At 42.9% G+C, this 60,948-nt stretch overlaps 7 protein-coding genes, 1 long non-coding RNA gene and 2 pseudogenes across 9 annotated transcripts in view; 5 read left to right on the forward strand and 5 right to left on the reverse strand.

The window, feature by feature from the left end:
* Positions 1–3,830, forward strand: part of LOC146572267 (perforin-1-like) — an 11,219-nt gene extending 7,389 nt beyond the window's left edge. The window contains exons 8-10 of the mRNA XM_085278620.1: positions 1,847–2,343; positions 2,442–2,535; positions 3,156–3,830. Coding sequence (XP_085134746.1) covers positions 1,847–2,343; positions 2,442–2,535; positions 3,156–3,368 — 804 coding nt within the window. The 3' untranslated portion in view covers positions 3,369–3,830. The remainder of the gene's footprint in view (positions 1–1,846; positions 2,344–2,441; positions 2,536–3,155) is intronic.
* A 1,419-nt stretch (positions 3,831–5,249) lies between these two features.
* Positions 5,250–8,465, forward strand: LOC146572268 (uncharacterized). The gene has a single exon (XM_085276305.1). The coding sequence runs from the start codon at positions 6,258–6,260 to the stop codon at positions 8,463–8,465; it is 2,208 nt and encodes a 735-aa protein (XP_085132431.1). The 5' UTR covers positions 5,250–6,257.
* A 48-nt stretch (positions 8,466–8,513) lies between these two features.
* On the forward strand, positions 8,514–11,221 carry LOC146572269 (uncharacterized). Its single transcript, XM_085276304.1, has one exon. It carries the CDS (start codon positions 8,514–8,516, stop codon positions 10,986–10,988), a length of 2,475 nt encoding a protein of 824 aa, XP_085132430.1. The 3' UTR covers positions 10,989–11,221.
* Positions 11,222–33,404: 22,183 nt separating this feature from the next.
* Positions 33,405–34,668, reverse strand: LOC146572270 (ras-related C3 botulinum toxin substrate 2-like). The gene is made up of 4 exons (XM_085278479.1): positions 34,578–34,668; positions 34,400–34,461; positions 33,842–34,001; positions 33,405–33,535 (listed from the first exon to the last, which is right to left on the reverse strand). The coding sequence occupies exons 1-4, from the start codon at positions 34,666–34,668 to the stop codon at positions 33,405–33,407; spliced, it is 444 nt and encodes a 147-aa protein (XP_085134605.1).
* LOC146572271 (somatostatin receptor type 3-like) lies at positions 34,603–37,883 on the reverse strand (annotated as a pseudogene).
* Positions 37,884–40,982: 3,099 nt separating this feature from the next.
* Positions 40,983–51,000, forward strand: LOC146572272 (uncharacterized). Its single transcript, XM_085276307.1, has 5 exons — positions 40,983–41,031; positions 41,139–41,251; positions 42,170–42,369; positions 50,148–50,304; positions 50,440–51,000. Exons 1-5 carry the CDS (start codon positions 40,983–40,985, stop codon positions 50,968–50,970), a joined length of 1,050 nt encoding a protein of 349 aa, XP_085132433.1. The 3' UTR covers positions 50,971–51,000.
* Positions 43,085–49,882, forward strand: LOC146572273 (uncharacterized). Its single transcript, XR_014892688.1, has 3 exons — positions 43,085–43,171; positions 45,507–47,409; positions 49,769–49,882. It is a non-coding gene; the product is annotated as an uncharacterized LOC146572273 (long non-coding RNA).
* LOC146572274 (serine/threonine-protein kinase pim-2-like) lies at positions 45,106–46,243 on the reverse strand (annotated as a pseudogene). The gene is made up of 2 exons (XR_014892687.1): positions 45,690–46,243; positions 45,106–45,600 (listed from the first exon to the last, which is right to left on the reverse strand). The product of XR_014892687.1 is annotated as a serine/threonine-protein kinase pim-2-like (transcript).
* Positions 47,570–48,970, reverse strand: LOC146572275 (uncharacterized). Its single transcript, XM_085276306.1, has 4 exons — positions 48,802–48,970; positions 48,154–48,396; positions 47,867–48,019; positions 47,570–47,745 (listed from the first exon to the last, which is right to left on the reverse strand). The coding sequence occupies exons 1-4, from the start codon at positions 48,860–48,862 to the stop codon at positions 47,585–47,587; spliced, it is 618 nt and encodes a 205-aa protein (XP_085132432.1). The 5' UTR covers positions 48,863–48,970; the 3' UTR covers positions 47,570–47,584.
* Positions 51,001–51,654: 654 nt separating the features above from the next.
* On the reverse strand, positions 51,655–59,816 carry LOC146572276 (leukocyte elastase inhibitor-like). Its single transcript, XM_085278480.1, has 9 exons — positions 59,676–59,816; positions 59,316–59,497; positions 58,689–58,701; positions 55,956–56,073; positions 53,062–53,204; positions 52,608–52,685; positions 52,374–52,463; positions 52,122–52,302; positions 51,655–51,993 (listed from the first exon to the last, which is right to left on the reverse strand). The coding sequence occupies exons 1-9, from the start codon at positions 59,814–59,816 to the stop codon at positions 51,767–51,769; spliced, it is 1,173 nt and encodes a 390-aa protein (XP_085134606.1). The 3' UTR covers positions 51,655–51,766.
* Between the last annotated feature and the right edge of the window lie 1,132 nt (positions 59,817–60,948).

Here is a 60,948-nt window from a genome sequence, read left to right on the forward strand (position 1 = left end):
AACTGGATTTTTTTTTAAATCTGAGTCTGGATGTAAACACCTATTTTCTCTCATCTTTCAAAATTGGTTTGACAGTCCTTCATACACTCTATCATCTTCATTTATAATGTCATCATCTTCTCTCTCCACAAGACTGCTTGTGTGCTTTGTTAAGAGAAGAGCATATGCATGATTTAAGTTGGTTTTAATACAACAGCTTTGACATGTTTATGAAACTGACGTGATCAGACAGCCCCGCAAAATCTTCACAAACTGTGTTTGTGTTTTTTTTTGTGTGTGTGTGTGTGTGTGTGTGTGTAAATACAAAATGCAGTTTTTAAATGATGATCTTATTGATTAAGGGAGCAAAGTTATCCAAACCTATCTAGTCCTGTGTGAAAATTGTGATTGTCTCCTCTTGTTAAATCATGCGTTACTGTGATAAACCACACTATTTGAAAAGCTGAGTTCAGGTTAACTAAACACACTCAGGCATGATTACTGGCAGACCTGTTGAATCAAGAAATCACGTAAATAGAACCTGTCTGACAAAGTGAAGCAAGGTAAAAAGCATCTCAACAAGCCAGACATCATGCCACAATCTAAATAAGTACTTGAGAAACACAAAAGTCACTGCCATCTATCAGTCAAGAAAGAGTTACAAAGCTATTTCTAAGGCTTTGGGACTTCAGTGAACCACAATAAGAGCAATCATACATCAACTGAAAACCTGGAACAGTGGTGAGGCTTCCCAGGAGTGACCGGCCGACCAAAAATACTCCAAGACCACATTGACAATTCATCCAGGAGGTCACAAAAGACCCTAGAACAACATTAACTGTAGGCTTCGTATGTCTCAGTTAAGGTCAGTGTTCATGATTCAACAATAAGAAAGAGACTGGGCAAAAATGGCATCCATGGGAAAGTTCAAGGAGAAAACCACATCTGAACAAACATAACATAAAGGCTCGTCTCACATTTGCCAAAAAACATCTTCATGATCCCCAATACTCTGTGACTAATGAGGCAAAAGCTGAACTTTTTGGAAGGCTTGAGTCCTGTTACATCTGATATAAAACTAAAACAGCATTTCATGAAAAGAACATCACACCAGCAGTAAAACATTGTGGTGGTTTTGTGATAGTATGGGACTATGTTGCTGCCTTAGGCCCTGGAAGACTTGCTGTGGTATTTGGAACCATGAATTCTGCCGTCTACCAAAACATGCTGAAGGAGACAGTCCGGTCATCTGTTTGTGACTTCAATCTGAAGCGGACTTCTGCAGCAGGACAATGATCCAAAATACTCCAGCAAGTCCACCTCTGAATGGCTTAAAACAAAAACAAACTGAAGACTGGAGTGGCCCAGTCAAAGTCCTGACCTGAATCTGAATGATGTGGGATGAATTTTAAAAAAATTTCAAAAACCCTGAATGGCTGAGTTTGTGGCTGAAATACAACAATTCTGAGTGGGCCAAAATTAATCCACAGCGCTGTAAAAGAATCATTGGCAGTTATCGCAAACCCTTGATTGCAGTTTTTGCTGCTAAGGATGGCCCAACCAGTTATTAGGTTTAGGGGAAAATCACTTTCTCATACAGGTTCATGCAAGTTCTTTCCCCTTAATAATAAAAACCTTCATTTAGAAAGTGTATTTTGTGTTTATTTTGTTATCTCTATCTAATATTTAAATTTCTGTCATGATCTGAAATATTTAAGTGTGACAAACATGCAAAAAACAAAAAAAAGGAAATCAGGAAGGGACAAACAATTTTTCACACCACTGTATATATTTATAGTACAGCTAGAAATGCAGAGAAAATGCCCTTGATAGACACTGACATTTTGTTTCCCTTCCTGTCCTGCAGGTCCACTCCTGTTTATCACTGGGTTTCTCTGTCGGCTTGGGAAAATTGAAATTATCCAGTAACAGACAGTCTTGCAACAAGGTCCTACAAAACCAGGGTCTCTCGTTTATGTACAGCACTGGACTCCACCAACACTACACAGAGGTGGTAGGAGGCAATGGTTGGTTGGGAGAGTTTGCACTCACCCAGAATGACTCCCTCGGCTTTCTAACTTGGCTGAGCACCCTGAAAGATCACCCAGATGTTGTTTCCTACTCCCTTCGGCCAGTCTATAGCCTGATGACAAATGGCACACAAAAGGCAGGGATGAAAGCTGCCATAGAGGAGTACTTGGAAGATAACGCTGTGAGAAAGTCACCCAATGAGCCAAACTGTGGGTGGCACATTCCTAATCTGGCTTCCAACTGCTGTCCTCTGCAAGCCTGGAGGGGGACGCTAAGGGTTACCATTGTGCGAGCCTGGAATTTGAAAGGAGATCCAGTTGGAAAAACTGAGGGGTGAATAGACTCTTGTCTATTAAGATCTGGCTGGTGTGGTATATCAAGCAGACTTAATAATTCTTCTGCTGCTCTTCTTTCTTTTCTTCTGATCACAGCTATGCTAAAATGTGGTTTGGTTCCTTCTATCGGAAGACTCGTTGGATTCGGTCAAACAATCCCTGGTGGAACGCGAATTATGATTTAGGCAAGGTCAGTAAACCCTCATTATAGATCATGATAAATTGTTTGGCCTCACAGTCAGCAGAGTTGATTTACTTTTCAAACCTGAAGCCTATCAACAGTTTACTACGGGTTTTTTTCTTGTTCTTGTTTGTTTTTTCGACACAATATATCACACAAAGCCATAGTTTAGCTAATACCTAAAAAAAAATGCAAAAGCATTACCTCATCATCAATCCAAATAATCAGACTCTACTACTAAACTACTAAACTTCTGTTTTTAAGTTGAGCTTTAGAACCGTTGTAATGACAAATACCATGTATGTTAGTTGACTTGGAAGAAGTAATGTTAGCTAGGTAGTGGTTTAGCAAACATATACATAAACATATATGCATATTCATATTCAAAGAGCCATTCTTTAAATTGATTCCAATAATCAATCTCCCTCGAATCCACCGCTGTGTCTTTCACACAGTTAATGACTCCTATGGCCCAGTTTTAAATGCTGCTCTTATTAAGCATGTACAAATGGTTTATGGATTTGTCCTATTTCATTGTTCTCGTTTGTGTTTATTTTTCACTAGTGCTAAAATTAACATTGGTAGGATAAAACTATATTAAATCTTGTTTGATTAATTTTCTCATGAAGGTGGACACACACTTGGGTTTGAAGGTTGAAGTTTGGGACAAGGATGTATGGCATGATGACCGTCTGGGATCATGTTTCAAGTATCTTCAGCAGGGGACACACACATTTACCTGTCCAGCTAAAAGAGGTGGTTTTGAGGTCCGGTACACTCTGGCATGTGACCCTCATCTGGCTGGAGATCGGTGTAATCGTTACAAACCATCTGCAAAATAAGAAATATATTTTGTATGTTATCTTCATAATAGTTCTGTTGCTCTAATGAACTGTAAAGATTAATGTGATACTTGTCAGTTTATGCATTTATTTTTCTACTACTAAGACATAACAATATTCCACTTGTTCTTTTATATTTGTTAGAGTTTAGTCACCCTTTTTTTATTCATATGAATTTGGTTTACTATACCCTAATATTGCTTAATTTAAAAAAAATTTAAAAATCTTTTTTCTTTTGGTTTCAACAGATTAAAATGATAAATATAGACTTATAAATCCAAACCCATTACATCAGCTGGTTTGTATTCCTACTAATTTGTGAGTCTAGTTTCAGTAATGTAAAAATGTATGTGAAACCTCTAAAGGACTGTAATTCACATAAGACCTCTAATTAATTCATTAATTAAATGGATTAGTGTGTTCAAATGTTTAACTGTGTGTATTATATGCAATAAATGTAATAAAAATACAAAATAAATAATGCAATTCATTTTTTCAGATCATCATGTCTTACTGGGATGTGACAGGGCCAGAAAGTCAACAATTGTAACTATTTATGACTTACAGACAGTATTTACCGCACTATAATGCACACGTAAAATTCTTTAATTTTCCTTGTTCCTTGTTCCTTACATCCGGTGTGCCTTACATATGAATTGTAGTTGTGCTTACCAATTTTATGTGTTACACGGCTCTCAAAAATCTGTCAAAAAAAGTTTTAGAATAACTTTGGTAAGCTTCGAAGCGGCACCGTTCGATGGATTGTCGAAGCATTACGGCTAATATAGTCAGTAGCCTTGCGGAGTAATCAGGGTCAAAGTCCATCAGCTTCAGGTCCCAAAGTCAAACAAACACTGCTACATCACTGAGAGTTAAAAACTGTCCAAATTCTTTCATCTTTAATAAAATGATCAGCGTTGCTGCTTTACCAGGTGTAACAATTAAGTTTAACATCCAGGCATCCATGAAAACAGAATTTATTAAATTTAACGGAGTTAGAAGTTAACAGGAAGTTAGCTCGCTAGTTTCCACCTACACATGATATGCCATGTTCTGACTGAGAGATTTCTGAAAAAATTAAAACGTACAGCTCTGCTATCACTTCCAACATAAACGAAGACAGAAAACGAAACAGCAGTGACTTTTGTAGGGCTACTGAAGTTGGACGAGCTGGTATATAATGATGTGCTACGTGATCACTAGTGACACAGCTATGTTAGCATAACATAAGCTGGAGCATGAACGCTAACTTATTTCCACTTTATAAAAGTTAACGCCAGGGTTCCCAATGGTTAGAGTGAAGAAAATATAATCTGATCAAACATTATTCAGCTTTAAATATTGTTCAGCTTTAAAGTTACTGTGCAACTGTGTAATAAAAATGTGCTCACGACTTTGGCCTTGAGAGCGATAAGAAGCGATCGCCTCATCCTGCAGGCGAAAGATATCTGCAAGCGAAGAGACTAGAACACCCAAGGCCGCTTTCCTTTTATGGAGTTGTTTTTCTGCTAATGCAGCACTTTCCTCACAACCCCCTCCTGTAAGTTTTAGAGAATATATACCCATCCTCACAGCAAATATTAGGAATCTCCTGATGTGAGCTGTGTTGAGAGGTTGTCTCTGTCTCAATAAAAGTTCACTGATTCCCCATCTGCAGCAGGTGTCCGGTTGTCTTCATTCTCCGCCAGCCTGGTTAAGTCAATTCCTCCTTAACATCTAAAAGAACCTATTTAATGAAGGAAGACGGGTTCACTTTGTGTTTAATATTATTCTATTGCTGTTGTTGTTTTTTTTTATATCCTTCAATTGGCATCACGGAACAGGATCCGCTCCAGGGCAACTGGAACGGATGGGAGGACATCGGCAGTGGTCTGAGTGAACGGAGTTTGGACAAAAGCTGTGTGCACACAAAAACAAGGTAAGCAGACCTTTTATTTCTGCTATATTGAACATTATAAAAATACTTAGTGTCCAAACTCCTAGTAATTCATAACCAAAATTGTCTGGCTTACTTAAGGCTTGTTGAGAATCAGACAAGTGAATAAGAGATAAGTGAATAAGAAATAAGTGAATAAGTGAATAAAGATAAGAGTGAACTGAGGTCTGACCACGGTTGCAGCCGACGGGTTGCTCTCCGGTGTCGGATAAATACCTCAGTGCAGGTCTGGGACCTTGAAAGGGTTTATTAGTAACGCCTTTCTAAACAAATTAAAAGGTTAAAGGCCTTGAGAATATTTTTTAGTAATATTCTCTAAACTACAGAAGGGTTAGGAAGGCCCAGAGGACTTTATTAGAAAAGATCCTCTAAAACTTAAAAAGGAGAAGTACTGGTTGGAGTCCAAAGGAGGGGTCCCTTTGATCAATAGGAGAAAACGGATCTCTTCTTAAAACCCCGATGATTTTAGTGTTTTAAATGTTTTGATGTTCTGTTTGATATTGGACACACATAAATACACGCTGAATGCTTGCTGTGGAACACTGGGCAGGACAGTTTGGTTCTCCGTTGTTCACAGATTACACAATTAAAGGAACTAGGTTCCTCTTTTGGTTAAAATAATACACCACACATAGAATTTTTTTTTTTTTTTTTTTTACACATTTATTACATACATAAGGAGGGTAATGAGTGACTGCAGGTAATGTATGAAGTGTGAATGAGACGTGTGAACAAGGTGACAACCAACTAGCACCCCTATCAGGAAGCTCTAGGCAAGGTTACCCGCCAGACTCCGGTTTGGTAGAAGCTTGGTAACACCTGAAGGGATATTTCAGTGCTGACTCACCTTTAAAGCAGCGCCCCAGCTGTTAGTGCCTAACAGAGGCAGAAACCCAGCTGGCCCAAATTCTCCTTTAAAATCAATAAAAGAACACTCCTCCATTGACAGTAAAATGGATGGAGAATTAGATCGAGAAACTAATGATGATGGTTGGGGTCCCGGTGTTATTCTTAGCACATTGGGAGAACAATTAACATGTGTTGAGACAGTCATCAACTCCACACACCAGCCTAAAGAAGCAAAAAAGCAGAAAGAGTCATTGAGGAAAACAGCTGAAAGGTTAATGAAAGAAAAGGGAAAGGACGAGGGGAGTAGTGGTAACTGGGGAATAATCTGGCAGAATAAGGCTATGCAGGCAAAAGAGAAAGAGGAAGAAGCCAACTCAGCAGCAGCAGGTGCAGGTGTGATGAGCGGGGTGAGACACAGAAAGGAAGCAGATAAGCACGCAGGCCGCAAAGCTAAATTTAATCACTGGGTGTGTTTATGGGAAACTGCAAAACCACACATGAAGAAAAATAGGTCTCAGCCACCTCCCTATTCTGCCTCAACTCCTCCCTCAGCAGGCATATATCCGGTACTTAATATCTCTGGTGGAATAATGACTATTGGAGAAGAACCGCCCGTAGCTCCAACTCCCATAGATACCAAGCATTTTTGCCCAGGAAGCTCCTCTCTGTCGGCGACATCCTCAGCTAGTAGTAGAGCCCCCTCTTCTGTGTCCCATTGTTTTGGAACCGGATCTGAGGGCCTAACCGACCCATTTGCGAGCGCACCATTTGCGGTTCGAATGAACAGACAGGAACCCACTGAACAACAATTAACTGATCTAGAAGCAGCATTACGCAGCTGCTTAAATGAACATAGGTCAGTGGTCCAGGTGAATAATCGTGTTGCGTCAGCCCCTCTTTCCCGGTCCAACCCCTTTGCCAGCACTCCTGTCGCTGTTAAGGGAGATCTGACCGCTACTGCAAAAACTGAGCCTGGCACTTCACCAAATGTCACAGTTACCATGTCTTTGGTGGGCCGTCAGGATCCGGAAACACAGATGAGTTTAGCCCACGCTTTTGCTGACACTGCTACCCCACCAGGCGGGGAAGAAACTGAGGATACTGATGATGAACTCAGTGACCTTAACAATACACCCCCCTCTACCCCTCACAGTTTAGGATATCAGACTAGATCTAAGGGCCCTGTGCCTCAGCCTCCAGGCATGTTTCCCCTGGTCCAGACTAAAGCGCAACGTAGACCAGTGTATCAACCTTATTCATTCGGAGATGTCCAGGCCCTAGTGGACAAACTCCCTGACATAATGGAGGGAGGGAATGCCTGGTTGGCTGGTTTGGATAAATACACAGCTGGACAGGACCTCGCACTGGGAGATTTTAGAGCTATTATAACTAGGTGCACATCCCGATCTCAGGCAGCGGATCTGGAACAAAATGCGGGTACTACCACGCATGAGAACGAGGTGCCACTAATGCAGGCCTTGAGGTTTATTGGACCGGCCCTGCGCAAACAATTCCCACCCAAAAATCAAGGCACCTTACAGAAATTTAAATGGGAGGGAAAGCAAAATCCCACCCATTATCTAAATCAGGCTGTTGAAGACTGGGTGAACCATACAGGTCATCACCCCAGTAGGACTTGTTCACAGAGCATGTGGTTTAGAAGGGCGGTGCTGAGGGGCATTCCGGAGTCAGTAAGCCAGAAAATGGAGGATAATCCTGATTTGCAGGACTGTGACTTTGCAATCTGGAAGAAACATTTGATTTTTAATCTTAACAAAGTGCAGATTAAGTCTGATGATAAAGCAGAGAGCGTCGAAGATTTACAGTTGCAACTGTTGAAGGTTCAGCTGCAGAAAGCTAAAAACGACCTGGGTGGAAAAGGTGACAAGCCTAAAAAGCAGCTTGTGGCCGCTGCGGCTCCCCCTCCTGGTCCAGTTGCCCCTGATTTGTATCCGAACCCATGGCCAACTGATCCACAGCCCCCCCAGTATGGTGCTTATCACTCCCCGGCCCCTTATGGGCAGAGAGGTTCCCCATTTGGAGGAAACAGAGGTGGTTTCAGGGGAAGAGGTCAGATGGGAGGTGGTAGGGGAGGCCAGATGTATGTTTGTTTCCGGTGTGGACAACCTGGACACTGGGCTAAAGCGTGCCCTTTGAACCCGGCTGCTGGAAGAGGCAGGGGAGCCCGTGGTGGGCCCTATCAGCATCCTGGCCACAGAGGTGGACCTCGTGGTGCTTTAGTTGAAGTGCCCCCGGCCCCACAGATGCCTGTGATGGGGTGGGAGTACTACGAGGGTGGTCCCCAGCTATAGGACACCCCACAGACTGCCCAGGACGGTGAAGGGACAACGGCGGACCCTATGCTGTCCATAACTGTAGATAGAAGAAGAAGCAGCTTTTTAGTGGACACTGGAGCTACGTACTCCACCATTAAGGATGTTGCTCGTGAAAGACTTACTGACACAGTGATTACAGTGGTGGGCATATCTGGGGAACCTAAAACTCTGCCTTACACCGTGCCCCTCCCCACAACGGTTGGAGATCAGACTTTGTTACACAGCTATGTTTGTTCAAAACAGGCGCCTGTGAATTTACTGGGAAGAGACTTGTTGATTAAATTAGGAGCCACAATACTCTGCTCTTCACAAGGCCTAACTGTAACTCTCCCTACTGGGGTTGTGCTTCCCTGTTCTAATGGGCCAGAGGGGGGTGGTCAGTTTCTGCTGCAACCCTCCTCCTGTTTAGCGGACTCTGCTGACATCTACTGGGCATTATTGGAAGTTGAAACACCTGCTGAACCAGGAGTTTGGACTGCTTTTCAGCAATGGCGGCCGTGGCTCTCACTCCTACATCCTTATGTCCCTCCCCCTGACCCACCTCATGTTACACTGTTTTATGACAGGCATGACACCACCTGGTACCAGCACATGTTCCAGGAGCAGTGTGAGGGGCGGGCTTGGTCTCTGAACATGTCGTGCATTTTTGCGGCACCGGAGGGAGTGGCAGCAGCGGTTACTTTTACAACAGATCAATTACAGTGGTACATGATGTCTGATGAGGCAGCTCCCCATGTGTCACTGGCCTTACATCCTGGACACCAGGCTAAGGAGCTGGGTGGAATGGTTAAACGTTCCCTTGCGGCCACTGACTGGACACCTACTAAACTCCCACAGGTTTTGTTTTCTCCATCTACCAAGACATACCAAATTTTAAATGATTGCTTTAATTCCTCAACACTGCAACATGGAGTGGTCAGCGGGTCACATGGAAGAGAACACACAGACCACTGTGATGCTGCGCCTTTACTCGACTCTCTTCCAGATTGTTTGTGGTCCCTTGGACCCACAGATGTAGGTTTAGTTGATGTGGAGCCAGTCTCTTTTCAACTGTCATCTGCTACCCCTTTGTGGCAGCCTCAGTACCCACACAAACCGGAGGCTGAGGCTGGGATTGCAGAAACAATTTCTGGTTTGGTCACTGCCGGTGTCCTGGAGCCCTCCTGCTCTAAGTGGAACACGCCCATCCTACCCGTTGAGAAAAAAGGCACGGGGAAGTTCAGAATGGCACATGATTTGAGAAGGATTAATGCCTTACTTGGCACTCCTACTTTGCCTGTGCCTAATCCTTATGTTGCCTTGACCAACCTCCCACCATCTCATGCCTGGTTCACCTGCATTGACTTGGCTAATGCCTTCTTCTGCCTCCCACTTCGTGAGTCACTGCGTGACATTTTCTCATTTACATTTAGAGGCCGACAATGGCGTTACACTCGCTTACCACAGGGATTTGCCCTCTCCCCAGGACTGTTTAATCAGTGTTTGAAAGAACTTTTACAAACCAGCCCACTACCATCTGACTGTATGTTAATACAATATGTGGATGACCTTTTGCTGTCTGCCCCCACGGCTGACATCTGTTTGGAGGCCACCAGAGTGGTACTTCAACACCTGGCCAACACAGGTTTTAAAGTGAGCAAAACCAAACTACAGATTGCAAGAAAACAGGTTTCTTTTCTAGGCCGCATGGTCTCACAGTCCGGTATTTCCTTGTCCCCAGAACACAGGAACTCCATTTTGCACCATCCAAAACCTCTAACTGTAAAAGACATGTTGTCATTTTTGGGCCTGACTGGTTACAGCAGGACCTATGTCCCAGACTATGTTGGCCTTACTTCCCCTTTGCGCGCTTTGGTAAATGAACAAGGCATGAGAAACCTCTCTGCTCCCCTCTCATGGACTACAGAAACAGAACAGGCGTTTATAAAGTTAAAACAACAGCTTTCTGTCGCCTCTGACCTTGCTGTGCCAGATTATGCTTTGCCTTTTCATCTTGATGTTTCTGGAACTGGAACCCATATCAATGGTATCCTGTTCCAGAAAAAAGGGGGAGAGAGAAAAGTGTTGACATATGTAAGCGTAATGCTTGACAACACTGAAAAACGCCACCCACCGTGCACACAACACGTTTCTGGACTTGCAAAAATCATTCAGAAAACAGCACACATAGTGATGAACCACCCACTAAAAATTTTGACATCACACAGTGTGGTGGCCTACGTCTCCTCACAGGCCTTCACACTCACTTCACTCAGGCAGAGACGCCTCAGTACCATTTTGGAAGCACCACACATCACCTACTCACATGAAGGCATAAACATGGCTGATCACATGGGATCAGGAGAACCACATATGTGTGAAGAGGTTGTGCAGGTACAGGAGAAAATCAGGCCAGATTTGCAGGCAGAACCTCTAATGGATGCAGAAAAAGATTGGTTCACAGATGGATGTTGTTTCAGAACTGAAAGTGGAAAGGATGAATCAAACTCTAAAAACTAAATTGGCTAAAATCTGTGCACAGACCAAATTAGATTGGGTTAAGGCATTGCCTCTTGCATTAATGTCCATAAGATGCTCAGTAAATCAAACCTCTGGTTACACTCCATTTGAGTTGGAGCATGGCAGGCCTTTTCCTGGCCCCTCCTCTCGCCTGTTAATGTCGGATGAAGCTGATTCAGACCTCGATCCGAGGACATATTATAACATGCTCCGCAGTTTTGTTGCCCAGTATTCCTCACAGGTCGCTGAAAGAAACCAGCAAGAGCTGAAAGAGGCGGCTACACCTGGAATGGACTACGTCCTCCTGAAAGTCACAAAGAGAAAGTGGGCTGAGCCTCGCTGGACAGGCCCTTACCGCATAACAGAGCGGACCTCCCACGCTGTCAGGCTCGAAGGAAAAGGTGACACCTGGTTTCATTACACACAGTGCGCTGCTGCCACCGAACCAGGAAGAACCTTGAGAGAGGTGCAGAAGGACCTGTCAGAAGGAGCTGCAACAGCATCACCAACCACTTGAGGGAGCCAAAGCTCAACCTACAAGCCGGCTGGTTACAAAAGGGGGTGTTCTTCATACTGAACTAAACATTTTTTTATTTTTAACATCTTTTATGACTTTGCTTTTATATTGGCTTGAGTTTTTAAGATTTACATTTTACATTGCAATAGTTTTAACCGCTGAAAGCTCATTTAAAGTTGTGTCACTGATACTTTTTGTTGCTCTTTAACTCCTAGAACACGCCCTTGGCGAGGTGGGGGGAACTGGACCACCTTTCTGTGCCCCATCATCCTCTATTAGACGACATCCAAGCTAAGTAAACATGTCTTGGCCCTTTCCCCCTGAAATGACAGGCAGGCAAAGATGTTGCGTCTTTGTTTGCTTCCTGGCCCTGGGTCTCATTCCCATTGGCATAATCCTGATCTGTGAAGGGCCCCCGACACTTCTGACACCTTCAAGTTCAAAAGCTTCGCCCCCTTCTGACAGTCCCAATCTGACAAATGTAGCCCCTAGGGTCTTGCCCACCACTTCCTCTCCAGTTCTGCCCACGCCCGATCCATTTAGAAAGAAACGACACACGGTTACCTCCTGCACCCCAAGTACGACCAGAATGATTACTCTCTGTGTCCCCAACAATAAAAGTTGGGTAGTCGAAATAGATTTCGCTAGCTTCCCAGTCACTCCCGTCACCAAAGACCAAGGGGGGGATCTTTTTAACCTTGCAGTACATCTCTCCTCCTCAGTGTGGTATATAACCCTGGGAGGTTGGCATCAGTGGAAGTGGTCCAGTTTAGTGTCAGAAACGGACCTCGATTGGTCCAAGCACTCTAAGGGTCAGGCTTTGCACTGGAGAAACCAAAATATGCTCAGAATAGCAAAAAAACCGGATCTTTCAGGCTTAATTTTTACCCTAAAGGATCTGGCCTTGACCTCCTGTCAACAATTTATACTTGCCCCTTGGACTGATCGCACCGCCCTGTATTGGCAAATGGAAATATGCCCTAGCGTTGGTGCGGCTCCAAGCTCTGTAGTTAAAGATGATAACCCTACCTTTAATGGCCCTCCGGTGACATATACAAACGGGGGGAGAAACGGCCGAATACGCATTGTAGACACAAATAAAATGTCTAAAGATGACCTCTTCCAAATTCTAACCGGTATTTCTGGAGCAACAAACAACTGGTTACTACTAGCTGAACAAGCTGCTGACAAGACGGCTTCCGACTGCATAGTATGTATGGGAGCCCGCCCCACTTTACGAGTTGTACCGGCGCCAGTCAATAGTGCATGCCTCCTGCACCTTATGAACAATACAAAACGAGGTCATTGCTCATATCTGGAAAACCACTTTCCTAAAACTCAACGCTCGGTCTCTAATAAACCACCTTTCTTTTCTTCAGATGTAGCTGTGAACAATTTCACTTGTATTAACCTGACTGGCAATGCAGTAAAACTAGGTAGCTTGAACTCTTCTTGGTGCACTGAGATGACGGTTATGAAACCAAACTTCCGACCTACGGCTAGGGCTGATTTGTGGTGGTGGTGTGGCAATAACAAGTTATATGATGGTTTCCCTCGGGATGCGTCAGGTCTTTGCGCTCTCATAACTCTTATTTTACCTGTTTTAAGTCACTCCAGTAGATCTCTCTATAAAAGTACACGAAGTTGGCCTCCCATCCTCCTCTGAACGCCGCTCTAAACGTTCTCTAATCCCAGGTTCAGCTCATAATCCAACCTATATTGATGCTGTAGGTATACCCCGTGGGGTCCCCGATGAATATAAACTGCGAGACCAGGTTAAAGCAGGATGGGCCTCGATACTTTGGATGGTTGAAATAAATGCGAATGTAGACAGAATTAACTACATTCACTTTAATGTGCAACTGTTGGCTAATTACACTCGAGATGGTTTTGAAGCTGTGCATGCACAGTTATCTGCCACTTCCCTAATGGCTTTCCAAAACAGGGTCGCAACGGATTTTCTCCTCGCAGAAAAAGGCGGAGTCTGCAGCCTTTTTGGTCAGGAGTGCTGTACCTATATCCCCAATAACACAGCTCCTGATGGTTCCCTCACTAAAGCTATTACTGGTCTCACAGCTCTTACTGTTAAAATGAAGGAACACTCGGGCGTTGATACTGCCATGTGGGACTCTTGGCTTAACATGTTTGGCAAATATAAGGCCCTTGTAGCTTCCATCCTAGTTTCCATCTCAGTTTTTGTTGCTATCCTAGTCACCTGCGGTTGCTGTTGTATTCCATGCATTCGATCCCTCGTCCAGAGACTGATTGTTACAGCTCTCACTCCTGAGGATAAGGATCTCGCCCGGCAGATGCCTTTATTGGCTAGTCAACTTCCCACCTCCTCGCCAACGGATGATGAAAACTCTGATCGTGAGGGTGACGAACATTATCGTCTTTCTCTTGTTTAAATTCTTCTAGAATGATTGTTTCTCTGTGGTGTTTTGTATTAGGCTTGTTATTAATTGTTTCCCTCACCCACTTCCTCTTGAAGGATATATCTGGTTGAACTGTGTCTGGTGGGGTTGTGAGGGTTAAGCGATGTTCTCAGGGTCTCCGGACTTAAGCCTGAGCGAATGTGTACTCCCACCACTGGATATGAATTGTTTTATTCCACACCCCTTCCTCACGTTTTACCATATTCACTTTTGAATGTCCTTAGCAGTTACCGTTCTGAGTTTATTTTACGGTTGATTTATTCTTTCACATTTTCACGTTTATATCTCTCATTATTATAGTATACTCTGTACTCTCCACATTTTTATCATTACTTATGTTTTTTGGTTGCTGGGTTACAGGAACTGTTAATTTTGTGTCACTACCCTGGTTGCACTAACTCGTTGTATCCGTGTGTGCAGGACAGCTGTTACTGCTTTCGTCGGGAACCGAGACTGCTTGCAGCCGACCCCTGGGCAGGGTGGTGCCTGGACTCTTTTCTCCTCATCTGCAATGACAGATAAAGACAAATGATAAGACCCGAGGAGTTTTTCGAGCCAGGCTTCGACACGTCTCTGTGTTCCTTTGAATGTTACTTATTTTTGTGTGTTGACCCATTTAAGATGGGTCAAAAGGGGGATTTGAAGAAAATATAATCTGATCAAACATTATTCAGCTTTAAATATTGTTCAGCTTTAAAGTTACTGTGCAACTGTGTAATAAAAATGTGCTCACGACTTTGGCCTTGAGAGCGATAAGAAGCGATCGCCTCATCCTGCAGGCGAAAGATATCTGCAAGCGAAGAGACTAGAACACCCAAGGCCGCTTTCCTTTTATGGAGTTGTTTTTCTGCTAATGCAGCACTTTCCTCACAACCCCCTCCTGTAAGTTTTAGAGAATATATACCCATCCTCACAGCAAATATTAGGAATCTCCTGATGTGAGCTGTGTTGAGAGGTTGTCTCTGTCTCAATAAAAGTTCACTGATTCCCCATCTGCAGCAGGTGTCCGGTTGTCTTCATTCTCCGCCAGCCTGGTTAAGTCAATTCCTCCTTAACATCTAAAAGAACCTATTTAATGAAGGAAGACGGGTTCACTTTGTGTTTAATATTATTCTATTGCTGTTGTTGTTTTTTTTATATCCTTCAAGAGACAAATGCAATCGCATGGCAGGATGCTGTAAACGCACCAAACTTCCGTCAGAAGAACAACTGAGACAATCCATCCACAATACGAGGTTAGTCATTAATATACTGCAAAAACATGGGAATAGAGCAGCTGCCAGACAATTCAACAGTAATGAATCAACGGTACGGAAGTGGAGGAAGCAGGAAGAATGAGTTGAGTAAACTTTGACTTATCTGACTCTTTTGTTTCACTCACTTAATGCGCCTTATAATCCGATGCACATTATGGTCTGAAAAATAGGGGAGTTCCTTGATCATTAATATGCAAATTGTCAGTGGTTGATCAACAATCCATGGTTGTCCTTCTCTCCTGGAACGGCTGGAGCTTTCTATAGGCGCCTTCCCAGCTTTGACAAATGTCCAGCTGGGATAACCACATTTACTCCGGGCCTTCTTGATGTGATATTCTTCTGCTTCCCTGGCCACTGTGTCTGTGGGAATGGCGTTCGCTCTCTGTTGTAGCGTCCTGATGACACCCAGTTTATGCTCCAGTGGATGATGAGAGTCAAACCTTAAATACTCATCCATATGTGTAGGTTTACGGTACAATGAGTTTTGATCAGTGGTCATTGATCAATGGTCATGAAAATTTGCATATTCAAGGAACTGACCTCCCAGCCAATTGTTCCTTTAGTGGTGCTAGTTTCAGTCATTATACAAATGTACTGTTTATAAAATTGGGGAAACCTGCAGTCAGCTGAGACTGAAGAAGTTGGATGAGTGACGAAACGTTTCTCCCTCTGACAACGCTAGGCCCAGATGAACAGAATCAAACTTTGGGGATTTACTTACCTGGATGATTGAGCATGCATCAAGAAATTGAAAATGCATTTAATTCCTATTGGAATATTTTGGGGAATTAAACAAAATAATTTCTCTACAGCTCACTGGTTGAAGCATACACCAACCAGAACAGCATCGACTGGAAGGTAGGAAACATGTTGAGTGAAACATGCAAATCATATTATTATCACTGCAAACTGTTGATGTAGTCCTGTAACCATTTCTAGCTCCATGTTTAAAAGAGTATCCCATGACTGAACATTGTAAGGACAATATTTAAAAGAACAAAAAGAAGCGAAATTACCAGGCAACTACAGTAGAGCCCTACAAACATCATACATACATGTTTTCACCCTCAACTTTATTGAGGAAGATCAACCCCATGCTTGCTTTAATACACAATTCAAAATAAGAAACAATCACCTGCAATAACATGCACACACCATGCACTGTAATACACAGGAACAGAAGATTGTGAGAAATGTGTCTCTGTAGAGGCTATAAAAATAATCAGGAAACAAAGGTGGTGGCCGGGCCTTAGTCCATGGGGCCCGGCCGGGGACAGCCCGAATAGGAGACATGGGCCCATCCTCCTGCAGGCTCACCACCCACAGGAGGCGCCATAGGGGTCAGGTGCATTGTGTGCCGGGCGGCAACCATACACACTATGAGGCAGTCCTGTTTGAAATTTCCACCAAATCTACTTTTGTGTTTGTAGTGCTGTGTTTCCTCAGTGGATGCAGATGGTCAAAGTCTGTGATTTCAAATATGTATAGTGTCATTTCTCTACATAACACAGAAATAAGAATTTACAAATCAAACAATTATTCAGAAACAAAATGTGCAAAACCCAAAATAAACTAATCTTCAGTTTAGAGCAAAGGAATCATCTATTAATGTTGTGGAGTTGTTAAACACACACAAACTGCTCTAAGATGAATAACTCAGTGTGGAGATCAGGGAAATATTTTACTGCTACTATTCATAACCATCATCATTACCATTACATTAATTATCATTTCATCAAAGCATTTATTCAATAGATTACACATGTTCTTAGTTAAGATTATTACACCTATCACAGAGAGCTTCAGTCTGGTAAAAGGTTAGAAGCATCAACGGGCGGGGTGAGGCTGAGTGCGTTGGAGGTCGAGACACACACACACAAACAGTAGTTAGACTCATATTTAGGTAAGAGTTCAAATAATAGTTTGCAAAAGCTTGTGACTGCAAAATTGTGTCTGCCTAAGGGACAGTTTGTTCCAGGAGATAAGCGAGAGTTAGAAGATTAATAGGAAGCACCTGGCCTCGAGACAGAGAAGATGTCTTTTTAAATGTGTCCAAAGTCGTCAACAGAACATTTGTGGTTTTGAAACTTAAGCCTGTATTGTATCTGCTTGACGCATGAGGGGGCGTCATAAACGTAAACCCTGATGGTATAAAACAACTGCTTGTGTATCGTTGGGCGGAGATCGATGCTGTCTGTGGGCAGTGTTCATCTCCCCACGCGCGTGTTCATTAAAATCATTGTTTGACAGAAGCTCTTCTGGACCATTATTGTTTTGTGCTCACCCTCAATATTTGAACTCGTAACAAACAGCAATAACGGCAAAACATGTAATGGACGTGCTGGTCCACTAGACAACATCATGTTGATGTAATGCTTTGGGTCTCTTATGCAAAGTAAAGAGGCTGAAATAAGGTGTCCATGAGTATCAGTTTTCAACATTCAGTATTAAGAGCCAAAGACTGTACGGGTTGGGCCAGTCGTCAAGTCCTGGAGCAAAGTGAGCCTGCAAATCAATAAGATGCAAATCAGTTTATACCTTTCATATAATGTTTGAATTTGTTTATTCTGAGTTTTATTGTTCAGTTAGTTTCCACAGTTCATATATCATGTGTAATTTTTCATTAGTTTCAGTGTTTGTTTGTATTTTATTCTATTATTGATGGTTGTGTTGACAGATTTATCCAAATTTAAAGCTATAGATATGAACTTTTGGTTCCTTTATTATTACCTGTATAATTAGTTTCAGTGTTTGTGAAGTGGGGAAGGAGTATTTAGTATTTAGTATTTATTTATTTATTGTCATTGTCAAGAACAATGAAATTGCGTTTGGGGCTTCCATACAACCCAAAAAAAAAAAAAAAAAAGAAGAAAATAATAAATACCCCTTAAAACCCAAGTGTACATATTTAACCCAGTGTGACTCCAATGCAATAAGACAATCCTTAGCAATAATGTTCGTAGAAATTCAGACAAAGACCTGAGAAACATGACAAAATACAACAATGCAACCCATTCAATATTATTGTACTGTGAGATATGATATCAGATATGATAGTTATCTATTTAAGAAAGAGGGGGGGGGGGGGCAGGAGGGGGAAGAGAATAAAGATATGATGCACCAATGCAGACCAGTTCATTGCTATTAAGAAGTTGGATATGGTTATTGTCCGTGAGAGGGGGGCAGAGAGTTCAGGAGCCTCACAGCCTGTGGATACAGGCTGTTGGCCAGTCTGGATGTTCTGGCCTGTATAGACCTGTACCTTCTCCCTGAGGGCAGCAGATGGAAAAGGTGGCGCGCAGGGTGATGTTGGTCCCGCAGGATACTGTGCACCCTCCTCAGACAGCGAGTGGGGAAGATATTACTGATCTCTGGCAGACTTGTTCCAATAATTCTGCCAGCTTCTTTCACCACCCGCTAGAGTGCTTGCTGATCGGCCTTGGTGCAGCTGGGGAACCACACTAGAAATCCATACGTCAGAACGCTGCTGATGGCACAGTTGTAGAAGTTCAACATCAGAGATCTGGGAATGTGTGCGCTCCGCAGTCTCCTCAGGTAGTAGAGGCGCTGTTGGGCCTTCCGTACAACTGAGGTGATATGGTTGCCCCAGGACAGGTCCTCGGTCACAGTTACCCCCAAGAATTTAAAACTGCTCACCCTCTCCACCGCCTCACTGCCAATGAAGAGAGGCAGATGGTTGTTATGACCCCTCTTCCGGAAATCTACAATGATCTCCTTGGTCTTTTTGGTGTTTAAGACCAAGTTATTGTTGTGGCACCATGACTCTAGTTGTTGCACCTCTGTCCTATAGTTTGTCTCATCATTGTTGGATATAAGTCCGAGCACTGTAGTGTCATCTGCAAACTTAACAATGAGATTGGACGCGCAGGAGGAAATACAGTCATGGGTGAAGAGAGTGTATAGCAGAGGGCTCAGAACACACCCCTGAGGGGCACCGGTGTTGACCACAAGGGTGGAAGAGGTGTTCTTACCCACTCTGACACTCTGTCTACGGTTAGTGAGGAAGTCCACGATCCAGTTGCACAGAGAGGAGTTAAGTCCCAGTTGGTGGAGTTTGGGACGGAGTTTGTATGGCCGGATGGTATTAAAAGCCGAGCTGTAGTCTACAAAGAGGAGCCGTGCATAGGTGTTCCTGTGTTCCAAGTGCTTCAGTAATGTGTGCAGCACTGTGGCGATCGCATCCTCGGTTGACCGGTTCTCCCTGTATGCAAACTGGTGCGAGTCCAGGGATGGTGGAAAAGCAGCTCTGATGTGTTTAATGACCAGTCTCTCCAGGCATTTGGCGGGAATGGGGGTGAGTGCCACAGGTCTGAAATCGTTCAGACATGTGACATTTGACTGTTTTGGGATGGGAACGATGGTTGCTGCTTTGAAACAGGATGGTACCAGTGAACAGGACAACGAGGTGTTATATATAGAGGTGAAGACGTCCGCCAGGTCCGCAGCACAGTCTTTTAGCACCCGGCCCAGCACTCCATCCGGCCCGGCCGCCTTCCTGGTGTTAATGCTCCGGAACACACGCCTCAGCTCATGAGTGCTCAGGACTGGAGCAGGGTCGGTTGAGGGGAGAGGGGACAGGACAGGGTCGGTGTTCTCCCTGTCAAAACGGGCATAAAAGAGATTTAGATCCTCAGCCAGAGTAGAACTGTCGGCTGAGGGTGATGGTGTTCTTCTTTTGTAGTCCGTGATAGCCCTGATGCCCTCCCAGACCTGCCTTGGGTTTGTGTTGTTCTCAAACCTGGCCTCGATACGCCTCCTGTGCTGCTGCTTGGCAGTCTTGATGCCTCTTCTCAGGTTGGCCCTGGCAGCACTGTATGCCTCCTGGTCCCCGGATTTGAAAGCGTTGTTCCTTGTTCGAATAAGTTGTTGAACTCCGTGTGTCATCCAGGGTGGATTATTAGGGAACACACGGAATCGTTTCCAAGTTGTTACATTGTCCACACAGAAACAGATGTAGTCCAAGACAGTGGAGGTGTAACTGTCCAATGCGACACGATTGTCAGTGTCCTGCACCTTGAATACATCCCAGTCTGTGCAGTGGAAACAGTCCTGAAGCATCGGAATAGCGTCCTGCGGCCATGTTCTCACGGTTTTGGTTGTAATCCCAGTGCTCTTGATCTTTTGTGTGTATATTGGGTGTAGCAGAAGGGAGAGATGGTCTGACAGACCCAGGTGGGGATAAGCCTGGGCTCTGTACGCATTCGCCATGTTGGTGTACACCTGGTCCAACGTTCTATCTCCTCTGGTAGCACACTTCACATTACGGTGGAAATTGTGAAGTACAGATTTCAGGTCCGCGTGGTTAAAATCCCCAGCCGCAATAAAGACACTGTCCGGGTGTGCTACCAGGCTGTTATTGATGCTGCTGCTCAATTGTGCTAACGCTAGCTTAGCATTAGCATCTGGTGGAATGTAAACAGCGCAGATGTAAACGGCAGAAAATTCCCGAGGGAGATAGAATGGACGGCACTTTAACACCAACAGTTCTACCTCTGTACTGCACAGTTTTTCCGTTACCGTGACGTTCGTGCACCAAAGGTTGTTAATATAGATGCACAGCCCCCCGCCAGTCTTCTTACCCGAGTCCGCAGACCTGTCGGCTCGATAGGCGGTGCGGCCTGCTAGATCGATAGCCGCATCGGGAATGGCGCTGTCCAGCCAGGACCCAAAAGCAGGACTTGTGCGATGGACAGTGCTCTTTATTTACAGTGGAGTAAATAAGACAACACAATAATCCCTTGAGCTCCCTCGACTCCTGTGTCATGTCTTTACCCAAAACTCTGTGCTCTCTGCTAGAGCAGGGCGATATGGCCAAAAATATTTATCACGATATATATTTGAAAATTTGCGATAACGATATAACTGACGATATAATTGATGCGAGACAAAATACAACTCCACAACATTACTAGCGCAAAAAGACAACCTTCCATTTATTTTCACGTAAACAAGAAGCTGGTTTTTATGTACATTAAAGCTTTATAAAAATGTAACAGTGCAAATGCAAATTCCTTGCTGAAAGTTTAACCCAAAGGCATTTCCAGTAGAAATGGGCTGACATATCCTGAGCATAACCATGTATAATATCCACTGAAGTTAAAAAGAGGTGCTTTGCAACATTAAACTGCAGTGTGCAGTACGCATTTTTCGGACCATAAGGTACACGGGATTATAAGGCACATTAAGCGAAACAAAGCAGTCAGATAAATCAAACTTTATTAAACTCATTCTTCTTGCTTCCTCCACTTCTGTACCATTGATTCATTAATGTTGAATTCTCTGGCAGCTGAGCTATTCCCATGTTGTTGCAGTATATTAATGACTAACCTCGTATTGTGGATGGATTATCTCAGTTGTTCTCCTGACTGAAGTTTGGTCCGTTTACAGCATCCTGCCATGCGATTGCATTTGTCTCTAACCATGAGGAACCTTCACGTTAACTTTTATAAGTGGAAAAGTGTTAGTGTTCGTCCTCCAGCTTCACTGTTTATGTTATGCTAACATAGCTGTGTCGCTAGCGATCACGTAGCACATCATTATATACCAGCTAGCCCAACTTCAGTAACCCTACAAATGTCACTGCTGTTTAGTTTCCTGTCTTCATTTATGTTGGAAGTGATAGCAGAGCTGTACGTTTGAATATTTCCAGAAATCTCTCAGTCAGAACATGCTATATCATGCTTACTAGCGAAACTAGCGAGCTAACTTCCGCTAGCTTCCTGCTAACTTCTAACTCCGTGCGATGGACAGTGCTCTTTATTTACAGTGGAGTAAATAAGACAACACAATAATCCCTTGAGCTCCCTCAACTCCTGTGTCATGTCTTCACCCAAAACTCTGTGCTCTCTGCTCCCATGGCTGCTGTCCACCTGTGCTCCACTCTCCTCCTCCTGGGAAAAAAACAACAGAGGCAGCCGTCAGGACACCATGCCGCCTAATCAACAAAAAACAGTCCCAGTCTAAATAATCTAAAAGACCAACCACAGCTCCAGTGATGGCAACACACAGTTCTAGTGACCAACCCAGTGGGCGGCACTCGAGACAAAGCAGTTCAGGTGGCCTGCATACATTTAGTATCAGGCTTTACAAAAAAAAGTATCAACTATGTTAGGATCCATGTTCATCATGTATGATGTGTGTTTACATTTGAAGGTGTTTGTGGATTTGTCACCTCTCTTCAAGGTGTGGTTTGTGTTTGATGCTGAAAGAGATAAAGACTGCTGATTGAAGTAGGGTTCAGTAAAAATTGTTTGGTTGTTGGTTTGGGCACTGCTCAGGTCCACATTAAATAAACTGCTGCTCGTGTGTTTGTAGGTTCTCAGTCATCCAGGTCATGGTTGTCTAAGGAGCCTGGAAAGAAAGCGACTTTACTTCTTTAAGGTTCTGGATGATGTTTAACTTCTGATCCAAGAAGCTTCTTCAGTTGATGTGCTTCCTTTGCTCATTTTCCACCTCTGCACAGTTTCATTTGATGACAGTGCAGTGCAGTTCTCCCAAACATACAACAGAGGGCGCTATGCACATTCACTGAAGTGCAGAAAAATACAAGTGGGGGAGGAAACAAACAGCAGCATCAAGAGAGAAAACTGAAGTGTTCAAAGCGAGTTACTTTAGTCTCTTATTGTAATATTAATCGACATCTAAACATCACGTTGATGCTTCATGTTTGAGTTCCGTGTCCTTTTACTGCTCAGTTGGAAAATATTGATGCAATTTAAAAGAAGAGGAGAAGAGTAATTTCTCTGTACTACTTCAAAAGTAATTTGAAAGCACTGCCTCATATGGAAAATGAATCATGATGAAATCCTGAAACAAATAGTGTTTGTGAATATGAAGAGTTTAGTTTTCATTTTGCTCTTAGAAGTATAAAAATGCAGGACTGAAGACAAGATGGAAATGATGTGTTATGAGAAATAAAACACATATGTCGCTATGTACTATAATTTTATTTTGTTTATTTTTTGTTCTTGTAGGTTTTTTGCTTTAGTGTAAATTTTGAAAGCACTGCTTTTAGTTTGAAAATTGGATTCAGTGTTTAGAGTTCGGACAAAACAATGGACGGTTTCAAGAAATGTATTTTATCAACAAAACGTATTTTGATGGTTACTGTATTTATTTTAATGCCCTCAGTGCACGGAGGCCAACAGCCTCCACGTAAACATTTCCACCCCCAACAATCAACTCAGATTTATGAAGTTTATCATGTTCAGGCCCTGCAGCTGATTGGTGGCATGTCTGATCAGAAAGCCTTTCTGCATCTTCACAGTGTGAGTCTGAGAGTTTCTGAACAACAGGATGAGCTGCTACACACCTGACACCACATTCAAACACACACAAGCTGCAAATCTGACACAATATTTTAGACCAAAGAAAAAGGTTCACAATTTGCAGTTAACATGAAGATATTCTAGAGTAGAAACAACACACAGCACACAAGTTTCATGTAGAGATGATTGTTTATTCTGGATGTTATTTTCATTCAGTTATTTTCCATTATTTTGAGCAATTTTCTGATTTATCCAGTTCATGTCAGAACAAACATTCACAGTAACAGCTGGTCCAGTACAGACACGTTCAAAACCAGAACTGATTACACCATAAATCATGTTGTTGTAAATCACTCCACCACCAGAATCACCCTGAGAGAAGAGAAATGTAGTTTGTGCTCCCCAAAATATCTAAAACAAACACAGATGATATACAGTAATATTAGCAGTCAACTAACCCCACGTGCATCTACTTGATGTTCTTCCAGACACAGCCTGTTGTTATATGGCACATATGCAGTACACTGAGAGTATCTGGTAGGCTCACAGTCAGCAACACACGTCTGCACACTGAAGATTAGGTGGTTCATCAGGGACTAGAGAAAAAGGAAAAGAACAAAAGTTATTCATAATCTTTCAAAAGCTAAAATTTTGAGTAGAATGATGTTTCATCTTTTGTTATGTTTCCAAATGATTTTTAAACAAGGAACTTGGCACACAGTATATCTACTCCAAAATTTACAAAAAGAAAAAAAAAACTTGTTCTTCATTCAGTATTAAACAAAAACATAAATGTAAGTATAAAACAGTCACCGAAACCGAAATCAGATTCTAGCATTAACTGTGAAATAATCAAACAAAATATGGTCTTACGTGTGTGGCCGGTGGCATTTACTCTATAACCACCAAGTCCTGCAACCTGAACGACGTCTCCTCTAGAAACAGACAAAAAACAAAACAATCATAAATTAATTTCACATCCATCCATGTGACATGAACACAAAATAAATCAATAAATCATATGATGTACTCTGCAGGCTGGGTATTTCCAGGTGGCTGAAGTGTTTCCAGGCTCCTTAGACAACCATGAGCTGGATGACTGAGAACCTACAAACACACACGAGCAGCAGTTTATTTAATGTAGCGGTGAGCACTGCCCAAACCAAAAACCAAAAATATATATTGTACCCTACTTCAGCCAATCAGCAGTCTTCATCTGTTTCAGCATCAAACACACAACCACAATTTGGAGAGAGGTGAGAGATCCACACACCTTCATGAGAGGAGCCACTAATGTAAACTAACACCACACATGATAATCATGGATCCTAACATAGTTGATACTTTTTATGTGAAGTCTGGCACTAAACCTCTGTGTTCCTGTCATACTGCATGTACTATATATACATGTAGCATATACAAAGCACAATAATTAAGCTGTTAATAATTAACAATGTCTTCTGTAAGTATTTCATTTTAAAATACACATCCATTCATGCATTAATGTTTAATGTGTGAAACATTTAAAAAGTTAGGTAAATAATAAATAATAATAATAATAATGATAAAAACCCTCTGTAAAGGACGTTTGGATTTGATGCTTTATGTCTGGATCTTGCGCTTTTGCACCATCTGGTGATGAACAGTGGAATGTAGAGTTGGTTGCATTTTTGGGTCTCCACCCAACCCCTTTTTTGCTAGCACACATTGTTAGCTCCACACATGGAAAAAGTAATGTTCAAAATTAAATAAGTGCAAGAAATCAGAATCAGAATCAGAATACTTTATTGATCCCTGGGGGAAATTATTTTTTGTTACAGTGCTCCATTATAAACCAACATTAAGACAAGACAGACAATACACTAACTAAGAATAGTACAATATATACATATATATACATACATACATACATAAGTCACTCATAAATAAATAGCTGAAAAAAAAACATGTGTAGTTGTAGCAGCAAACAGTGTGTTAAGTGGATGCGTTGTACAGGGAGATGGCCACAGGCAGGAAAGATTTCCTGTGTCGTTCAGTGGTGCTTTTCGGTAATCTCAGTCTCTCACTGAACGAGCTCCTGTGACTGACCAGCATGTCATGGAGTGGGTGGAAGGTATTGTCCAACATTGTCTTTATCTTGGACAGCATCCGCCTTTCCGACACCACCTTGAGGGAGTCCAGCTCCATCCCCACAACATTGCTGGCCTTACGGATTAGTTTATTAAGTCTGTTGGCACCTGCGACCCTCAGCCTGCTCCCCCAGCATGCAACAGCATAGAGGATCGCACTGGCCATAACAGACTCATAGAAAATCCTCAGCATTTTCCGGCATATGTTGAAGGACCTCAGTCGCCTCAAAAAATAGAGACGACTCTGGCCCTTCCTGTAAAGTGCTGTGGTGTTTTTAGCCCAGTCCAGTTTATTGTCAATGTGTACTCCAAGGTATTTATAGTCCTCCACAATGTCAACACTGACCCCCTGGATTGAAACTGGGGTCAAGTGTTTCCTGGTCTTCCTGAAGTCCACGATCAGTTCCTTGGTCTTTGCCACGTTGAGCTGCAGATGATTCTGCTCACACCACGTGACAAAGGAGTCGACCACAGCCCGGTACTCTGTCTCATCATCCCTGCTGATGCATCCAACCACCGCAGAGTCATCAGAAAACTCTGTGCAGTGGCTGAAGTCTGTGGTGTAGAGGGTGAAGAGGAAGGGGGAGAGGACAGTCCCCTGTGGTGCCCCTGTGTTGCTGATCACCTTGTCAGACACACACTGTGGGAGACGTACATATTGTGGTCTTCCTGTCAGGTAATCAACAATCCAGGACACCAGAGAAGCATCCACCTGCATCGCTGCTAACTTATCACCCAGGAGGGTGATAGAAAAAGATAGTAAGGCCACAAAGGACTATTTAGCCCCTCCTGGAGGTCAGCTTACTTTGTTTGTGTTCTTTAAATGTTTTATTTTCTGTGATTGATTACGTTGTGATTGATTTACACAAAGTAGAAGAATCGATTTTGATGTGATGTTTTAAAAAAAATCGTTTTCTTCTTTGAGCAGTTCTCCCGGGTCATCGAGACCAGAATAAACCCCGTTTTATAACTCTACATGGTGCCTACGTCAACCTTTGAAGGCGCTACACCCTCAAAAGAATCAGCTGTACAGCACATTTGCTGCTGTTGTTACCAGACACAAATATAAATGTGCCAAATTTTAGATCACAGGAAATATTTCTTAGAGCAGATTTTAAATCAGTAACTTTGCAAATTTAGAGGAAATGTTTTTGGACAACAAACGTGTCACATTTTAAACAGGGTTTGAATAATCAGCGCTGACATACAGGCATTTATGCGCTGGGTATAACAGACATGCTTACCGTGTGAAAGGACCGCGGATGTCTTGGAGCAGAGAAACATGCTGTATTGTTGTTTTTCTTTATTGCATAAGCAGCGCCCGACTGTCAGAAACGCTCTGTGCGGGTAGCAAAGTCGGCTCCAACGCACCTGCAGGTATCCATTTGAAAGAAAGGTGTCGCTGCGGCTAGGCTCTCGGGACAGTCAGGCTTTTATTTATATTTGCGGCATTCTGGTGCGTTAAAACTAGCAGCCTGTGTCCCGCTTAGATCACCATTCCGAACATTCAGATATTTAAATAAAATGATGAATCGGCGAGTGATGAGGAGCCACGTAGATCCTAAAATGAGGTTTGATTAAATTAAACTCTTATGAACAGTGATGACGCGTTCCAAACAAACGATGCTTTCTACATGGCCAAATTGTGTGCTAACTACCTCACAGCGCTGTGTCCGGGGTCCGAAAAAAAAACAGTTAAAACGATATACCTTGCGAAAGTTGTGAAGTGCTGAGGAAAATACTGTGTCTGATGGGGTGTTTTTATATAGGTGGACTTGGTTTCAGTTGACCTCTGACATGGAGAGATGAAAAGAGCAGTTTGTAAAGAAAAAAGGTGAAAAACTATGGAACTACAGTTGGGATGTGTGTGCTGGGATGCTCTTGATAAGTATGCAGCTTTTATTGTTTTATGACTTGTTTTGCTGACTGTTGGGGCCCTACCTGTAACCCCCTCTGTCTAATCATCAAGTCTTACTGTTGCAGTGCGTTTGTGTGGCTATTAGACAATTATAGGTTGCATTAAAGGAACATTGGGGCGTCGATACAGTGCTATTGTGGCTAGTTAAGAATATGTGGTTTTTAGAAGTATCACAAGAAAAGTTTATTTCTAAAGGGATACATGTTGTTTGTGGTACTCTGTTTTAAAAACTATTAGCCTCTGTGTCTTTCAGAGCACAAAAGAAAAGTGAAATGCTCCTAAACTAGTTAAAAAGTTATATTACTACTGAGGTTGAGGCAGTAACAAAGTTCTTTAAATCATCAGGCAAAAAAATCCAGAAACCTTGGGTTAGCCGTGGCTATCCGGGTCATCTGAATAGCCTCCTTCTCCTCCTCCTGCACAGGAAATAATCCAAAGTCCGTTACATTCCAAAGAGTCACTGAAATAAATGTCTGCTGGGTAAAACATGGTCAGGTTAAAAGCGAGCCGTTTAATGTGGCTGATAAAAGGCAGATGCACACAAGAAAGAACCTAACTAGAACTAAACTGGGAAAACTGAATGCTAAACACAAAAGGCAAAGAACAAAACCTTGAACGTTGCAAAAAACATAAACATGGAAACTCCTGGAGACATGGAACAACAGACAACTTGACAAAGAATGAACAGAAACACACAGAATAAATACACACAAGGGTGATTAGGGGGAAGTGGAAACACATGGGGAAACAGCTGACACTACTCTGACATAACGAGACAAAGGAAGCAAAGCTGACTACACTGACATAGGACACAGACCTTCAAAATAAAACAGGAAACATGAGACGCAGACAAGACAATATAAACTTGATAACATAAGACACGCAGCATGAAACACATAAAGGGCAAAGGGAGACTAAAACACAGGGGTAGAAGACACAAGGGGAATCTAAATAAACAAATGAGCTTAGATAACCTAATGAACTTAAAAATAAACCACAAATATCAAAAATAACCTAAAACTTAAAACGCTGGGTCAAAAGACCCAGGATCGTGACAGTGGGAGGTTGAAGCCTATCCCAGCTGCCACAGGGCAAAAGCAGGACAGGCTGCCAGTTTATCACAGGGCTAACACAATATATGTGATAGAAAATCAACTGAAATGTTTGATATTTATTTATAATAATAAGAGAATAACTACTATTTATAATAATATTATAGTTGTTGTTATAAAATGTATTTATAAATATGTGTATATTTTTTATAACACCCAACATAAAAGGCTTCTTTCCAAACCTGAGCTGTTTCAGACGCTTCTTGAAATTCTGACTTCTCTGAACTCAGTGTAAGGTGTCTGCTCCCTCACTGCGGCTGTGCCTGGAAGTACTTCTGCTTCTTGTCTTCCCCTAATGCAGCTTTAAAGTATTAAGTATGAAGCAACAGTGCTTCTCTTTGCGCCTCTGAAATCTGTGTTCTCTCTACTGATGAAAAAAGAAACAATGTAAAATGTATTAATAAATCAGTAACAAAAATATAGCGTAGAAGGTAAGTAGAGATTTTCATACCATCTTCAAGCCTAATGCTTTTAAGTCCCACACTCAATGCAGCCTGACTCAAAACCTGATTCTAAATGGTTCAGCACAGACAGAGAGGCACAAATGTTTAGTATTAACCTAAGTTACTGATCATTTACAGTATTACAGAGTCTATCAGTCTTTGCATGATGTAAACATTCCTGTAAGTTTCTAGCTGACTCTCAGGTGTCACAGGTGTGCTAGCAGGAAAGGTCAATAAACCTGCATCCTGAAGTTTGTCATGCAGGATTAAAGGAGCCAGACTTTGTTCACACAGGTAGAATTTTATTTTACACTGACTCTGGGTAAGTATGAGTATCATACGGTTTAAATGAAGCGCAGAAATTTATTATAGATCCATTGAAGCTAATCGGGATCTTTACTGTGAATCTGTGGATGCGATTAACCATGTTACTGGTAACTTCATTAACTAGTAACTTAGCAACTTAGTCATAACAGGAGTCAATATTTCTGTCTAGACACCATTTAAATAGTAACCGCTTTGAACTACTGTTCTTTGAACTAGGAGGCTGTGAGAGTCCGAGGTCCTCACTTAGGCCGGTTTACACGTAACCCGGGGCCCGTCCGGCTAAGCCCTCCCCTGCGAGGAGCAGGAGAACGGAGCAGAAGGAGGTTGCAGGACGGGGAAGCAGGAAGTGTCCGAAGTCCTCACTTAGGCCGGTTTACGCGAACACTGCCGAGAAGGAGAAATTGATGATGATGATGATGATGATGATAATGATGTGAAGTTGAGAGTTGTTTGCTCCGGCGGTTCGGGGTCCCTCCAGACCCCAGCGTTTGCCATCGTAACTTACGAATGAGCATTGGTGTTGCGAATTACCCCATCGCCATTACTAAGGAGTCACAGTGTACCCACGGAGTAGAGAGCACCCCCGGTCCTCACTTAGGCCGGTTTACGCGTAACTCGGGGCCCACCCGAGCAGGAGAATGGAGCAGAAGGAGGTAGGTAGGCAGCAGGGAGAGTCTGAGGCCCTCAAGGAGGGCGGTTTACGCGAACTCTGCCCTCTGTAAAGCCAAGCGTCCAACAGCGAGGCCCAGGAGAACTGAGGAGAAGGCCGGTTTACGTGAAGACTACCCTCTGTAAAGCTGAGCGTTTGCAAGCGCAGGATAGAAGGACCAAAGAGAAGGAGGAAGGAGACGATGATGATGATGATGATGATGATGTGAAGTTGAGAGATGTTTGCTCCGGTGGTTCAGGGTCCCTTGAGACCCCAGTATTTGCCATCGTAACTTACGAATGTGGTTCGGGGTGGCGAAATACCCCATCATGATCACTAAGGGGTCACAGAGTACCCACGGAGCATGGAGCGCCCGCGGTCCCCACTTGGGCCGGTTTACGCGTAACCCGGGGCCCATCCGGCTAAGCGCTTGCCTGCGGGGAGCAGGAGAACGGGGGAGAAGGAGGAAGGAGATCGAGGAGGAACGGAGAGTCCGAGGTCCTCACTGAGGCCGGTGTACGCGAACACTCTCGAGAAGGAGACGATGATGATGATGATGTGAAGTTGAGAGTTGTTGCCGTGGCGCTTTGGGGTCCCTCCAGACCCCAAGGTTTGCCATCGTAACTTACGCGATCGATGGAGGGTTACAACCAATTAGGTGCCTTTGTCCGACGCTGTGACGAGACCCGCTATAGCCGGGGGTCCGCCTGACCCCCATCTGCCCCCACCACGAACCGGTGCCCTGTTTCGTGACAAGACCTGGGTCCGCGCTTTTTTTTGGTCCAGGGCGCACAAGGGTTAAGATTGGAAAACAATGTCAATGCCACAAACGTGAGTTGTCATATACATCTGTGAGTTAATCTGCACAACCGTGTGCACATGTGCTCTGTGCATGTACACACACAAAGAATTGACCTTCGTTCCTTAAATTTGTAGCATTGCCTCTGTGCTGACTGATGGTGCTCAGTGGCTTTTGCTTCTTGCTTTTAAATCAGATGTCACTCTCAACATAAACACAAGCTACAGCAGCCAAGCAGTCTTAGCTGAGGAAACAAAGATACATTTCCTCATTTAATGTAAAATATTGTGGTGATGTTATGTTATATTAGGCAGGCAGCTGCCCAAATAACACTGTGACAATCAAAAGTACAGGGAGTGCAGAATTATTAGGCAAATGAGTATTTTGTCCACATCATCCTCTTCATGCATCTTGTCTTACTCCAAGCTGTATAGGCTCGAAAGCCTACTACCAATTAAGCATATTAGGTGATGTGCATCTCTGTAATGAGAAGGGGTGTGGTCTAATGACATCAACACCCTTTATCAGGTGTGCATATTTATTAGGCAACGTCCTTTCCTTTGGCAAAATGGGTCAAAAGAAGGACTTGACAGGCTCAGAAAAGTCAAAAATAGTGAGATATCTTGCAGAGGGATGCAGCAGTCTCAAAATCGCAAAGCTTCTGAAGCGTGATCATCGAACAATCAAGCGTTTCATTCAAAATAGTCAACAGGGTTGCAAGAAGCGTGTGGAAAAACCAAGGCGCAAAATAACTGCCCATGAACTGAGAAAAGTCAAGCGTGCAGCTGCCAAGATGCCACTTGCCACCAGTTTGGCCATATTTCAGAGCTGCAACATCACTGGAGTGCCCAAAAGCACAAGGTGTGCAATACTCAGAGACATGGCCAAGGTAAGAAAGTCTGAAAGACGACCACCACTGAACAAGACACACAAGCTGAAACGTCAAGACTGGGCCAAGAAATATCTCAAGACTGGTTTTTCTAAGGTTTTATGGACTGATGAAATGAGAGTGAGTCTTGATGGGCCAGATGGATGGGCCCGTGGCTGGATTGGTAAAGGGCAGAGAGCCCCAGTCCGACTCAGACGCCAGCAAGGTGGAGGTGGAGTACTGGTTTGGGCTGGTATCATCAAAGATGAGCTTGTGGGGCCTTTTCGGGTTGAGGATGGAGTCAAGCTCAACTCCCAGTCCTACTGCCAGTTTCTGGAAGACACCTTCTTCAAGCAGTGGTACAGGAAGAAGTCTGCATCCTTCAAGAAAAACATGATTTTCATGCAGGACAATGCTCCATCACACGCGTCCAAGTACTCCACAGCGTGGCTGGCAAGAAAGGGTATAAAAGAAGAAAAACTAATGACATGGCCTCCTTGTTCACCTGATCTGAACCCCATTGAGAACCTGTGGTCCATCATCAAATGTGAGATTTACAAGGAGGGAAAACAGTACACCTCTCTGAACAGTGTGTGGGAGGCTGTGGTTGCTGCTGCACGCAATGTTGATGGTGAACAGATCAAAACTCTGAGAATCCATGGATGGCAGGCTTTTGAGTGTCCTTGCAAAGAAAGGTGGCTATATTGGTCGCTGATTTGTTTTTGTTTTGTTTTTGAATGTCAGAAATGTATATTTGTGAATGTGGAGATGTTATATTGGTTTCACTGGTAAAAATAAATAATTGAAATGGGTATATATTTGTTTTTTGTTAAGTTGCCTAATAATTATGCACAGTAATAGTCACCTGCACACACAGATATCCCCCTAAAATAGCTAAAAGTAAAAACAAACTAAAAACTACTTCCAAAACATTCAGCTTTGATATTAATGAGTTTTTTGGGTTCATTGAGAACATGGTTGTTGTTCAATAATAAAATTATTCCTCAAAAATACAACTTGCCTAATAATTCTGCACTCCCTGTAGACGTCTACCTTTTCGGAACCATGATAACAGGGTTCTTGCTGTTCGGAGTTGGCTTGGCCCTGGCTTATCAAGGAAAGCGGAATCGACTTTTCAAAACCCCACAAGGCTGCCCGCTATGATGGAAATGATGGGACGGGTCGTGACTTCTCAAAATGGGCTCATTGAACGCAGCACGGATAGGATCTTGGAGAAGCTCACGGCAGTCTCTGCTCTCTGAGTACAAGATTGATAACATCTCAGAGAAGCTCTCCAACGGGAGATCGAGAGACCAGTGACGGACTGTTAGACCAACTGTGAAATTGACATGCAGTTGTTCGCACTAAAGGAAAACCACCATCATTTCATGCAGCTACCATATCGGTGTCAGCTGTGGTCTCAAGACTGGAGCTGATACGTATGTATGTTTGGGGGGGGGTCCAATTTCACTGCAGATGTAAACATTGCATGTGACAAATAAAAGGCTTGATTGAATAGCTTCAGACTTATGTTCAAAGAAAAGAAAATAAGCCCTCAAACCTCTACTCTACTTTATGTGTTCATTTAATGAGCGAGTTCACTTTGTTTCTCTCTTCTCTCAAACGTCTAATCTCTCTTCCTCCTCTTCCTCTGTGTTTTATTCAGTCGTACCATTTACAGCAGCGAGCAGGGCTTCTTCTTGACCTTGGCGGGCTGAGGGCAGAGGACGGCACGAATGGCCTCATCAAACACAGTCTTCAGACCACGCTGGGTCAAGGCTGAGCACTCCAGGTATTTGACTGCATCTATACATGCGAAGACACATATACGTTAATAAAAGAAGAGAAAGAACTACAAAGACAAAGTAAGAGAAGAAAGGTTTGCTGGTAGTGGAGAAGAATAAGTTCAACTTTCAAAGAACACTATAGTCAACTACAGGTACTATACTTTTACTGTGATGCCAGGAAATGAGGGGAATAACAAAAATTTGCAGAGGCAGTCAGGCTACAAAGTTCTCTAGCATCTTCATCTGCTAGTTTCATATCTTCACTGGTGAGGAGAGCTTCAAATCTTAAAGTGCTTTTCAAGCAAATAAAGTAAGAGTGACTGACCTATCTCCTTAGCCAGAGCTAGGCCCTGTGGATAGGTGATAGGCGCCAGCTTCTTGTCCTTCAGTTTCTCAATGGTATCCTTTTCATCCCTCAGATCCAGCTTAGTGCCAACCAGGATGATGGGCGTGGAGGGGCAGTGGTGACGGACCTCAGGGTACCACTGGCAGAATACAGAGTAAAGGAAAACTAAATAAGAGGCAAGAAAGGGGAACACGCAAAATCAAGGAACGTGTTAGAGGCAAAAAACAGAATCAAAGGTGGAGGGAGATGAAGCTCTGATGCTAGGTGTTACAGAAAGGTGGATGAAGGCATGAAAAACAAATGATATGCTGTAGCTATTAAAGATGAGAGAAATACATCATCCAACTTTCACCCACAGCATCAATCATTCATTCACATCAATTATTAGACCTGTTTAGGCTTTTTCTCCATTTTGTAATCCAAGTACCTATTATTTTTCTCTATAATAAATTACTGCTTTTGTTCCGTTTGTTCTTTTTTACATTTTGTTCCTTGGCAGCTGAGAGACAGGCCTCATAAAAAACAGGCAAAACTCACCTTAGCTCTGACGTTCTCATAGGATGCCGGGCTAACCAGGGAGAAGCAGATTAGGAAAACATCTTGGATGGAGAGACAAGGAGACAAAGAATTAGAATAGCTGCTGCAGTTTTAATTAGCTGACATGTTATATAAGTTCTGTCTGTGTAACTTTATGTCCATTAGTTATTGTGTGTGCATGTGTGAGTCTGTACGGAGCGGAGCCTGTCATAATCTTCCTGTCCAGCTGTATCCCAGAGGCCCAGGTTGACCGGCTTGCTGTCCACCATCACATTAGCTGAATATTTGTCGAATCTGTGGAGAGAGTAGAGAAGGTCAGCGATCAGCCAACAAGTCATAGGCAACCTTTCATTTCATTGGTTATTCATTCATTCAACAATCTTTCAATTCACTGATTGTTTAACCAGTGAAACTCCTGTAATGGAGAAAAAAACAGGACCATACTTGAAATACCACTGTTCACAAAAACATTAACCAACAACATTACTTTGGTTAGTTTGACACAAAAGCCATCCTAACCATGTCTAGTAAGAGAGAATAATACATAATAAGGCAGGGCTGCCCCCGTGTGGTCTCATAGTAGAATAACAGTTTAATTTCTCAATTTTAAAAACTTGAGAAATTTCATCCAAAATGTATTCAGGCTCAAATGAAACTGATAACACAAATGTTTGCAGACACAGATGTTTTTTTTTAAAGAAAAAAAGAGACTAGTGTACCAGATTAATCCTGTTTTATGGCCTGTCCGAGGTCTACCCCGCCCTTTGCCTAATGACAGCTGGGATGGGCTTCAGCCTACTTAATGACCCAGTAGTTAAAAAGATGGATGGATTTCCTGAAATAGAAAAGTCACTGAAATAACGTAAACTGTCAAACATAGAACAACTATGACAAACAGTCAACACTATCTGAGATCCTGCTGGTGGTTAGGGAGGATATACGTGATTCTGTTTGTTGTTTAAACATATTTATAGAGTTAAGAGTTCAGATTGCTGGAAGAACAACATTCACGCAGTCTGATTGCTGTTTTTCTCCCAAAATGTAGAAACACCTGCTAACCATGGCACACTCTGCTTTTCCATTAGGTCTGTGCAAATACTACTTAAATACACTCATCCTCCTGTGCCATTAGTGATATTAACAGAGTGTAGTCCATTTACATCTATGCATATGTTGGCAGATTTTCTGAGTAATGTAAGTTTAGGAGGACGTCACTGTGGAGAGGAGTGAGGTTCTTTTTTTTTTTAAACAAAAATAACCGAGACAGAGTTTTAGTGTGGAAGGAGCCATTATGTTCCCAAAGTTCAATTATGTTTACCACAGATGCAGCAACATGATTCACAATGAGTCAACATGAGCAATGTTAATCATGACTGCAAAAAGATTAGCAACTGTGAAAGTGGAAGATGAAAAGTTATAACCTTGTTTACATAAAAACAAGTTACAGTAACAGTGTATACACACACTGATGCAGATACCGATCAGGGATACCATTATGACCACAGGCCACAGGTCCCCCTTTTGATACCAAAACAGCCCTGAAGCATGGACTCCACTGGAGCCCTGAAGGTATGCTGTATCTGCAACAAGATTCTAGCAACAGATCCTTTAAGTTCTGGAAGTTGCGAGGTGGGGCCTCGGAGCTTCTCAACCTTAAACATGTTGTTGTACTCTTTAAACCAGTCCTGAAACATGTTTGCGTTGCTGAAAGAGGGCACAGCTATAGAGGCCATGTATTTCTGTTGCTCCGTGGTTCAGTTCTGATGCTCATGTGCCCATTTTTGGTGCTTTCATGAATGTACAGAGGTCAGCATGGGCACCCTGACTGGTCTGCAGCTATGCAGCCTCATGCACTGCACATGACCCTGTTGCTGGTTCACCACTGCTTTTCAACCTGTTTATAATGAACAGAAGAAAGCTGGCTTAAAGTGAGGATGGCTGTTATAACCCTAGCAGGCTCCCACAGGTTCAGCTGCCGACCATTTCTCCTGAGGAGCCAGTGTATAGCTGGATACAAGCTTGTGGAGAGCTTCTCGGTGTACGCCAGTGTCAGTACTGTGGTGACCTTAGGTGTTTGTTTCCCAGCCTGCAGAGGCTTGTGTAGTGATGTGCTTTGACGTATTGACGATGAGTTTAGCGCTGTGTTTGAGCTAGTAGTGAGCAGCCAGTGCCCTATGTGAGAGTGAAGTTTTTCTTTGATTAACCATTTCTTGTCTTTTCAGCAGATTCTAGTCTGTTGACATCCTTTGTTGGAGTGATATAACAGTATAGTTGACTCGTTATCTCTCCCCTGAGCTTATCATTGTTAATCCCCTCATCCCCTAGCCCTTTCCTGAGGGTGTAAGAGTGGCCTTAAAGGAAATGGCTTTTTTTAGACAGTGGATGAACAGTTAAATCTCAATCATAAAATGTCAATCAAGTAGATCAACATTAGTTGACTGAAGCCACAATACTCTTAAAACAGTTTGCAGCTGAAATTGGTTTACTTGTGGATTCTAGTTTGATTTAAGTTGGCCATGACACTAATGCTGCGGTGTTTTAATCAACAATAAAAGGCTCCTACTTCACTATTGCCCATCTGAGTTAGACTATGTAATATTTTTAGAAAAGAGCATTGAATAGACTACACTTTCTCAAAAATGTCTCCAACTTCCTCCTTTATCTTAAAAGCTCAAATTATTTCAGTGTTACTCTAAAAGTCATACCTTGATGACGATCAGCAGGTAGCACAAGCAGATGACCAGCAGGGGGCAGAAGAATCCAACAGTGCACGTGTAGACAATAAACGATGTCTTCCACACTTCTGCTGGTTCAGGCCATACGATGCTGCAGTTCCCATCATCCTTCAGCACGTCCGCAAACACCACTACCAGCAGCACCACCACCACCACAAAGGACCCCGCCCAAACGGTGCCACTGATAGCCTTAGCCACGTGGGGGCGCCGCCACCAAGAAGAGCGGATGGGATTCACCACAGCCAGGTATCCGTCCACTGACATCACAGTTAGACAAAAGATGCTGGTAAACTGGTTGATGGCATCCACTGTCATAACCACTCGGCACATCAGAGAGCCGAAAGGCCACGAGAGCAAAGTGTTCTGTACCGCCAAGAAGGGTAGGCCCAGCATGAAAAACTCATCTGCAATGGCTAGATTGGGGATGTAGATGTTTGTGACTGACTCGTGTTTTGTGTAGTTGACAACAACATGACCAGAGTGTTTCCCACCAAGCCAATGACACAAACGATGCAATAAATGAGTGGGATGAAGATTCCAGCCAAGCCAGGGAGGGATCCTGGTTTACTTTTGGTGCAATTTTGACAGGAGCTGTTAAGGAGAAACGAAGTGTCATCTTGGTTGAAGCTGTGAAGCGGTTCGGAGGGAGCAGAAAGGAGCAGGAAATGAGAGTAGGAGGGGGCAGAGGTGTTGCTCCAGGTAGCTGTAGGGACTTCCTGAGGCAGCAAAGCAAACTGGATGAGCTCCATTGAGGCGTTAACGACTATCAGGCAACAGTTGTTGGTAAGCTCACATCAGTAGAAGATCAGCAGCCCTACAGAAAGCAAAGTTAATTAATTTAGCACACTTCATGTGGACATGAAATATAAAGCAATTAATGCATTAAAGGTGTATTCTAACATTTTGGAGATGTCCAGTTAACCAACTCTTCCAACAAATCAGCCGTGTTGGTTGTTTGTCCACTGAAATGTGTCTGTAAAGCTATAAAGTTTGTTCTGGGACCTTTCCTGAGTTCTGTTTTCAGTTTCTGTTTGAGCAGATCTGTTGTTGGAGAAAATGCTTCATCCTTTGTAGCATCCTTTACATCAGGGGTCCCCAATCCCAGTCCACGAGGGCCGGTGTCCCTGCAGGTTTTAGATGTGTCCTTGATCCATCACAGCTGATTTAAATGAATAAATTACCTTCTTAACATGTCTTGAAGTTCTCCAGAGGCCTGGTAATCAACTAATCATGTGATTCAGGTGTGTTGACCCAGGGTGAGATCTAAAACCTGCAGGGACACTGGCCCCCGTGGACTGGGATTGGGGAACCCCGCTTTACATGGTGGAATAGACACAGCACACAGTTTGCATGCAATTATACACACTGCAGCAAACTTGTTGCTTAACTTTAAAATATAAATATAGTACATAATAATAGTTTTTGTCAAAGTATAGAATTTATGTAAAACCCTTAGGAGTAAGAAAGGTGCTAGGTGTTATTTAGCTTAGATTAGCACCTGGATTATCATTAATGTAACGTTAATCCAGGTCCATGAAACTCCAACTAAACTGCATTATAATTGTGTTTTAGAGTTTTAGAGGAAACATCTAGGCTGACTGTGTAAAGGTAACAGATTTCCCATCACGTCTTAGATTGTTCTTTGCTAGTATGGACTTTAAATTATTATTGGATAGACAGCAACTTGGGAAGTCTTGTTACCTTGAGGTTGCCTGGAGACAGCTGGCACTCAAGTGCTGTATTGTTCTTGGTTTCAAGTGGGCAGGAGACTTTTGCTGCATGTTTAGTGTTTATGTCTTCTCTGTAAAACTCACAAGTGACATTTTTTTGCATCTAGACAACAATACTATATAACTAGCTAATGTGAGCTTTAGGGGTATTTAAATGTTTTAACAGGCTTCTTTTTTTTTCCTTTTTTTTTTGTGTGTGTCCCGTTTGGATCTTTAGCCATCAGAATTGTTGTCTTAAGGCCAAGAAAGATGCCAAGCGGATTTATTTTACCAAGTGGATCATCATGGCCTTGCCATATTGGTCCATTTGATTGACCTTTATTATAATTATGAATTTATTTTATTTTCAGTTGCTACAAACGGGACAGACATGACTGGGGGATAGGACAGGGAGAAAGAATGAAAGAAAGAGAGGGAGAGAAAGAAAACCAAAGGGGAGAAGAGACGGTGAGAAGGGGGGGGGGAGAAAGAAAAAAAACAACAACAAAAAAAAACACCTGGGTCACCTGTATGGAGAAAAAAAACACAAGAGAAAGCAAACAACAAAGAGCAACATAATAAAAAAAAACAGCACCATCACAATAAACTAGCTAGCAGTAGATATCAGTAGATACTAAATAATAAACGATATTGTGCAGCACGCAAGATAGACAGCGCACAATGTGCTTTGAGGCAGCAGCCAAGAAAGCTGTAGTCCGCGTCTGTGAATACCCGTGTGTACACCTGTGTGCATACCTGTGTGGATCAGCATGCTTGTATTCATATTGTTCAGTTATGCAATATGGAACTGAACTCTGAGGGTCCACTGAGCCTATCGCGTCTGATTAATTCTGAGGCTGTTGCCCTTTTCTCTGCGGCCTTTGCTAACTCTTTCTGTTATGATGACATCAGTAATGCACCTCTCTCGGTTGATGGCGTAGTCAACTCTTTTATTTCTACATGTTCTTCTATTTTGGACACTGTGGCTCCAGTAAAGACCAAACGCCGTAAAACCTCTCGCCAACTTTGGCTAAATGAATCCACCCTCGCTCTTAGACGTGAATGTCGTCGAGCTGAGAGGAGATGGAAACTTCAGGTGTCCCTTGACATCCTGCATATGAGCCGGTCTAAATTTCAGAAGGCTGCCAAAATGGCAAAAACTTCTTTTTTGTCAAACATTATTGCGACTAATAGTCACAATCCTCGAGTTCTGTTCAAAATCTTTAACTCAGTGGTTAATCCCTGCTCTGACGTTTCGATGGGTGCCTCCCCGGCCCTCTGCGAAAAATTTCTAAATTATTTTATAGATAAAATCTCGGTGTTAAGGGCCCCACATTCTCCAGTAGTAAATCAAGCCCCAGTTTCTGAATGTTCAACGGTTTTTCAACAGTTTGAACCTGTGTCATTCTCGACTTTAAAGGAAATAATTAATAACCTGAGAAGCTCAAATTCTCTGCATGACATTATTCCTTCTCGTATCATTAAGAATGCATTGAATACAATCGGGTCCTGTATCTTATTTTTAATGAACTCATCACTGTCATCTGGCTATGTTCCGACTGTCTTTAAACATGCAGTCGTGCAACCTGTTATCAAGAAAAGTAGCCTTGATCGTAACACTCTATCAAATTACAGGCCGATTTCTAAACTCCCCTTCATGTCAAAAGTTTTAGAGAAAATAGTGCTTCAGCAACTACAGACCCACTTAGAGAGAAACGGTATAAGTGATAAATTCCAGTCTGGATTTAGACCGCGTCACAGCACCGAAACTGCCCTACTAAGAGTCTTCAATGACCTTCTTCTAATCGCCGACTCTGGGCGCTATGTTATGGAAGAAATATAGTATCATCAGAATTCAAGTATTTTTAGACATTGAATTTATGACACTGAATTTTTATCCTCCAAATTTCCCTGCAAAAATATTCACCTGCAAAAATTCACCTGCAAAAAATTCACCTGCAAAAATTCACCTGAAAAAAACTCACCTGCAAAAATTCACCTGAAAAAAATTCACCTGCAAAAATTCACCTGCAAAAATTCAACTGCAAAAGTGATGAACTTTAATGACCCAAGCCAGAGCAATCAGCACCAGATCGAGTCGAGTGGCTCTCAGCCAATTAAATTACGCTGTTTGATCACATGACACCGTTAGCCAGCAGTGTGTCTCCTAAAAGAGAGCTGTTTAAAGGTGAGTGATTAAGTTTTTCTCCTAAATAGAGATCATTACAGAACGCCTAGTCCTACTTAAAATCCCATTTATTATTATTATTTTTTTTATCATCTACTCGAACTAAGGAAAACGTTTGACTAACTCAAAGACAATTTCCACGCCTCCCCTGCCTGACTGCAGAGGCAGTTTTGAATTTAGGAGCGCCAAGATGGCAGCGGCAAACCCTGGCGGCTCTCCGGTGAGTATATATATATATTTTTATCTTCAAGTTTGTCTTTTGAAACCTTAATTTTATTTAAATCCGTTGCTCACGTATAAAGTACACAGACGGGGTCTTTGCTCAACTCGTCTGAGGCGTGTCTCACTAAGCGCTACATGCTAGCATCCTGCTAACCGAGCTACCCTTTACATGCTGTGCTTTAGAAAATAGGATACTCGTTAAAAAAAATACTCCGCAGATATTGATAGATAGACTAACACTGCAAATATAATGTTGGAAACGAGAACGGCCTTTGGTGAAGGGGTAAAATACACCATGAATAGAGCCATAGAGTGAATGGCTGCCATGGTTGCAGAACAGCCTGATTTAATGACAAGAATGGGGAAGAGTGAGGTGAAGTGAACCACAGCCACAAAACACGGTCAGACAAGGCGGCAAAAGGGCAGTGATCTGTCCGTCAGTATGAAGTTGGTGTGTGCTTTGGTGAACAAAAACTCCAGACTGGTAGCAGGAAGATGGGAGACTCGTGTTTCACTGGAATAGTGGTGAATTAAAACATCCTTTGTTGGGGACATTTCGGTGTAAATGCATCCATACAGGCAAGACAGAGGCAGACTAGACAGTGAAGAAAACAAGGCAAACATTAGAAATATAAAAACGGAAATATAGGATGAGTCGGGGATGAGTTCCTGCCCCAAGTGGAGGAGTTCAAGTATCTCGGGGTCTTGTTCGCGAGTGATGGGAGAAGGGAGCCGGAGATCGACAGACGGATTGGGGCTGCAGCTGCAGTAATGCGGACGCTGCACCGGTCCGTCGTGGTGAAGAGGGAGCTGAGTGTAAAAGCGAAGCTCTCAATTTACCGGTCGATCTACGTCCCTACCCTCACCTATGGCCTTTACATGACTAACGTCCCCTCTTCTCCCTACCTCACATTAGCCCCCATCTTTCTTCCAGGTGGAAAAGACCCGTCACCTTCTGGGAGAGGCGGCTCCCGTGGGAACAGCTCCCACCACCAAGTCCCTGAGTGAGTCTCTGTCCCCCAGCGTGAGCTCCAGCACTCTGTCCACGTCCACCTCCGCCTCCTCGCAGATCTCCAGCACCACCTTTGAAAGCGTGAGAAGGAGCTGGCCACCAAGGTGAGAAAAACGTGGGCTTAGTGGGCGTTCTTGTTGCTGCCTTCTTCCTTCTCTGCTCGGAGCTGATCGGTCTTGTTCCTGTTGTGTTGTAGTGCCTGCGCCTTCTGACACACACCTTCAATACTGAATACAACCAGCTGGTGAACAGCATCAGTGACTGCAAGGTGAGAAATAATACAAAGAAATTAAAAAATAGCCTTTCTGTGTCACATCAGGGAGTTCCTATATTGACGTCTACCTCATCCTGCTGTTGTTTCACTTCAGCTTTCTCTCATCTCACCGATCGGACGTGATCCATCCGTGACGAGCTTCAGCAGTGCCACCCTCACCCCTTCCTCTACCTGCCCCTCTCTCGGACTCCCGCTGTGGCTCCATGGGCCAGAAGTAAACATATTTTTAGGAACATTGACCTCGATCTGCAAACGGTTATTGACAGGTTATCCATTTGATTCTAACTTGGTGTGATTTGTGTTAAAGGACCCCTGAGAACAGCTCACGTGCCTCCAGTCCCTCCTGCTCAGACTGTGAAAACTTCCCGATGGTTCCCACTCTGGAGACCTCCTACCTTGCGCGGGCTGCAAAAGAACGAGTTCCTGAACTTGGTGCCTGATATTGAAGAAATGCGACCAGGGTGAGTAATGCCATATTAACCCAAATACTGTCACTATGACATGTGTCTCACAGACCAAATGTAAGTCGACACTCATGTTCTCTAGTTCAAGCAGAAATGATGTGGATCGATTCAAATTCCTGAGCCTGGATGATTTCAGCTGGAAACAAACCAACTCTGCTTCTTCCTCAGGTAATTCAATTCAATTTTATTTATATAGCGCCAAATCACAACAAAAGTTGCCTCAAGGCGCTTCATAGATACAGAGAAAAACCCAACAATCATATGACCCCCTATGAGCAAGCACTTTGGCGACAGTGGGAAGGAAAAACTCCCTTTTAACAGGAAGAAACCTTCAGCAGAACCAGGCTCAGGGAGGGGCGGGGCCATCTTCTGCGACCGGTTGGGGTGAGAGAATGAAGACAGGATAAAAGACATGCTGTGGAAGAGAGACAGAGGTTAATAACAGATATGATTCAATGCAGAGAGGTCTATTAACTCATACTGAGTGAGAAAGGAGACTGGAAAGGAAAAACTCAATGCATCATGGGAATCCCCGGCAGCCTACGTCTATTGCAGCACTAAGGGAGGATTCAGGGTCACCTGGTCCAGCCCTAACTATATGCTTTAGCAAAAAGGAAAGTTTTAAGCCTAATCTTAAAAGTAGAGATAGTGTCTGTCTCCTGAATCCAAACTGGAAGCTGGTTCCACAGAAGAGGGGCCTGAAAACTGAAGGCTCTCCCTCCCATTCTACTTTTAAATACTCTAGGAACAACAAGTAGGCCTGCAGAGCGAGAGCGAAGTGCTCTAATAGGGTGATATGGTACTACAAGGTCATTAAGATAAGATGGGGCCTGATTATTTAAGACCTTGTATGTGAGGAGCAGGATTTTGAATTCAATTCTGGATTTAACAGGAGAAATCTGCTCTCTCTTTCTAGTCCCTGTCAGGACTCTTGCTGCAGCATTTTGGATTAGCTGAAGGCTTTTCAGTGAGTTTTTTGGACATCCTGATAATAATGAATTACAGTCGTCCAGCCTGGAAGTAATAAATGGTAAATGCCCTGTATTTATATAGCGCTTTACTAGTCCCTAAGGACCCCAAAGCGCTTTACATATCCAGTCATCCACCCATTCACACACACATTCACACAATAAATGCATGAACTAGTTTTTCAGCGTCACTCTGAGACAGGATATTTCTAATTTTAGAGATGTTGCGCAAATGGAAGAACGCAGTCTTACATATTTGTTTAATATGTGCGTTGAAGGACATGTCCTGGTCAAAAATGACTCCAAGGTTCCTCACAGCGTTACTGGAGGCCAAGGTAACGCCATCTAGAGTAAGAATCTGGTTAGATACCATATTTCTAAACTTTTCAGGGCCGAGTACAATAACCTCAGTTTGATCTGAATTAAGAAGCAGAAAGTTAGTGGCCATCCAGGTCTTTATGTCTTTAAGACATTCCTGCAGTGTAACTCATTGGTGTGTGTTATCTGGCTTCATGGACAGATAGAGCTGGGTGTCATCTGCATAGCAGTGAAAATTTATGCTATGTCTTCTAATGATGCTGCCTAGGGGAAACATGTATAATGTAAACAGAATTGGTCCTAGCACTGAACCCTGTGGAACTCCATAATTAACCTCAGTGTGTGAAGAGGACTCTCCATTTACATGCACAAATTGGAGTCTATTAGATAGATATGTCACAAACCAAACTGTACACTGGTAAACTGTTACAATAAAAAAGACCGTAATTTTCTTTACTCTTCTTTATTTATGTAACTTTTGTTTTCACTGGCAATTTAGTGTTAGGTTAGGACAAAAAACAAATTAGGAAGGTTAAAGACAGAACATTACTAGATTGTGGTTTTAATTAAAATGTAGCCTTTGACAATGCTGAACACATGAGAAGCTACTTTAAGGCATATCACCCAATTTGTAATATTGCTAAACATTTCTTAAGGCAGACAAGTTATGCTGGCTGGGTCAGTGTCATTTTTGTTGTAATTGATGTCTGGTTTGTTCTGTTCCCTAGTGATGGGTAGGGATGGGTACCAGTATCCGGTGTTCTGACATAATCCTTGAAATAGTAATAACACAGTATCCTCAGCAAAGATGAATTAAACAAGTTTTATTTTAATGGACGTTTACTTCAAGTCTTCAGATTTTTACTGTCTTTTATTTGATTACTTTAAAGTATATGATTACATTAGAGTAATTAAATAAAGACAGTTTTGATGGAGCTCCTGAGCCAGCCCAAGCTCTCTATGAAGACGAGGAAAAACTCCCCTGGGGGGGCCAGACTGACGGGAAGAAACCTCGGGAAAGCCCATTCAAAGAGAGATCCCCTTTCCTGGGATGGCTGGGGGGGGTTACAGGAATTCCAAAACACTGAAATTTAAAGTGGGCCAATTAAAAAAAATTATTTCCTGAAAAAAAGAAAGGTAATTCATACATCACACATAAATGATAACCTCTGAATTGTGTGTGTTTGTGTGTGTGTGTGTGTGTGTGTGTGTGATAGGCTTATCTCAGCCAAGTGTGATGCTGTAGCTCCTCCAGCGTCGGCCGCGTCTCCGGGACTTTGGTTAAACAGGCGTCCAAGAAATCCCGGCAGTCTGGAAAGAAAGGAAAGAGAAAAAACATGAAGATGATAGTTCCAGTGGTCCAAGCCATCAGTCAGTCTTGAAGTGTGACGTTTTCTTACTTTTGGACAGATGTCTTTTGAATTTCAGGCGCTTTTTGAGGAAGCTCGTGGTGTTAAAGTCCCCGGCATGAAGCGCTTCGTACAGAACCACTCCCATTTGCCATACCGTGGTGGGTCCACACCTGTAGCAACTGCGCCCGTACCACTCGGGAGGGGAGTAAATTTCTGTACCTAATAAACAGACACAATTGCAATTTCTTCTAAAACAAAAGGCGAAAATTGTGACATCTGTGAAGAGCAAGAGCAGAATATGTTACCATAGAAGACGCGGTACTGCGACTGCTCCTTAACAAAGCAGCTCAGTCCAAAGTCGATGATACGAACACGCGGTACATCTGAGCCGGTCTCAATTAGAATGTTCTCACTCTTGATGTCCCGGTGAAAGATGTGTTTATCCTCCAGGTGCTTCGCAGCATCAACCAGCTGCTTCAGAATGACCTGGAAATAGAGCAGGGCGATATGACCAAAAATATTTATCACGATATACATTTGAAAAGTTGCGATAACGATATAACTGACGATATAACTGACACTAGACAAAATACTTTACAACTCCACAACTTTATTAGTGCAAAAAACCCCATAAATGTATTTTCACTTAAACAAGCAGCTGTTTTTTTTATGTGCATTAAAGTTATATAAAAATGTAACAGTGCAAATGCAAATTCCTTGCTGACAGTTTAACCAAAAGGCATTTCCAGTGGAAATTGGCCGACATATCCTCAGCATAACCATGTAAAATATCCACAAAGCTTAAAAAGAGGTTATTCACACACAATACGGTAATATCACGTTGAGGTGCAGTACGTATCACTCCGCGAGGCGCCTGCCTACGATAGCCGTAATGCTCCGACAATCCATCGAGCGGTGCGGCTTTGTAGCTTAGCAAAGTCGCCGTGTACATAAAATCGTTTTGAGGTCAGTAAACACAACCAGAATTCATACATAAGGCACACGGGATTATAAGGGGCACTGTCGAGTTTCAGAAAAATCAAAGGATTGATTTTAAGTGTGCCGTATTTTCCAAACAACACGGTAATAACGGCGGCCCACTAGCATGCGCTACCAAAAATCGTGCTTTGTTGTGTATCTGACGGACGAAAGCTAAACCAGTTCCACACCACTAAAGTTGCAGCATTTTTACAAACCAGTTCTGGTTCATCCGTTTCATTCAACGATCCACTTTTGCTCTTCTCTTTCTGCGTCACCGCCATCTGCGTATGTAAACATAGGCACTGCGCATGCGCGTTTTACCTATTCTAGCGCGATATTTCATTTTCCTATCGTTGCCCAAAATTACACCGGTATTACCGTGAATGGTATGATATAGCCCAGCCCTACCTGGAAACGATGAAAAAGACAATAATCAATCAATGGGTTACTGTTTCTCTAATACTCTGTGCTTTGATTGAATGATGTACAGTCTAAGACTCTTCTAAAGCAAGTCAACTTGCCTTGGCCTTGTCCTCTGGCAAAAATCCTCCATTTTCTTCTATGTATTTATCCAGGTCCACAGCGGGGACAGGTCTCTCCATCACCAGGATCAGCTCTCTGCCAAAGTCAAACCACTCCAACAGAGACACTGGGGCTGATGTTTCCACTGATCCATCTGCTTCAGCTGCAAGCTTCAGCATGATGGCAACTTCCACTGACACATTCTTCCCGTTATCATCCTGAAATATTTCAACAAAGTGGATGATGAGGCACAGACGTTCCACAGGTGAACGCTGCATGCAATCCACTAATGTAAAAACAATTCAAGTCTTGCACATTTACCTTCACTTTGCAGTACACTTTCCCCTTTGGGATGTGTTTGATGGCCACCTAAAAGACACAGGGCATTGATGAGCATTTCCTCAGTATGACATCATTAAAGGTGTAAAACAGCATACATCTCAGCTTACGATATTATCCCTTATCTGCATTACTGCCTGTCTTACTACCACCATCTGAACACTTACTGGTAAATGATCCTTTATGCGGTAGCCAGCAAATACTGCTCCGCATCCTCCTGCTCCAAGCCGGTGCTCCTCCACGTATCTCGCTTGGAAGTCACCTAAACAGACAAACACAAATTGGGTTTTACTACAGCTGTCACACAAATTACTCTCTGCTGTACCCTAAATGTTCATTTTGCTCTTCACCTGAATATAAAAGCTAAGCTGCTTGCTACTTACGTTTCTGTTCAGCCATTGACTTTTTGGCAACGGTTTTGGTTTTGTCCTGGTCCACGTTCTTTTTCTTAGGTGGGTCCCTGGTGTCTCCCGCAGCTTTCCTTTTGCCAGCCTTTTTGTTTTTACTGCAGCTCTCTGAAATCTCTATGCTGCAGTCTGCAGATGTGGAAAACACCAAAAGCACGTCAGCTTATTAGATAATAGACACAAATATCTCCCAAACACTAATATCTTCAAACTAGCAACCAGATGTACACTTAATCTACCCCTCACTCAACTAATTAGCCTACCTTTACCAGTGTCCAACCAGGAAGATGCCTGCCCCTTGTCACCGCTCACATGCTCAAGAAGTTTACGCTTCTTTGCTGTATTGGTTGTCCCCGCTTCATCTTGTTGGACCTTTCGCTTAACTCCCCCGACCACATGAGCATCTGAGCTGGTGGAAGGACCAGCCTGCTCAGTGACCCTCCTTCTTTTTATGGGGGTCGTTTTTTCAGGACTGGCCTTTCTTTTAGCCATCCTGCTCTTACAATCTATAAACAACAACAACACATTAGTGAAAAAGAGCGCTCGACATCAGGACTAGAAGGATTTTGATGTCATTGAATTTTAAATTAGTATTGCTTACAATATAATAACAAGTTTATCCTTTTGATAAAAAACACACCATACTAGGTCTACTAAGTCTAGATACTGATGACACTTGTTGCTCTGTTTTCACTGCTCAGTCCAAGAATAAACTTGTCACATTATTTTACCAAAAGACAAAGTGCCCCAGTAACCTTTCTTTGATTAGACATGTTGCACTCAGGTTAGTTTCAATCAAAACCAGGATTTAAATCCTCTAAAAATGAATCATTTTATACACAGAGCCTCAACATTGTTAGAAATGTACATTCTGTTATTTGGGGGATTTTTTTTTTTTTTTTTTTACTTACTTTGATCTCCTGGATCTTTCTTATCTGCCTCAGTCGTAACTTTTCTTGTTTCCTTTTTCATCTTAATTTTTTGAGAACTTTTAAAATAGAAAATGTCACCTTAATGAGTGAATAGTCCTTCAAATGTCTGGATGCTTGACTTTTCTAACTAAGCTGTATAAGTCAGTTCTGTAAGTGAGCTTTAAAAGTAAACTCCGGAGTCTATGGCAACACAACATTAGAACCTTGCCTTTTAGTGACATCACTAAAAGGCAGTGTCCCAAGTAGTTTAAAGAAAAACACTCTGGCATTTCATATAATTCAGTAATTTCACATTAAACTTTCTTTCATTATCCTTTCATTATTTGTTTAAAGACTTGATGTGTGGATGCTACTATGAAGACTTCTAGTTGAGCAAACACTAATAAACACTGACTAGTTTATCTGAGATAAAATATAACACTTTTTTATTAAGTCAGTGTTAACTCTGTTTTTTTCTGTTAGGATCATTCAATAGTATCAGAAGAGAAAAGAAAAGTATGTTTTGTTTTGTTTTTTTTCTTCAAGATCTGTTCACATGTACTTAGCAAGAGTGAGTACACAGCGTTAAAAAATGGTACTTAGTGTAGTGAGGAAGGCGAAAAGCAAAGAGAGCATATGAAGGTAATATTGAAGAAGGCGCAGTTTTGAAGTGGTGAAAGGCAAAGGCATGAGTGCAAGCGTAATAAAAGGTAATAGGAGAGATGTCGAGCAGGCGGAGGACTTGGCTGGAGCAGGAAAAGGCAAAAGGGGAAACGCGAGTGCACGTCTGAAACTTCTTCACTGTCAGTGAATCCTAATTCTTAAGACTAACTAAGAAGAATAAATCTATGTATGAATGTCGTTTTGAGCACATCTCCTCTTTCTACTGATCAATTCTTCCACCTAGTGGATAGATGATAGTATTGCAGCTTGTCTCATCACCTGTTGTGTGTTTTGTGTGCTCCAGAACCTGCGTCCTGTTGGAGTACTGTACGTAAAACACACAAACACTGGAGTGAACACAGCTGCTGAACATCTCTATATTCATAACTTCTTCCTGTTATCTCATATCTGTCTCCCTTCATCTGTGTAGGAACGGTGTACAGATGTATGATTATGTCACTCCTGCTCCTCCACCTAACACCTCCACTCCAAACTAAGTTTGCTCTGCTGATCTGCAAGTATCTGTCATTTGTTTGCAGATGTCTGCAGGAATTATTGTAATGATCCATTAATGGTGCCTGATTTCATTCAGTTTTACAGCTTGTCTCGTGTTTTTGAACTGCTTCCCTCACAGTTGTACACAGTGCTAACATGTGCTCTTACTCTGTGTTTTATTTCTGAAGAAAAAGAAAGTGCCCAGCCCAGCAGGATGAAGATGGGCCATACGTCAAGAAGCCGCCAAATGCCTTCATGCTCTATCTCAAAGAGCAGAGGCCAAAGGTCATTGCTGAACTCAACATCCCTGGAAGTGCAGCCGTAAATGCAGTGGTGGGACAGAGAGTAAGTGTGTAACTCTGCATACATTTATGCATCTGTTAATGTTGTCTGCTCATGTTTTTGCATGTGTCCCAGCTGTCCTGTAGTTATGTGTAGTAGCAGTGCTCACAGTGTGTTCTTATGATCTTCTGTCCACAGTGGAAGTCGCTTTCAAACGACCAGAAAGCCAGATATTTCAAGCAGGACTCATTGGACTCCCCTGTTGCAGCCCTTCAGTTCCAGACAGAGGAAGCCTTTGTCGCAGACAGTGAGGAAGAACTGCTGTCAGTGCTGGAAGAGCTTGACCCCCTCCCCATCACTGCGCAGTCTCAGCAGCCCTCACCCACCCCTGCCTCTCCTGTAGATGCCTCTCAAACTGCATCAGTTCAACCCCGAGTTGAATTATTTCAAGACCGAGATGAGCCCATCTGTTTTGCTGAAATCCAAGAAGACATGTGGTCAGTGCTTGACTACCTCCCCGTCTCTCAGCAGTCTAATGTGCTCTCCTCTCCTCATTCACACAACTACTCGACTCCTAAACAAAATCTCATCTGTCCTGCTGATTCCCCTCCATCCAAACTGGCGTCCTCCCCTGTTGCATTCACTGAATTGCCGTCAACAACCCCCATCTTTTGCCAACTAATGAAAAACAATAATTTCATTATAGACGATTGGACTGATTTCAATTGAATTAAACTGTTACTCCTGTTATTTCAACATCTGTCTTTGTGTAAATAAATAAAAAAATAAACAAAAGATGCTTCTGTCATAAGTTACAGCAGGATGAAACAACCTTCATGTAGTTCTTGTTTTTAACCCTGCAAACCTTCTTTAGTTCTTTTGTGTCCTTTCATATTCAGCACACATCTGTCAGTGTCCACTAACTGTCAGGGAAAAGCCAGATAAAAACACTGTGGGGTCTTTTGGGACACGTGCTGGTTGGGTTTACTCATAGATATCAGAAATGATCTGTTCTGTATTCAAAGGATACACGAAGGACATTTGTATTAAATGCAATATAGCGACTGATCATATGCTGCTTTCTTTGGGGGGTTTTCACCACCATGTTACACAAATCCAGTTTCTAACTGAAAAGAAAATCCTTCACCATTTTCTAATCAAATTCCCTGGTTTCCCATGTCAGAGATGTCATGGCTGAAAGGATCATCGCATATTGAGCTCAAAGCTAAACTCTTGTGTAGGGCCTCTTTCCATGTTGCACCATTCATTTTAAAAAGTCCTGGTAACAAGAGACAGAGGTGACTTGATGTATTACAGTTACTTCCCAATTTACAGAAATGATGTGACTTCTGACATTTTCCTAGCAGGAAATGTGCTACTGTGGGACACTGAAAGAATAAACAGCAAGGCACGTTTTGTTTTAATAACTTTTCTTTACTTCATTTGTATGAACTAGGTTTACCTTACAAAATCTTATACTGTATATAATGTTTTATGTTTAATTCATGTCAATGTCAGCTCGTGTTTACTCGGGTGAGCAGTACCGGCCCACAAAGAGAATGCTCTTGGTGGGTTTATGTCGGATGAAGAAGATGAAGGGATGGTCGGCAACAAACTCAGCGGGAATCATTATAGAGCGGACTTCCATGTCAACCCCAGTGGCAGCAGCAGCCTCAGCTCCTTCTTCATTTACATCCACCAAAGCCTTGTGGACAACTTTGGACACTATCAGGTCATTTGCTGGAGACATTCCTAGTAGATGAAGAGCCCAGAAATCAGTTGTGTTTTTTTTCTTTACCAGATGATGTTTTGCAGTTTTTGTGCTCTCAATATAACTGTATAATTGATTCAGTGTGTCTCATTGGTGCAATATTTCTCACCAGAGAAGTCTCTCTTGTAGATGTCAAAAGCGTTCTCCATTCCCATGTTGGTCAGGATTTTCTCCAAGTCATACTTCTCCTCCATCTTAAATCGAGGGAGCTTGACATCAACCTCGTTGGGGCTCATCATGTCTGGGCGAGTCCAGTCCACAAAGTTCTGATAGGTCAGCTCCTTCTCCAGCTGTGTGGATACAGTGTCACTAGCTTGTCTGATTGAAACTGGACATTAAAGTACTGGTAAGTGCATCTTACCTTTTCCAAGCCTGTGGTATCATCTTCTATGTCATTAGGCAGGAATATGAGCATGCTGAGGTCATTTCCTTTATACGGCATCTCAAGAATCTGTCCAGAAACATTGTTTTTATTTATTACTCCATCAAAGATGATCTGACTTCCTAATCTAGAAATTTAGGCTGATATTTGTAAAAGACAAGTTTTAGATCATGCTGGTGAAATCCTGTAATAAGCTGAAAGTGATGATGTTACCTTGCAGTTGGCCTCAGGAATGGTCGCAAAAGGAAATTTACTTTTCTGCTGCATCATCTTCACCGGCTTAGTGTCGTTCTGAAAAATAGGGGAGACAAGAGAAATGTTTTTTGTGTTTAGTCTCAAAATGATCTCAAAAAGTTCTGTCATGGTTTTATTCCAGCCATTGAGTGGATTTGGATGTAGAGCACACGTCACAACACAACTTGTTCTTGTTAGTCGAAGTTTGTGATGTGCTGTTGTTTGAGATTTGAGAACTTATTGGATATTACATGAATAATAAACTGCATTGCATAACTGCATAAAGTTGGAAAGTGATCGTCCTAAAAGCACGATTTTATCCCCTCAGAGCTCCAGGCTTCATGTTCTCATTCAGCAAAATCCACAGCTCGTTTGTAGTATGACAGATCAAAGTATAACTGCACCATCCTATGCTGCCTTTCTGCACTGTTACCTTGTTCAGTCGAAACTGCACATCAGCAGTCTTCTCCTCCTTAAACTGCGTGTTCCAGCTGCCCTTGAAGTAAATGGCATTCACGAGAACCAGCTTCGTCAGGCTACCCACTGCATCCTGGCTTAGCAAGTCCTTGATTTTATCTGGTAAAAAGGATTTATGAAAACTATTAACTATTACCAAAGATGCACTAGTTACTGTACAACATCTTCAGCTATAAAATCAGAAAACAGGGCAACAGCAAGATGGTTTTTATTTTAAAAAAAGGGGGAAAAAGCTTTATGATCAGTATAACAGGGAACAAAAAACAAAAATTCAAGTGTAGGCTTGAACAAAATTCAAGCCTACGCTTGAAGCCACTGAGGCACAGCTGGCTGCCGGCAGAGCCGGCGGGCACGCCGGTGCAGCTCCCTCTAGCTTCTGCTCGGTGGCTACTGGGTGACGCCTCGTCTGGGGATCCTCAGCCCTTCCCATGAGGGTGGCACGGATGCCCCTCCGGTGGTCCTCCTTGGGCTCTCGCACTCTGGGGCCTCTGGATGTCTGGGGCCTGGATCTCCTCCATGCCTGCTTCATGGCCTGGGGGACGGGGCTATGGCTCGCTACATCCTCTTGCAGACCATTACATGTGGAAACCATTTGAATACAAGCGCGCTGATCCACACAGGTGTGCACACGGGTGTTCACTGCTCGTAGACTTAAATTACACCTTTCTTGGCTGCTACTTCAAAGCACATTGTGTGCTGTCTGTCCTGCGTGCTGCACAACAACATTGAATATTTAGTATTTACTGCTGTTTACACTTAGCTAGATTAATGCGATGGTGTTGTGTTTAGAAAGTTGCTTTGGTTTTTTTTGCTTGTTTTCTATTCTTTCTCTCTCAACAGGTGATCCAGGAGATTTTATTTATTTATTTATTTTCCCCCTTTCTCACTGTCCCTCTCCCCTTCTGTTTTTCTTTTCCTTCCTCTTTCTTTCTCCCTTTCCTATCCCTCACTCATGTCTGTCCCGTCTGTAACAACTGAAAATAAAATAAAATAAATAATAAAAACAAAGGTCGATCAAATGGACCAATACGGCAATGCCGCGATGATCCATTTGGCAAAATAAATCCATTGGGTATCCTTGTTGGTCTTCAGACAAATATTCTGACGGCTAAAGAACCAAATGGGACAGGCAAAAAAAAAAAAGAAAGAAGCCACTCAGGAGGTTGTTAGCGGGGGTGACGCGATGCTTCTGGTATGCATGAATTAATTAAACAGTCCAATAACTCCAGCAGTACTTATCTTGTCCTTTTTGGTCTTTGTTCCAAACATTTTAAGATAAAAGTGCAGCGGTCACAAACGTTTTGCCTTCTTATGATTAACAACACACCTGACGCTGATTACGTGCGTCCACCTTAAATACCTTACATAAACCTACCATACAGGAACTTAAAAAGGTGGAATCCTCAGTGGTGCTTGGTGCCACACCCTCAGGGACTTTAATGTTATATAAAAACACTGACAGCTCGATGTCTACCTCAGTCACTCTCTCTGATCCAGCTGAGTCACCAATAGGAAAAATCTGCTTTTCACAGGAACTTGGTAACAGCAATAAGAGAATACGTAGTTTATTCCAAGAAGATATCGTCTCTCTCCCATATATAACATCTTATTGGAACCGATATGTTCCAGATATCAAGTGGAAGACAGTCTGGATGGTCCCCCATAAATATTTGATTGTAAATAAGGTGAAAGAAGTCTCATTTAAAATTCTACATAAATGTTATCCAGCCAGTCACTACATGGTAAAATTTAAAAGGGACATAAATACTAATTGTACTTTCTGTGGGGATCATCCAGAAACTGTGACACATCTTTTTTGGTACTGTTCTTTTACACAGAGATTCTGGAAGGAATTTAGCAGGTTTGTTATTGTCCATATTTTAAGGGAGTTTTCTTTACGATGGGAAAATGTTTTATTCTGTTTGTTTAAGTTCCCCAAGAAGTATGAGAAATGTTTTTTATGATGAATTTGTTCATACTTTTAGCTACATTTTTTATCCATAAATGTAAGTTTACTAACAAAACACCATATTTCTGTCATTATTTTAAGGATGTGGAAATGTACATACAATCAATATCAGACTCCACCAACACAAAGGCTCTCAAAACAATACATGTATGTGTATTCTTATAATTGTTACCCTTTTCTTTTACTCTTGGCTTTTTGTGTTCATGTTCTGTTGTTTTGTATACTTCATCTGTTCGTATGTTGTATACTCATTGTTTGTTAAATAAAGTAAAAAAAAAAAAAGAAAGAAAAAGAAACTTAAAAAGGTTACCTCTAGCGGCAACATGAGGTATCAACCCAAAAATGGCTCCTACAAAAATAATGGGATTAAGATGTCTCATTTCCAGCAGGTGGCACCACAGTCCTATAACCCTCATAGAAAGTCCTTGTATCCTATTATTATAGATGGTAGATTTATAAATGGCCTGTATTTGTATCGCGCTTTTATAAAAACAATGAATGAATTTCCTGCTGCACTTAAGATAATATAAAGATATAGAATCAATAGCAGCCAATCCTAAATGGGCCTGAAAAATAAAAATATGTTAAAGACACAAGTGATCAAAGTAGAAGTACCCATCACATAATATAATAAGAATAGAAGAATTGGCCTGCTATTTACAGCAACATACTGCTGTGATGGTTTTATTAATAGCATGAAACCAAACAGTAAAACCCAGAGATAGTGCTGCTTAATACTGAATAGAAATTAGACTGGAAGAACTGGAAACAGAAAATAATGTGGACGGTGGACAATCCGGTAATAATGTCTCAACTGAACACAACACAACTGATCCCCAAGGATTTACAGTGGAGATCATTTAAAGTTACATTATGCTTACCTTGTGTCTGCTTCTCCACCCAGCTGTTGATGTGGACCCTGGCCTCCTCTGCATTTCCTTTGAAGTCCACAGACTCGAGCTCAGCGTTGTAATGCTTTTTGGTGCCTTTTAAAAATTCCTGGAATTGTGAAAATAAGTCACTCGAAACAGATTCAACAAACTACGGAGACTTCAATCAAGTTCAGTCACTGTGTTAAAACATTTTCAGTCCTTTGGATGCAGTTGAAGCTTGAACTAACCAGTCAGCCTTTGTCTAATAAAAGATTAAAGCAAATAGCTTGTTGGATGCCAATTTAAGTAGCCAGCATAGAAAAATACACAGATTGTGGGTAAGCTGGTTTGTAACGTTTCGGTTCAGATGGCGGCAGTTTTTGCTGACAAATGTAAGTTTTAGTATTTCTAAGTATTAATAAATTACTGTTTTACTTCTTTATATATTTCTTTATACTATTTGCAAATATTTTAAAAGTTTAATCTGCTGTGATGACTGGAACACAAAGGAGAGAAATGGTGCCTTGTCTCTTGTTATGAACTGTAAATAGCTAAGTGCTTAGAGCAGCTGGTCCTAGCACACTTCAAATCCTGTCTCCCCCCCACCCTGGACCCCCACCAATTTGCATACCGCCAGAAGAGGAGCACAGAGGATGCAGTCTCCATCGCACTGCACTCTGTCCTCTCACACCTGGACAACAACAACACCTACGCCAGAATGCTGTTTATAGACTTCAGTTCAGCATTCAATACAATCCACCCCTCACAACTCATCAGGAAACTGACAGACCTGGGTATCAGTTCCCTCATCTGCAAATGGTTACTGGACTTCCTGACCAACCGCCCCCAACATGTCCGGCTGGATAACCACTGCTCATCTACCATCACAATGAACACCGGTGTACCACAAGGCTGTGTGATGAGCCCTTTCCTCTACTCCCTCTTCACCCACGACTGCAGACCTGCTGATGGTTCCAACACCATCATTAAGTTTGCAGATGACACCACGGTGATTGGCCTCATCAGTGACAACAATGAGGCCGCCTACAGGGAGGAGGTGGATCGTCTGGCTGAGTGGTGCGACACAAACAACCTGCTGCTTAACACCGAGAAGACCAAGGAGCTCATCGTGGACTACAGGAGGAATGCTGACCCACATCCACCCATCCACATTAAGGGGACGGCTGTGGAGCGTGTGAGCAGCTTCAAGTTCCTGGGAGTCCACATCTCCGAGGATCTCACCTGGACGACCAACTGCTCCAAGCTGGTCAAGAAGGCTCACCAGCGCCTCTTCTTCTTGAGGACTCTGAGGAAGAACCACCTGTCCTCAGACATCCTGGTGAACTTCTATCGCTGCACCATCGAGAGCATCCTGACCAACTGTATAACAGTCTGGTACGGGAACTGCTCTGCCTCGGACCGGAAGGCGTTGCAGAGGGTCGTGAAAACTGCCCAGCGCATCGCCGGAGCACCACTTCCTGCCATAAAGGACATCTACAGGAAGCGGTGTCTGAAAAGGGCTGGGAAAATCATCAAAGACCCCAGTCACCCATCACATGGACTCTTCACCCTCCTGCCCTCTGGGAGGCGCCACAGGAGCCTCCGGACTAAGACCACCAGGTACCGGAACAGCTACTTCCCCACAGCTGTCAGACTCCTGAACTCTGCCTCCTGACATCTGACCCACGTTAAACTCATGCACTGAACATACACACCCCCACAATGGACAACTGTACCCTCAAACACACAATAATAACATGGAGTGAACCACCACTCACAACCACCAGCACTTTATATAGCCTCTGTAGAAACTATCTACACCCTCACTTATCTTAACTGCACTACTGTATAGCTCTGTGTAAATAATCATTCTGTACATTCAATAATCTTTAATCCTACAACTGTTTACAACTTGCATAGTTGCCGGGGATTCCCATGATGCATTGAGTTTTTCCTTTCCAGTCACCTTTCTCACTCACTATGCATTAATAGACCTCTCTGCATTGAATCATATCTGTTATTAACCTCTGTCTCTCTTCCACAGCATGTCTTTATCCTGTTTTCCTTCTCTCACCCCAACTGGTCGCAGCAGATGGTCCTGCCCCTCCCTGAGCCTGGTTCTGCTGGAGGTTTCTTCCTGTTAAAAGGGAGTTTTTACTTCCCACTGTCGCCCAAGTGCTTGCTCATAGGGGGTCATATGATTGTTGGGTTTTTCTCTGTATCTGTAACCGGAAGGTCGCCGGTTCGATCCCCGGGCTCTCTGTCCTGGTCGTTGTGTCCTTGGGCAAGACACTTTACCCTACGGCCTACTGGTGTTAGCCAGAGGGGCCGATGGCGCGATATGCCAGCCTCGCTTCTGTCAGTCTGCCCCAGGGCAGCTGTGGCTACAACCGTAGCTTGCCTCCACCAGTGTGTGTGAATGTGAGAGTGAATGAATAATGGCTTGTAAATGTAAAGTGCTTTGGGTGCCTTGAAAAGCACTATATAAATCCAATCCATTATTATTATCTATGAAGCGCCTTGAGGCGACTTTTGTTGTGATTTGGCGCTATATAAATAAAATTGAATTATCTGAGGAAGAAGCAGAGTTGGTTTGTTTCCAGCTGAAATCATCCAGGCTCAGGAATTTGAATCGATCCACATCACTTCTGCTTGAACTAGAGAACATGAGTGTCGACTTACATTTGGTCTGTGAGACACATGTCATAGTGACAGTATTTGGGTTAATATGGCATTACTCACCCTGGTCGCATTTCTTCAATATCAGGCACCAAGTTCAGGAACTCGTTCTTTGCAGCCCGCGCAAGGTAGGTCTCCAGAGTGGGAACCATCGGGAAGTTTTCACAGTCTGAGCAGGAGGGACTGGAGGCACGTGAGCTGTTCTCAGGGGTCCTTTAACACAAATCACACCAAGTCAGAATCAAATAGATAACCTGTCAATAACCGTTTGCAGATCGAGGTCAATGTTCCTAAAAATATGTTTACTTCTGGCCCATGGAGCCACAGCGGGAGTCCGAGAGAGGGGCAGGTAGAGGAAGGGTTGAGGGTGGCACTGCTGAAGCTCGTCACGGATGGATCACGTCCGATCGGTGAGATGAGAGAAAGCTGAAGTGAAACAACAGCAGGATGAGGTAGACGTCAATATAGGAACTCCCTGATGTGACACAGAAAGGCTATTTTTTTATTTCTTTGTATTATTTCTCACCTTGCAGTCACTGATGCTGTTCACCAGCTGGTTGTATTCAGTATTGAAGGTGTGTGTCAGAAGGCGCAGGCACTACAACACAACAGGAACAAGACCGATCAGCTCCGAGCAGAGAAGGAAGAAGGCAGCAACAAGAACGCCCACTAAGCCCACGTTTTTCTCACCTTGGTGGCCAGCTCCTTCTCACGCTTTCAAAGGTGGTGCTGGAGATCTGCGAGGAGACGGAGGTGGACGTGGACAGAGTGCCGGAGCTCACGCTGGGGGACAGAGACTCACTCAGGGACTTGGTGGTGGGAGCTGTTCCCACGGGAGCCGCCTCTCCCAGAAGGTGACGGGTCTTTTCCACCTGGACGAAAGATGGGGGCGAATGTGAGGTGGGGAGAAGAGGGGAGGTTAGTCATGTAAAGTCTGTACTCTAAGAAAAAACTTTTTAGAATAGCACTTTGTTCTTTGAGTTGAAAAGTCATTTTTCCCTCAATGATATTAAACAGATTTATTTCTTTATGAATCTTTTAAGGCCCCACCTCCTGCAGCTGCTCCATCTTCTCCAGCTCCCACTGGTGCTCTAGGATGAGGCTATCTCCTCTGGGCCTCCAGCCGGCCAGGTTCTCCTCTCCACGCACATAAGCCACTGATGTGTCCAGGACCTTCCTCCTCCTCCGCATCCCTGCTCAGGACATGAGCCCTCATTAGGATGAAGCTCTCCACAGAATCTCCGGTCAAACCTCACAAAATTTCAAGAACCACCAACCAGCTAAAACAGTAAATGAGAGCAGGAACACGGATTCTGCACAAAGACGTAAACACAAAGACCCGCGGATCAGAATCGGTGAGACGTCGCCTTTCTCACCCGACGGCACGACACTCGGGGCTGAAAGCAGACAGCTCACTGATTCTGATGTTTCGGCGGCTCCGCGCTTTGTGTTTACGCCCTTTTTGCGCTGATTCTAAAGCTGTTAGTTTGATGTCTCTCCAAAACAATATTGACTGAACCAGCAGCAAAAGAAGATCCAAACTACGCTTCACAAAAACATCATCATGAATTCACTCTGACTTTTGCTGTTTTGCTTCCACCACACTTCATGCACAGCTCTCTCTCTCTCTCTCTCACACACACACACACACACACACACACACACGCTCAACGTTAACAAGTGGGAATTTTTCTGGATTTAAGAGAAGATGAATAAAAGTGAGCAGTATTTACTACATGCTTTGGGTGACTAAATGGAGGATGGATAGGTGACATGAAAACACTACTGACCCTTTATACTGAGCCAATAGCTCACACACTTCTACTAAATCTGTCTAAAGAGCCAGTAATCACAGAGGATAGATACTGGAAGCAAACTGAAATGTTAGGAGGAACTAAATCACACATTACAACACCAGTGGCAGCACCCTGCTGTCTCACACATCGGGATCACGGTCCTGTTGAAACGGGCTAATCGCTAAAGCCCACAGTTGCATTCCTCTATACTCAATATGATGGAAAAAACTATTTTAACAAACAATTAAAAAATGAACAAGTAAAAGATCTACTATAGCCAAAAGAAGACCATTTACAGACTATAGCCCTGTGAACAAGTATTTGCCTCCTTTCTCATTTCCTATCTTATTCCATATTTGTCACACTTACACCTTTCACATCAATACATTTATAACATTAGACAACAATGTCTAATATTCAACGGCAGTTTTCAAGGGCAAAACGCTATCCAAACATACTTGGTCCTATATGAAAAAGTAATCACACAGAAAACCTGATACCTTGTGTGTCACCTCTGACACCAACAA

Source organism: Mchenga conophoros, linkage group LG6 (assembly GCF_057382185.1).
Source record: "Mchenga conophoros isolate Kocher_MC1m ecotype Shallow Benthic linkage group LG6, M_conophoros_male_GT1.1, whole genome shotgun sequence".
NCBI classification, from domain to species: Eukaryota; Metazoa; Chordata; class Actinopteri; order Cichliformes; family Cichlidae; genus Mchenga; species Mchenga conophoros.

Excerpts from the sequence above, each read along its gene's own strand:
- LOC146572270 (XM_085278479.1), bottom strand. The coding sequence starts at position 34,668 with ATGGTGGACAGCAAGCCGGTCAACCTGGGCCTCTGGGATACAGCTGGA. Across the intron at positions 34,462-34,577 it reads CTCCGTACAGACTCACACAT|ATGTTTTCCTAATCTGCTTC; the intron begins GCACACACAATA and ends TCTCCATCCAAG. Across the intron at positions 33,536-33,841 it reads AGCTCTGGCTAAGGAGATAG|ATGCAGTCAAATACCTGGAG; the intron begins GTCAGTCACTCT and ends TCGCATGTATAG.
- LOC146572269 (XM_085276304.1), top strand. The coding sequence starts at position 8,514 with ATGCTGTCCATAACTGTAGATAGAAGAAGAAGCAGCTTTTTAGTGGAC.
- LOC146572272 (XM_085276307.1), top strand. The coding sequence starts at position 40,983 with ATGACACCGTTAGCCAGCAGTGTGTCTCCTAAAAGAGAGCTGTTTAAA. Across the intron at positions 41,032-41,138 it reads TAAAAGAGAGCTGTTTAAAG|GAAAACGTTTGACTAACTCA; the intron begins GTGAGTGATTAA and ends ACTCGAACTAAG. Across the intron at positions 41,252-42,169 it reads CAAACCCTGGCGGCTCTCCG|CCCCCATCTTTCTTCCAGGT; the intron begins GTGAGTATATAT and ends ACCTCACATTAG.
- LOC146572275 (XM_085276306.1), bottom strand. The coding sequence starts at position 48,862 with ATGAAAAAGGAAACAAGAAAAGTTACGACTGAGGCAGATAAGAAAGAT. Across the intron at positions 48,397-48,801 it reads GAAAGATCCAGGAGATCAAA|ATTGTAAGAGCAGGATGGCT; the intron begins GTAAGTAAAAAA and ends TGTTGTTTATAG. Across the intron at positions 47,746-47,866 it reads GTCAATGGCTGAACAGAAAC|GTGACTTCCAAGCGAGATAC; the intron begins GTAAGTAGCAAG and ends TTGTCTGTTTAG.
- LOC146572268 (XM_085276305.1), top strand. The coding sequence starts at position 6,258 with ATGGATGGAGAATTAGATCGAGAAACTAATGATGATGGTTGGGGTCCC.
- LOC146572276 (XM_085278480.1), bottom strand. The coding sequence starts at position 59,816 with ATGCGGAGGAGGAGGAAGGTCCTGGACACATCAGTGGCTTATGTGCGT. Across the intron at positions 52,303-52,373 it reads ATACCACAGGCTTGGAAAAG|CTGGAGAAGGAGCTGACCTA; the intron begins GTAAGATGCACT and ends GTATCCACACAG. Across the intron at positions 51,994-52,121 it reads CTACAAGAGAGACTTCTCTG|GAATGTCTCCAGCAAATGAC; the intron begins GTGAGAAATATT and ends TTCATCTACTAG.